This window comes from Aegilops tauschii, chromosome 4, assembly GCF_002575655.3.
Source record: "Aegilops tauschii subsp. strangulata cultivar AL8/78 chromosome 4, Aet v6.0, whole genome shotgun sequence".
Classification (NCBI taxonomy): domain Eukaryota; kingdom Viridiplantae; phylum Streptophyta; class Magnoliopsida; order Poales; family Poaceae; genus Aegilops; species Aegilops tauschii.
The window spans coordinates 19,541,691-19,612,968 of record NC_053038.3 but is presented as its reverse complement, the minus strand read 5'-3'; the positions used below and the strand labels follow the sequence as shown (position 1 = coordinate 19,612,968).

Below are 71,278 nucleotides of genomic sequence, written 5' to 3'. Positions count from 1 at the left end.
AGTCCAGATGGAATCAATCACTTGAAGGCAGCTAGGTGCCTGTTCATGGCCCGTTCCAAGTTGGGACCGACGCCGATGATCCGCCTGTTCATCCAATCAGCGTCTGAATTGAATGGGAGCGGGGCCTCCTCCGTCCTGCCTTCACAGTTAGTTAGTTGATTGGCGTCCAGCGCGGGGTCGTTTTCGCGGCGGCCACGTACGCACGTCGCTGCCGGCGCCGGACAGGCCAGCGCTGCTCGCCGTCCTTGCCACAGATAGGACCTGTTGCATGCCTGTTGTTCGTCACCGGTGGCGGTGGGGCGGAGGCCAGGCGCTGATCCTGTCGGGCGGATCGGTTGGCGGTGGTTGCCCCCGGCCCCGGCTGTTGGCCTGTTGGAACTGCTGTGCCGTGCTGGTGGTACCGCCATGGCCTTCAATTCTCCGTCTACATCTACTAGCTGGTACCCTTTTCGCTTGGTCCGTGGATTGATGTCTACCGATGCAATGGCTCGTACCCCAGTACTCTTCGCGTTCATAGTAGCTCATATCACAGCCTCTCTTCCTAATGTAAAACGGCGTCGTACATGTTTACTGTAGTTTTCGGTGGCGGGGTGGGTTAACGATCTGCCATTTCCAATTGTTCATCTCAACTTTGCTTTCAGATCGCGGGCTACAATTCACCCCCATTTTTTCCCCAACCCCCCCAGTCGCTCCCCAGGCGACTCCGGGGGCGCAACCGCGCCGCCGCCTAGAAGCCCTCCCTCGGGTGCTCACTCTCCGCCGCTGCCGCCGGCATCTGCGCCGCGATGGCGGCGGGCCCCCGCTGCCAAACGGCGCCAGGGGCGGCTCCTTCTCGTGGTGGCGCTGGCGACCGCCGGACTCGGCTGGGGGCGGGGATGGCGGCTGGCCGGCGCGGACATGCCGGGGCGGCGGCCCCGGGGACGCGGAAGCAGGGGAGTGTGGTGGCCGGCGGTTCTCGGCTTGGGGGCTACGGGATGGCCTCGTTTCGGGGGTCCGTGCTCTCCCAGATCCGACCAGGACGACGGCTTCCATGGCGGGCGGGCTGGGGCGTGGCTGCTCCGGCTGGCGTCTGCGGATCCGTGGTGGTGGCGGTGTGCCATGGATCGACGGGGGCGGCGCGGCGGCGTCGCTCGAGGTTTTGGCCCATGGATGGTAGGCGGGTGTTGGCTGGTGGCGGAGCGGCTCCGGAAAGTGGATCCTCAGAGTGGAAGCCGGGGCGGCGGCCCCGGAAAACCGTGCCGCAAGGTGGCGCGGTGGTTCGAGATCTTGGCGGCGTGTGGTTGCTGTCGGCTGATCTGTGGCTCGACGACGGCGACATGCTACTTCCCTCTCCATGGTAATGGCCCAAGGTGACAACTTTGCTCCCCACTTCCCAGTTTGCTATTATGCGGAGACTTAATAAACATGGTCAGGAGAAATTCGTGCGCTGCTGCGGCTGCGGGCAACGATGACGCCTGTGGGCGCCATCTCCTCCCTGGAGGCGTTGTCATGGCCATGTCCATCCCCTGATCAAGCACCGGGGGAAACCCCAGGCTCGGTTCGCCGGCCAGGCAGCAGCGGCGCCATGGCATCGTCCTCTCCTTGGAGATGCTGCGTGGGTGCTTGGGGTGTCTTGCGTAGAGGAGTAGCTGGTGTGGGTTGCCTCGTTTGCCTCGGCGACGCGGCATTAGGCGCCATGTTGTCACGTGTTGGTGTTGGGGAACGTAGTAATTTCAAAAAAATTCCTACGCACACGCAAGATCATGGTGATGCATAGCAACGAGAGGGGAGAGTGTTGTCCACGTACCCTCGTAGACCGACAGCGGAAGCGTTATCACAACGCGATTGATGTAGTCGTACGTCTTCACGATCCGACCGATCAAGTACCGAACGTACGGCACCTCCGAGTTCTACACACGTTCAGCTCGATGACGTCCCTCGAACTCCGATCCAGCCGAGTGTTGAGGGAGAGTTTCGTCAGCACGACGGCGTGGTGACGATGATGATATTCCACCGACGCAGGGCTTCGCCTAAGCTCCGCAACGGTATTATCGGGGTGTAATATGGTGGAGGGGGCACCGCACACGGCTAAGAGATCTCAAGGATCAATTGTTGTGTCTATGGGGTGCCCCCCTGCCCCGTATATAAAGGAGCAAGGGGGAGGCAGCCGGCCAAGCGAGGAGAGGCGCGCCAGGAGGGGGAGTCCTACTCCCACTGGGAGTAGGACTCCTCCTTTCCTTGTTGGAATAGGAGAAGGGAAGGGAGAAGGAGAAAGAAGGAAGGGGGCGCCCCCCCTCCCTAGTCCAATTCGGACCAGACCATGGGGAGGGGTGCGGCCACCTTTTGAGGCCTTTCTCTCCTTTCCCGTATGGCCCATTAAGGCCCAATACGAATTCCCGTAACTCTCCGGTACTCCGAAAAATACCCGAATCACTCGGAACCTTTCCGAAGTCCGAATATAGTCGTCCAATATATCGATCTTTACGTCTCGACCATTTCGAGACTCCTCATCATATCCCCGATCTCATCCGGGACTCCGAACTCCTTCGGTACATCAAAACTCAATAAAACTGTCATCGTAACGTTAAGCGTGCGGACCCTACGGGTTCGAGAACTATGTAGACATGACCGAGACACGTCTCCGGTCAATAACCAATAGCGGGACCTGGATGCCCATATTGGCTCCCACATATTCTACGAAGATCTTTATCGGTCAGACCGCATAACAACATACGTTTGTTCCCTTTGTCACCGGTATGTTACTTGCCCGAGATTTGATCGTCGGTATCTCGATACCTAGTTCAATCTCGTTACCGGCAAGTCTCTTTACTCGTTCTGTAATACATCATCCCGTAACTAACTCATTAGTCACAATGCTTGCAAGGCTTATAGTGATGTGCATTACCGAGTGGGCCCAGAGATACCTCTCCGACAATTGGAGTGACAAATCCTAATCTCGAAATACAACAACCCAACAAGTACCTTTGGAGACACCTGTAGAGCACCTTTATAATCATCCATTTACGTTGTGACGTTTGGTAGCACACAAAGTGTTCCTCCGGTAAACGGGAGTTGCATAATCTCATAGTCATAGGAACATGTATAAGTCATGAAGAAAGCAATAGCAACATACTAAACGATCGGGTGCTAAGCTAACGGAATGGGTCATGTCAATCACGTCATTCTCCTAATGAGGTGATCCCGTTAATCAAATGACAACTCATGTCTATGGCTAGGAAACATAACCATCTTTGATTAACGAGCTAGTCAAGTAGAGGCATACTAGTGACACTCTGTTTGTCTATGTATTCACACATGTATTATGTTTCCGGTTAATACAATTCTAGCATGAATAATAAACATTTATCATGATATAAGGAAATATATAATACTTTATTATTGCCTCTAGGTCATATTTCCTTCAGTCTCCCACTTGCACTAGAGTCAATAATCTAGTTCACATCGCCATGTGATTTAACATCAATAATTCACATCACCGTGTGATTAACACCCATAGTTCACATCTCTATGTGACCAACACTCAAAGGGTTTACTAGAGTCAATAATCTAGTTCACATCGCTATGCGATTAACACCCAAAGAGTACTAAGGTGTGATCATGTTTTGATTGTGAGATAATTTTAGTCAACGGGTCTGCCACATTCAGATCCGTAAGTATTTTGCAAATTTCTATGTCTACAATGCTCTGCACGGCGCTACTCTAGCTAATTGCTTCCACTTTCAATATGTATCGACGTAACCCTTTACGACGAACCTTTTTGTCACTTCCATAATCGAGAAATATATCCTTATTCCATCAAGGATAATTTTGACCGCTGTCCAGTGATCTACTATTGTACTCCCTTGCCAAAATCAGTGTAGGGTATACAATAGATCTGGTACACAGCATGGCATAATTTATAGAACCTATAGGGAGCTTGCATATTTTGTTAGCACTTTTAGGATTGACAAAACCTCCTAGTTGCATCATATACAACTCTTCTTTAATAAATCCATTAAGGAATGCAGTTTTGTTTATCCATTTGCCATATTTCATAAAATGCGGCAATTGCTAATATGATTCGGACAGACTTAAGCATAGATACGAGTGAGAAACTCTCATCGTAGTCAACACTTTGAACTTGTCGAAAAACCTTTTTGCGACAATTCTAGCTTTGTAGATAGTGACACTACTATCAGCGTCCGTCTTCCTCTTGAAGATCCATTTAATCTCAATGGCTCGCCGATCATTGCGCAAGTCAATCAAAGTCCATACTTTGTTCTCATATATGGATCTTATCTCAAATTTCATGGCCTCAAGCCATTTCGCGGAATCTGGGCTCACCATCGCTTCTTCATAGTTCGTAGGTTCGTCATGGTCTAGTAACATAACTTCCAGAACAGGATTACCGTACCACTCTGGTGCGGATCTTACTCTGGTTGACCTACGAGGTTCAGTAATAACTTGATCTGAAGTTCCATGATCATCATCATTAACTTCCTCACTAATTGGTGTAGGAGTCACAGGAACATATTTCTGTGATGAACTACTTTCCAATAAGGGAGCAGGTACAGTTACCTCATCAAGTTCTACTTTCCTCCCACTCACTTCTTTCGAGGGAAACTCCTTCTCTAGAAAGGATCCATACTAAGCAACGAATGTCTTGCCTTCGGATCTGTGATAGAAGGTGTACCCAACTGTCTCCTTTGGGTATCTTATGAAGACACATTTCTCCGATTTGGGTTTGAGCTTATCAGGATGAAAATTTTTCACATAAGCATCGCAACCCCAAACTTTAAGAAACGACAACTTTGGTTTCTTGCCAAACCACAGTTCATAAGGCGTCGTCTCAACGGATTTTGATGGTGCCCTATTTAACGTGAATGTAGTTGTCTCTAATGCATAACCCCAAAATGATAGTGGTAAATTGGTAAGAGACATCATAGATTGCACTATATCCAATAAAGTACGGTTATGACGTTCGGACACACCATTACACTGTGGTGTTCCAGGTGGCGTGAGTAGTGAAACTATTTCACATTGTTTTAACTGAAGGCCAAACTCGTAACTCAAATATTTTACCTCTGCGATCATATCGTAGAAACTTTTATTTTTTTTGTTACGATGATTCTCCACTTCACTCTGAAATTCTTTGAACTTTTCAAATGTTTCAAACTTTGTGTTTCATCAAGTAGATATACCCATATCTGCTCAAATCATCTGTGAAGGTCAGAAAATAATGATACCTGCTACGAGCCTCAATATTCATCGGACCACATACATCTGTATGTATGATTTCCAATAAATCTGTTGCTCTCTCCATAGTTCCGAAGAACGGTGTTTCAGTCATCTTGCCCATGAGGCACGGTTCGCAAGCATCAAGTGATTCCAAAATCCCATCAATATGGAGTTTCTTCATGCGCTTTACACCAATATGACCTAAACGGCAGTACCACAAATAAGTTGCACTATCATTATTAACTTTGCATCTTTTGGCTTCAATATTGTGAATATGTGTATCACTACGATCGAGATCCAACAAACCATTTTTCGTTGGTGTGTATGAGCATAAAGGTTTTATTCATGTAAACAGAACAACAATTGTTCTCTAACTTAAATGAATAACCGTATTGCAATAAACATGATCAAATCATATTCATGCTCAACGCAAACACCAAATAACACTTATTTAGTTTCAACACTAATCCCGAAAGTACAGGGAGTGTGCGATGATGATCATATCAATCTTGGAACTACTTCCAACACACATCGTCACCTCGCCTTTTACTAGTCTCTGTTTATTCTGCAACTCCCGTTTTCGAGTTACTACTCTTTAGCAACTGAACCAGTAACAATTACCGAGGGGTTGCTATAAACACTAGTAAAGTACACATCAATAATCTGTATATCAAATATACCTTTGTTCACTTTTACTAGTCTCTGTTTATTCTGCAACTCCCGTTTCGAGTTACTACTCTTAGCAATTGAACCAGTATCAATTACCGAGGGGTTGCTATAAACACTAGTAAAGTACACATCAATAATCTGTATATCAAATATACCTTTGTTCACTTTGCCATCCTTCTTATCCACCAAATAGTTGGGGTAGTTCCGCTTCCAGTGACCAGTCCCTTTGCAGTAGAAGCACTTAGTCTCAGGCTTAGGACCAGACTTAGGCTTCTTCACTTGAGCAGCAACTTGCTTGCCGTTCTTTTTGAAGTTCCCCTTCTTCCCTTTGCCCTTTTCTTGAAACTAGTGGTCTCGTCAACCATCAACACTTGATGTTTTTCTTGATTTCTACCTTCGTCAATTTCAGCATCACGAAGAGCTCGGGAATTACTTTCATCATCCCTTGCATACCATAGTTCATCACGAAGTTCTACTAACTTGGTGATGGTGACTAGAGAATTCTGTCAATCACTATTTTATCTGGAAGATAAACTCCCACTTGATTCAAGCGATTGTAGTACCCAGACAATCTGAGCACATGCTCACTAGTTGAGCGATTCTCCTCCATCTTTTTGCTATAGAACTTGTTGGAGATTTCATATCTCTCAACTCGGGTATTTGCTTGAAATATTAACTTCAACTCCTGGAACATCTCATATGGTCCATGACGTTCAAAACGTCTTTGAAGTCCCGATTCTAAGCCGTTAAGCATGGTGCACTAAACTATCAAGTAGTCATCATATTGAGCTAGCCAAACGTTCATAACGTCTGCATCTGCTCCTGCAATAGGTCTGTCACCTAGCGGTGCATCAAGGACATAATTTTTCTGTGCAGCAATGAGGATAATCCTCAGATCACGGATCCAATCCGCATCTTTGCTACTAACATCTTTCAACATAATTTTTCTCTAGGAACATATCAAAAATAAACACAGGGAAGCAACAACGCGAGCTATTGATCTACAACATAATTTGCAAAATACTATCAGGACTAAGTTCATGATAAATTTAAGTTCAATTAATCATATTACTTAAGAACTCCCACTTAGATAGACATCCCTCTAATCCTCTAAGTGATCACGTGATCCATATCAACTAAACCATGTCCGATCATCACGTGAGATGGAGTAGTTTCAATGGTGAACATCACTATGTTGATCATATCTACTATATGATTCACGCTCGACCTTTCGGTCTCCGTGTTCCGAGGCCATATCTGTTATATGCTAGGCTCGTCAAGTTTAACCTGAGTATTCCGCGTGTGCAACTGTTTTGCACCCATTGTATTTGAACGTAGAGCCTATCACACCCGATCATCACGTGGTGTCTCAGCACGAAGAACTTTCGCAACGGTGCATACTCAGGGAGAACACTTATACTTTGATAATTTAGTGAAGGATCATCTTATAATGCTACCGTCAAACAAAGCAAGATAAGATGCATAAAGGATTAACATCACATGCAATCAATATAAGTGATATGATATGGCCATCATCATCTTGTGCTTGTGATCTCCATCTCCGAAGCACCGTGCTTGTGATCTCCATCTCCGAAGCACCGTCATGATCACCATCGTCACCGGCGCGACACCTTGATCTCCATCGTAGCATCGTTGTCGTCTCGCCAACTTATTGCTTTTACGACTATCGCTACCGCTTAGTGATAAAGTAAAACTATTACATGGCGATTGCATCTCATACAATAAAGCGACAACCATATGGCTCCTGCCAGTTGCCGATAACTCGGTTACAAAACATGATCATCTCATACAACACATTATATCACATCATGTCTTGACCATATCACATCACAACATGCCCTGCAAAAACAAGTTAGACGTCCTCTACTTTGTTGTTGCATATTTTATGTGGCTGCTACGGGCTTAGCAAGAACCGTTCTTACCTACGCATCAAAACCACAACGATAGTTTGTCAAGTTGGTGCTGTTTTAACCTTCGCAAGGACCGGGCGTAGCCACACTCGGTTCAACTAAACTGAGAGAGACAGACACCCGCCGGTCACCTTTAAGCAACGAGTGCTCGCAACGGTGAAACCAGTCTCGCGTAAGCGTACGCGTAATGTCGGTCCGGGCCGCTTCATCTCACAATACCGCTGAACCAAAGTATGACATGCTGGTGAGCAGTATGACTTATATCGCCCACAACTCACTTGTGTTCTACTCGTGCATAGCATCAACGCATAAACCAGGCTCTGATGCCACTGTTGGGGAACGTAGTAATTTCAAAAAAATTCCTACGCACACGCAAGATCATGGTGATGCATAGCAACGAGAGGGGAGAGTGTTGTCCACGTACCCTCGTAGACCGACAGCGGAAGCGTTATCACAACGCGGTTGATGTAGTCATACGTCTTCACGATCCGACCGATCAAGCACCGAACGTACGGCACCTCCGAGTTCTACACACGTTCAGCTCGATGACGTCCCTCGAACTCCGATCCAGCCGAGTGTTGAGGGAGAGTTTCGTCAGCACGACGGCGTGGTGACGATGATGATGTTCCACCGACGCAGGGCTTCGCCTAATCTCCGCAACGGTATTATCGAGGTGTAATATGGTGGAGGGAGCATCCTCCGTCTTTCCTTGCCTATGCAAAATGAAGGTCTCCTAGTGTTGCTGAACTGGGGCATGCGGTAGTACTGCTCCTCGGAGCGGTAGTACCGCAACCCTTGCGGTAGTACGGCCTCTGGCGCGGTAGTACCGCAAGTGCCCACAGTAGTACCGCACCTTGGGAGCGGTAGTACCGTGGCCTCAGGCCAGGCGCTGCTGCTAGTGCGGTAGTAGGGGCAAATGTAAATTTTTACATCCACGCCCTACGCGGTAGTACCGCGCCATGGGCGCGTTAGTACCGTGCGCTCTGGCCAGGCTCAGCAGCATGAGCGGCAGTAGGGTGATACGTCTCCAACGTATCTATAATTTTTGATTGTTCCATGCTATTATATTATCTGTTTTGGATGTTTAATGGGCTTTATTATGCACTTTTATATTATTTTTGGGACTAACCTACTAACCGGAGGCCCAGTGCAAATTGCTGTTTTTTTGCCTATTTCGGTATTTCGCAGAAAAAAAAATCAAACGGAGTCCAAACGGAATGAAACCTTCGAGAGAGTGATTTTTGGAACAAACGCAATCAAGGGGACTTGGAGTGGACGTCAAGAAAGAAGCGAGGAGGCCATGAGGCAGGGAGGCGCGCCTGCCCCCCTGGGCGTGCCCCCCACCCTCGTGGGCCCCTCGCAGCTCCACCGACCTACTTCTTTCTCCTATATATACTCATAAACCCCGAAAACATCCAGGAGCACCACGAAACCCTATTTCCACCGCCGCAACCTTCTGTACCCGTGAGATCCCATCTTGGGGCCTTTTCCGGCACTCCGCCGGAGGGGGAATCAATCACGGAGGGCTTCTACATCAACACCATAGCCTCTCCGATGATGTGTGAGTAGTTTACCTCTGACCTCCGGGTCCATAGTTATTAGCTAGATGGCTTCTTCTCTCTCTTTGGATCTCAATACAAAGTTCTACTCGGTCTTCTTGGAGATCTATTCGATGTAACTCTTTTTGCGGTGTGTTTGTCGAGATCCGATGAATTGTGGGTTTATGATCAAGATTATCTATGAACAATATTTGAATCTCCTCTGAATTCTTTTATGTATGATTTGTTATCTTTGCAAGTCTCTTCAAATTATCCTACTAGATTGATCTTTCTTGCAATGGGAGAATGTGACGCCCCCGATTTGACCGTAGACTAATCATGCACGCAAATGTGTACGATCAAGATCAGGGACTCACGGGAAGATATCACAACACAACTCTACAACATAAATAAGTCATACAAGCAACATAATACAAGCCAGGGGCCTCAAGGGCTCGAATACAAGTGCTCGATCATAGACGAGTTAGCGGAAGCAACAATATCTGAGTACAGACTTAAGTTAAACAAGTTTGCCTTAAGAAGGCTAGCACAAACTGGGATACAGATCGAACGAGGCGCAGGCCTCCTGCCTGGGATCCTCCTAACTACTCCTGGTCGTCGTCAGCGGGCTGCACGTAGTAGTAGGCACCTCCAGTGCCGTAGGTGTTGTCGTCGACGGTGGCGTCTGGCTCCTGGACTCCAACATCTGGTTGCGACAACCAGGTAGAAAGGAAAGGGGGCAAAGAGGGAGAGAAGCAACCGTGAGTACTCATCCAAAGTACTCGCAAGCAAGGAGCTACACTACATATGCATGGGTATATGTGTAAAGGGGCATATCAGTGGGCTGAACTGCAGAATGCCAGAATAAGAGGGGGATAGCTAATCCTGTCAAAGACTACGCTTCTGGCCATCTCCATCTTGCAGCATGTAGAAGAGAGTAGATTGAAGTCCTCCAAGTAGCATCGCATAGCATAATCCTACCCGGCGATCCCCTCCTCGTCGCCCTGTTAGAGAGCGATCACCGGGTTGTATCTGGCATTTGGAAGGGTGTGTTTTATTAAGTATTCGGTTCTAGTTGTCATAAGGTCAAGGTACAACTCCGGGTCGTCCTTTTACCGAGGGACACGGCTATTCGAATAGATAAACTTCCCTGCAGGGGTGCACCACATAACCCAACACGCTCGATCCCATTTGGCCGGACACACTTTTCTGGGTCATGCCCGGCCTCGTAAGATCAACACGTCGCAGCCCCACCTAGGCTCAACCGAGAGGTCAGCACGCCGGTCTAAATCCTATGCGCGCAGGGGTCTGGGCCCATCGCCCATTGCACACCTGCACGTTGCGAGGGCGGCCGGAAGCAGACCTAGCCTAGTAGGCGTTCCAGTCCAATCCGGCGCGCGCCGCTCCGTCGCTGACGTCAAGAAGAGCTTCGGCTGATACCACGACGTCGAGTGCCCATAACTGTTCCCGCGTAGCTGGTTAGTGCGTATAGACCAAATGGCCAGACTCAGATCAAATACCAAGAACTCGTTAAGCGTGTTATGTTGAAGTAACCGCGGACGCCGTCCAGGGCCAGGCCCACCTCTCGCCTAGGTGGTCTCAACCTGCCCTGTCGCTCCGCCACAAAGATCCACTTGCGGGTACTCCTACGAGCCGACCCGACTTTAGTCACCACAGGTGTCATGTATATAGTATATAAGTATATACCCGTGATCACCTCCCGAAGTGATCACGGCCCAGTAGTATAGCATGGCAGACAGACAAGAGTGTAGGGCCACTGATGGAACACCAGCATCCTATACTAAGCAGTAGGATAGCAGGTAAGGCTAACAACTGTAGCAACAATGACAGGCTATGCATCAGGATAGGATTAACGGAAAGCAGTAACATGCTGCACTACTCTAATGCAAGCAGTATAGAGAAGAATAGGCGATATTTGGTGATCAGGGGGGGCTTGCCTGGTTGCTCTGGCATGAAGGAGGGATCGTCAACACCGTAGTTGAACTGGGGGTCGCCGGCAGTCTCAGGGTCTACCGGAAAGAAGTAACGGAGGGGGAACACAATAAATAACAGAGCAATCAAAGCATCACAAAGCGTAGCATGGCAATACGCGGTGCAAGAGGTGACCTAACGCAGTAGTAGGTGATACCCGCGAAGTGGGGAAACATCCGGGAAAGTATTCCAGGTGTTTTGCGTTTTCGGACAAATGAACCAGAGGGGGAAAGTTGCGTGTTTGCTATGCTAGGGATGTGTGGCAGACGAACGGACTACGTATTTGGATTCGTCTCGTCGTTCTGAGCAACTTTCATGTAGAAAGTATTTTCATCTGAGCTACGGTTTATTTTATATGATTTTCTAAAGTTTTAAATCATTTTAGAATTTATTTAATTAATTTAATTCAACATTATCCAGAACAGTGCACGCTGACGTCATCATGATGTCAGCATGATGTCAACAGTCAACAGAGGTGTTGACTGGTCAAACTGACATGTGGGTCCAGTGGGACCCACCTGTCATTCTCTGTTTAGATTAATTAGGAATTAGTTAAACTAATTACTGTTTAATTTAAACTAACTAGTTAATTAGATTAATTAAACCGGATTAATTAACTTAATTAATTAATAATTAATTTTATTAATTTTATTTATTAATTTTTTTATTCTTTTTTTTATTGACGTTCTGGGGCGTGGGCCCCCCATGTCATTGGCACAGGGGCCATAGCGTGTGCGGGCGCTGGGTGCGGGCGTGGTGCCCGTGCCTGAGGCCGAACGGGGCTGGCCCCGGACGCAGCCCGCGGCGTGGGCACCGGCAGCCAGAACGCCGGCCAGTGGGGGGGCGAGGCCAGGGACGGTGGACGGGGCGAGGTCAGGGACGGTGACGGGGCGGCGGTGCCTGAGCTAGTGGCAGAGGCGGGCGACGGCGAGCGAGCCACGGCAAGCAGTGGCGAGGCGCGGGCGTGGCTGGATGCAAAGGCACGCGGAGGCGGGCATCGTAGGCATGGCGGGGCGCGGTCAAGGCGCGAGGTGCGGGCGGAGGCCGTGGACGTCGCGGCGGAGCGCGAGCGGGCGCGGGGAGGGGACGTGGTGCGCGGGCGGCGTGCGCGTGTGGAACGGCGTGTGCGCGCGTGGGGGACGACGCCGCGGCCGTGAGCGCGTGCGCGAGACAAAAGGAGGAGAGGAGGAGGCTGAGGCTCACAGGGGCCGTAGGGAAAGGGCAATGGAGCGCGGGGAGGAAGCCGGAGACGTCGCGACGCAGGGGAGGACAACGACGAGGTCCGGGTGGGGGTGGCGCTCTAGCGTCGGCGATGTGGTCCAGCGGCGTCAGAGGCGGGGCGGCGTGGTCGAGGCAGCGCTCCGGGCGGCGTGGTCGAGGCAGCGCTCTGGGCGGCGGTGGACGGCGAAGGGCGTCGGGGGCGGAGCGGGGTTCGATCCCCCCCTTCCCGATCCAGATCGGGATCGAGAGGTCGGGGGCAGACGAGGGAGAGTGGGGGGATCGTGGGGGGGTGGTTGAGCTAGGTATACGGGTGAGGGGGTTATGAGTTAGTAGGCAGGGGATGGGCCGGCCTGGGGTTTCTCCACCAATACTATCGATGATTTAATTGTCACAATAAGAACATTTTAGTTTTGAGAATTTGAAAACCTTAATTGATTGACTTGATTTTGAATTTGAAATTTGATTCGGTTTTGAACTAACGTAAGATTTGCAACAGTAATCGAAGTGACGTGGCATCATTAATGTGGGATTACTGTAGCCTAATTATCCGGGTTCAATCTTGCTCACAGAGAAGTGCTTAGCTTTGGGTTCAATCTTGCGTTGCTCGATCCCAGTGACAGAAGGGGAAACGACACGTATTGTATTGTTGCCATCGAGGATAAAAAGATGGGGTTTATATCATATTGCTTGAGTTTATCCCTCTACATCATGTCATCTTGCCTAATGCGTTACTCTGTTCTTATGAACTTAATACTCTAGATGCATGCTGGATAGCGGCCGATGTGTGGAGCAATAGTAGTAGATGCAGAATCATTTCGGTCTACTTGTCGCGGACGTGATGCCTATATACATGATCATGCCTTGATATTCTCATAATTATGCACTTTTCTATCAATTGCTCGACAGTAATTTGTTCACCCACCGTAATACTTATGCTATCTTGAGAGAAACCACTAGTGAAACCTATGGCCCCCGGGTCTATTTTCCATTATATTAATTTCCCGCAACTAGCTATTTCTGTCGCTGTTTATTTTGCATTCTTTACTTTTAACTTATATCATAAAATAACAAAAATATTTATCTTATTATCTCTATCAGATCTCACTTTTGCAAGTGGCCGTGAGGGGATTGGCAACCCCTTTATCGCGTTGGTTGCAAGGTTCTTATTTGTTTGTGTAGGTACGAGGCCACTTGTGTGTGGTCTCCTACTTGATTGATACCTTGGTTCTCAAAAACTGAGGAAATACTTACGCTACTTTGCTGCATCACCCTTTCCTCTTCAAGGGAAAAACCAACGCGGTGCTCAAGAGGTAGCAAGAAGGATTTCAGGCGCCGTTGCCGGGGAGTCTACGCACAAGTCAAGACATACCAAGTACCCATCACAAACTCTTATCCCTCGCATTACATTATTTGCCATTTGCCTCTCGTTTTCTCTCCCCCACTTCACCCTTGCCGTTTTATTCGCCCCTTCTTCGTTCACCTCTTTTTCGCTTGCTTCTTGTGTGCTTGTGTGTTGGATTGCTTGTTTGTCATGATGGCTCAAGATAATACTAAATTGTGTGACTTTTCCAATACCAACAACAATGATTTTCTTAGCACTCCGATTGCTCCTATTACCGATGCTGAATCTTGTGAAATTGATGCTGCCTTGCTGAATCTTGTCATGAAAGATCAATTCTCTGGCCTTCCTAGTGAAGATGCTGCTACACATCTAAACAACTTTGTTGATTTGTGTGATATGCAAAAGAAAAAGGATGTGGATAATGATATTGTTAAATTGAAGCTATTTCCGTTTTCTCTTAGAGATCGTGCTAAAACTTGGTTCTCGTCTTTGCCTAAAAATAGTATTGACTCTTGGAATAAGTGCAAAGATGTTTTTATCTCTAAGTATTTTTCTCCCGCTAAGATCATCTCTCTTAGAAACGATATTATGAATTTTAAGCAACTTGATCATGAACATGTTGCACAAGCTTGGGAGAGAATGAAATTAATGATACGTAATTTCCCTACTCATGGTTTGAATCTATGGATGATTATACAAACTTTTTATGCCGGATTGAATTTTGCTTCTAGAAATCTTTTAGATTCGGCCGCGGGAGGCACTTTTATGGAAATTACTTTAGGAGAAGCTACTAAACTCCTAGATAATATCATGGTTAATTATTCTCAATGGCACACCGAAAGATCTACTAGTAAAAAGGTTCATGCGATAGAAGAGATTAATGTTTTGAGTGGAAAGATGGATGAACTCATGAAATTGTTTGCTAATAAGAGTGTTTCTTCTGATCCTAATGATATGCCTTTGTCTACTTTGATTGAGAATAATAATGAATCTATGGATGTGAGTTTTGTTGGTAGGAACAATTTTGGTAACAACGCGTATAGAGGAAACTTTAATCCTAGGCCGTTCCCTAGTAATTCCTCTAATAATTATGGTAATTCCTACAACAACTCTTATGGAAATTTTAATAAGTTGCCCTCTGATTTTGAGACTAGTGTTAAAGAATTTATGATTTCGCAAAAGAATTTCAATGCTTTGCTTGAAGAAAAATTGCCTAAGATTGATGAGTTGGCTAGTAACGTGGATAGAATTTCCCTTGACGTTGATTCTTTGAAACTTAGATTTATTCCACCAAAGCATGATATCAATGAGTCTCTCAAAGCCATGATAATTTCCATTGATGAGTGCAAAGAAAGAACCGCTACGATGCGTGCTAAAAAGGATTGCTTTGTGAAAGCGTGTTCTTCTAATTTTCATGATAATGAGGATGAAGATCTAAAAGTGATTGATGTGTCTCCTATTAAATCTTTGTTTTGCAATATGAATCTTGATAATGATGGGACTGGAGATGAGTCAACTTTAGTTAAAAGGCGTCCCAATGATTCGGAGTTTTTAGATCTTGATGCAAAAATTAGTAAAAGTGGGATTGAAGAGGTCAAAACTTTACATAGCAATGAACCCACTATTTTGAATTTCAAGGAATTTAATTATGATAATTGTCCTTTAATAGATTATATTTCCTTGTTGCAATCCGTGCTAAATTCTCCTCATGCTTATAGTCAAAATAAAGCTTTTACTAACATATCGTTGATACTTTAATGCAATCTTATGAAGAAAACTTGAATTGGAAGTCTCTATCCCTAGAAAGCTTTATGATGAGTGGGAACCTACTATTAAAATTAAAATTAAATATCATGAATGCTATGCTTTGTGTGATTTGGGTGCTAGTGTTTCCACGATTCCGAAAACTTTGAGTGATGTGTTAGGTTTCCTTGAATTTGATGATTGTTCTTTAAACTTGCACCTTGCGGATTCCACCATTAAGAAACCTATGGGAATCATCAATGGTGTTCTTATTGTTGCAAATAGGAATTATGTGCCCGTAGATTTCATTGTTCTTGATATAGATTGGAAAGGGCAGATGGGCGTATATGTCAAACGCCTGAGGAGAATCATGCAGAAGTCCAAGAGTTTTATCAAGCCTTATATACCACTCAGGGTTTCCGGCCGATGGATGATCTCCTCAACTACGTTCCTCCCAGGGTGACTGAACAAATGAATGATCGGCTGTATATGCCTTATACAGCCGAGGAAGTCAGGACGGTGCTTTTTCAGATGGCTCCGTCAAAAGCACCGGGGGTGGATGGTTTCACGGCGGGGTTTTTCAGAGACATTGGGCTATGCTGAAAGATGATATAGTTCCGGCCGTTTTGGATTTTTTGAATGGGGGTGTTCTACCCGAGGGGATGAATGACACGTCTATCACCTTGATACCAAAGGTACGACACCCACATCGAATTGCTCAGTATCATCCCATATCCTCATGTTCTGTGTTGTACAAGATTGCCTCAAAATGCATTACCAATAGAATGAGGGTTTTTATGGGTGAGATCATAAGTGAAGAACAAAGCGCGTTTGTCCCTGGGCGCCTGATAACAGACAATGTGCTCATTGCGTATGAAAGTGTCCATGCAATGAAACGAAGGAAGAAAGGGAAGAACATTGTTTGTGCAGTGAAACTTGACATGATGAAAGCATATGACCGAGTAGAATGGCATTATCTGGAGGCTATCATGTTGCGATTGGGTTTCAGCTCACAATTTGTCAGACTGATCATGAAGTGTGTCACGTCTGTTAGATTTACTGTTCGTGTGAACGGGGAGTTGCTACCATATTTTACACCCTCGAGAGGTTTTCGTCAAGGGGACCCCGTTTCACCGTATTTGTTCCTCCTGTGTGCAGAAGGTTTCACTTCTTTGTTGAACTTTTATGGAGGGGTCAATATCGACAGAGGTATTCGAGTTAGCTATCAATCGCCTTGGGTAAACCACCTACTCTTTGCGGATGATAGTCTCATTTTTATGAATGCAAAGGCAGCTAGTGCACTCAGGTTGAATGAGGTGCTACAAATCTGTGGTGACTGCTCCGGTCGGTGTGTTAATAGGGACAAGAGCTCGGTCTATTTCAGTCCTAACACGACCGAACCAGTGCGCCAGATGCTGAAGGCAGTCCTGAACATCTCGGTTGAAGCATTCAATGAACAATATCTGGGACTCCCAACTGCCGTTGGCCGCATCACTAGTGGCACATTCGAATATCTCAGAGAAAGGATTAGAAGCAAACTACAAGGAGGAACGGAATGCCTCATTTCATGTGCTGGTAGAGAGGTCAGGTTGAAGGCCGTGGCCCAAGCAATACCAACACACTCCATGAGTTGCTTCAAACTCACTAAGAAGGCCTGCAAAGGCCTTTCTTCAGTAATGGCTAGATACTGGTGGAGTAGCTCAATCGATCACAGATCGCTTCACTGAATTGATCAGCCTTCACTTGCTGAACCCAAGGTTGCTGGAGGGATGGGCTTTCGTAATCTGAAACTGTTCAACATAGCGCTGCTCGGAAAACATGGATGGAATCTGATTACGAACCCGGACTCTCTCTATGCTCGCGTTCTTAAGGGAAAGTATTTCCGGCAAAGTGAATTCATGGCAACGACTTTCCCAAAGTGCGCCTCGGCCACATGTCGAGCAATATGTGCGGGAAAACAAGCATTGGGAGCCGGCCTAGTAAAGCAAATTGGAGATGGCACCTCGGTGTCCATTTGGAATGATAGTTGGGTTCCGGGCCTAATCTCCTTGCGGCCAACTACTCACGTCGGCAACATTAACATTACTGGTGTGTTTGAGTTGATTGACGGAGACCGAGGTTTATGGAAGGTTGATATGGTGAGGCACCATTTCATCGCCCCCGAAGCTGATGCTATTCTCAATATCCCGTTGAGGGCTGTAGGAGGAGATGATTCTTGGGCATGGACTACAGAAAAGTCGGGCAACTACACTGTGAAATCAGCGTACCGTTCTCTCATGACCTGGAACGAGCATTCCGCTCTAAGGGAAGGGATGGTCACGGAATCTTCAGAGAAGCAAAAACAGTTATGGACAAGACTTTGGAAGCTAAAAGTTGTGCCAAAGGTGAGAGTGTTTTTGTGGCAAGTGCTAAGGGGAATTCTTCCTACTGAGTGCACCTTGAAACATCGACACATTGCTGATTTGGCACGGTGCAAAGTCTTCCTTGATGCAGACGAGGACATGTATCATGCATTGATTAAATGCACTCATGCAAGCTCTTTTGGAAGGAGGCGCAGGAAATTTTATCTGTCAAGCTTCCAGAGCTCCATACAGAAACTTGGTCGAGGGATATTTTGTGTGACCCTAGGTTTGACGAAGTGGATCAAGCAAAAGTTATCACTGTCATGTGGGCGATTTGGACGTCCAGGAATAACATCACACATGATAAGGCAAGCTTGGATCCTGTTTACTCTATGAAGATGACAAGAGAGGCCTTGTCGCTGCTAGAACTACCCCAACAACATGCAAGGATCTTACCGGGCCATGGTTGGAGACCACCTGAGGACGATTGTATAAAGATCAATATTGATGCTGAGATTTCCATGGAGGCAAGAATGTGCGGACTAGGAGGTGTCGCCAGATCTTCTAATACTTTCTTGAGTGCTTGGTGTAAACCTGTCCAGGGCACTACGGATCCACTTGTTGCGGAGGCTCTTGCTCTCCGCGAGGGTGTGGTTTTTGCTCAGCTACGTGGCTTTGTGCGGGTGGAGATGGAGACCGACAGCTTGGAGGTCGTCGATCTTTGGAACTCGCGCTGTTCTTCGCGCTTGCTGATAGCGCCTGTGCTACTTGATATTGAGGGTTTAGCTGCTTCTTTTTCCTTTTTTACTATTTGTCATGTAAAGAGACATGCCAATATCCCCGCCCACCTGTGTGCAAAACTTGCTTGCATGTCGGAGGTGACGGAGTGTTGGATGAATAATCCTCCGGGCTTACTGATCACCAGTCTCATGGCTGACAGTGCCGGAGCACTTTCTTTTGAATAAAGCCCTCATTTACCCCGCAAAAAAAAACAACAGGTCCGGCTACCTCCTGACATGAAGTGATGAAGAGGAGAGGAAGTTGGTACCTGTGGTCACCATGATGTTGTTAGCATCCCTCCGTTCCTAAATATAAGCCTTTTTAGAAATTTCAATGCGGACTATATACGAAGCAAAATGAGTGAATCTACACTATAAAATATGTCTACATACACACGTATGTAACCCGTATCGAAATCTCTAATAAGTCTTATATTTAGAAAGAGAGGAAGTACAAGAGAAAAGTGCATGTCACAGTCATCGACTTGCCACACAATGTAAGGTTTTGAATGGTAAGGGTTGCCACGTCGGCTTGACAACTTAAAAAAAGTGATCGGTCCAATGTTATTTTAGATTGACTTACGTGTGTTGAATAAAGATGGGGCTTATAGGGAATTAACAAGACTTGTGTTGATAGCGGCCGTGGTCGACGGTGTGGCAGGAGAGCGACAGAGGGAGAGATGGAAGGAAGGGAGAGGCACGAAAGAACCGTTGGCTCACCTTGAGCATGCCAGGGCTGCCTAGGCTGGCGTAGGAGTTTGGAAGCGAATGCATGGGAGGCAGAGGCGACTGCTGGAGCGGGGCATCGCGGTGAGGGCGACTCCGAGACAAGATGCTTCAAACGGACGAAATGGAGACCGTTAGTAGAGTATGTCCAAGCTTTAGGAGGAGGTCATCGTCAAAGGGGCTCGCTATGGCCGGAGATCGAGCGGTAGTGGTCACCGGAGGGGAGGAAGAAGGTGAGGGCACCTAGGTTTGATCCCTTCCTTTGGGAGGCTCTAAACTTCATTGTGGAGCTACCAGGCATGGTCTTCGGGCTCAACGAGGTCGTTGGCCGCATGAGCGGCGATGGTGTTGTCAGGGACGTGCTCTAGGCGCCACCCGTGCACTCACTGCACAAGATGGGAGAGAGAAACTCTGGGTTAGATAGAGGGAATCAAGAGGTGATTCTGGAGTGGAAGGGGTATTTCTCAGGCCATGATAGATGCCCCCATGTGTACATTGACATAGCACTTGGCCGTGGGATGTTGAAAAACTCGATGCTTGTTTAGTCAACTGGATGTTGAGGCAATTTATAATATCCGATATGCACTAGAAGGTAAGAAGGTTTCTAGGCCTTACAAATGGCATGTCAGGTATGCGCATGTCAGAAGTATGGTTAGGATGCCTTACGGTCTACTCTTCGTCAATTTAATTCAGGGCTAGAGCTTTTGGTTTGGCTCTCTGGACTTCACAGCTCATGCGACAGGGCATATTGCCTCTATCAGTACTTTTTCTTTTTGGTTTATTTCTCTATTCTTAGTTTTAACATTAGCTTGCTTGTCTTGTTTGGTCCCGCTAGCTAGGTAATATTACCTTTGCCATGTAGGTTGATTTCATGTAGTTTCATTTAGTGAACTTACAGTTTACAATCCCTAAAATCAACGATGTAAGTTTAAAATTGCAGTCGCCTATTTACCCGGTCTAGTCGACATTTTGATACTTCACCAAACTTATATCAATGTCCTCTGCCTTCCCATGGCACATCTCGATCACCCCTCATCCATGTTTTTCTTGCATGTAACACGCCATTCACGACCCGAGTGTCCCATCTTAGCGTAGTTGAAGCAATATTTGGTCTCATTTCCCCTATCAACATGAATGAAGGAGAGACATAGTTACTGTATTGCTTGCCATCACCTTCAATTTGACCTCTTGCACAGTTGTTGCTACTTCTTCCTCCAAAGTAGCAAGAACATGTTGGTGGGGCATAGTAGCAAACCAACCCCGAAACTCAGGGCCGGGCCCTGAAGGAACCGTACCCCCCCCCCCCCCCACACACACACGTTCTCAATCTTTTTTTTCACACTGGATATGCATCCAACAAAATAAAAGATGGAGAATAGCATAATGATCTAGATCACCCCCCCACAAAAGACCATGTCTCAGTAACATACTCTATCACACCCCTGTTTCAGATCACCAACACCCTCATTGGTTTCAGCATCACAATTCACTTCTCACGCTTACAATTTCAATAAGGTTTCCCACGATTTAGCTTAACTTGTGATGACCTCGACAGTTGCAATAATGGTAAGTGATAAAGAATTCAACAACCATGACGCCATTGATTAGTTAGCAGTACTCTATGTCCATCTCTCGGAACTTGTCTTATCCAATGACTCTATCGGTTCTTGCTTGACAAAGTTCTCAAGTGCTTTTTTTCTCCAAAATCAACAATGCCCTCCCTCACCAGCTTAAGTAATTATTGACACCCTCCAACTTGATATCATTGGGCATCAACTGTATTACCTATACGGGCTTGATACAAAGGGATGACTTCATTGGTTGAAGATGGTGCATCACCCGAATTTGCAGCGGAGAAGTTAAACCATTTTTTCTAGAACTTGTTGAATCATCAACCCTCCCCCAATCGTTTAGTATACCAGTAATGCACTTCTCAAGCAAGAGAACAAGCAAATCTGCTCCCTACTACGCTCAACAACATTTGTTTCCTTCCAATGGAAACAATGAGCCGGGCCGGGATACCTTTGCCTATGCATATTCTCCAGTAGCAACACTCACGAACGGACTCTGCTTGTTGTTGGAACAACGAGTTGTCTTCCTCTTCACCGACCGACGTGGACACCTTTCCTCCACCTACACACACGAGCAACAAATCAACTCTTCCCTTCTCGCACACAAGAAGCGGACCCCCCTCGCTTCTTCTCTGGAAGCCACAAACAACCACACCCCACGTCCCAACGACACATGTTGCCGTGCTCGCCGTCTCCTCACCCCATCCGCAACACATCACGACAAACATCTCCAACTAGGCCTGCCACCCCCTTCTTTCTTGTCCTCCACCGCACTCTCGCCTCCAGACACGAGCGCCTGCCAACCCACATCGGTTAACCGCCGATGACATCCAGAGCCCTACACCGCCTTAGATGATTATTTTTTTTTGGGAAAGAAACAACAAAAAGAGAAGAAAAACTCAAAAAGAGAGGAATCTGATGGATTTCTAGGAAACATGGACGAGGAACCGAAAAGCAACCAGAAAGAAGGGAAAGCAGGGTCTAATAGATGATGGCATAATTAGCAACAACAATGGTGAGCTGTGGCGTGCGCCGCTCTGGTTTTTGATAACCATGCCGCGGGCCACCACCCCTCATAACCCCCCCGGGCCCCGCGTCCAGTGCCTGTCCACGGCCCGCACGACTCCACTTCCCCCGATCCCCCATAGCATACCGAATACCGTACGCCCTGCCCCCCGACTCCGCCCCCGCCGTCGCCGCGCCGTTCCCCCCCAAAACCCAAAAATATCCCGCCGAATTCCACCGCCAGCGCCCACCACTTTCCCCTCCCCTCCCCCCCTCTCCCCGCGCCGCGCCGCCGGAGCCGATGGATCCGCAGGCGGCGGAGGGGCAGGACGCGGCGGCGGTGCTGGGCGCGGACCCGGCGCCGCTGACGGCGCTGCTGGGGGACCTGGCGTCGCCGGCCAACGAGGCGCGGTCGCGGGCGGAGCGGACGTTCCACGCGCTGCGGGCGTCCCACCCGGACCCGCTCGCGCTGCGCCTGGCCCACCTGCTGCTCTCCCCGACGCACCCCGCGGCGCCCATGGCCGCCGTGCTCCTCCGCCGCCTCATCTCCCCGGGCTCCCAGGCCTTCGTCTACCCGGCGCTCGCCCCGGCCACGCAGTCCTCGCTCCGCGCGCTGCTCCTCTCCGCGGCCTCGTCGCCCGGCCTCTCCAGGTCCATCTCGAAGAAGCTCTCCGACGCCGTCGCCGAGCTCGCCACCTACCTGCTGCCCTCCGGCTCCTGGCCCGATCTCCTTACCTTCCTCTACAAATCCGTCGCCTCCGCCTCCTCGCCCCCCGCGCTGCAGGAGTCGGCGCTCAACACCCTCGCCAGGCTCGCCTCCCACCTCGCCGCCGGCTTCCCCGACCTCCACGCGCTCCTCCTCGCCGCGCTCTCGCACCCCTCCTCCACCGACGTCCGCGTCGCCGGCCTCAACGCCGCCATCAGCGTCATCCAGTCCCTCCCCTCCGCCGCCGACCGCGACCGGTTCCAGGACCTCCTCCCCGCCATGATGCGCGCCCTGGCCGAGTCGCTCAACTGCGGCAACGAGGGCTCCGCGCAGGAGGCGCTTGAGATGATGATTGAGCTCGCTGGCCTGGAACCACGCTTCCTCCGCCGCCAGCTGCCCGACGTCGTCGCCTCCATGCTGCAGATTGCTGAGGCCCCTGGATTGGAGGATGGCACACGCCATCTTGCTGTCGAGTTCGTTGTTACCCTTGCCGAGGCGAGGGAGCGTGCGCCTGGGATGATGAGGAGGCTGCCCCGGTACGTTGGCAGGCTCTTTGCGGTGGTCATGACCATGCTGCTTGATGTCCAGGATGAGCCGGCATGGTACGCCGCAGTGTCTGAGGAGGAGGACGCTGGGGAAACCGGAAGCTTTGTTTTTGCACAGGAGTGTCTTGACCGGCTTGCAATTGCTGTCGGTGGCAACACCATCTTGCCCGTGGCTGCTGAGTTGCTCCCATCGTATATCGGTGCTGAAGAGTGGAAGAGACGGCATGCGGCACTCATGACGATATCACAGATTGCAGAAGGCTGTGCTAAGGTGATGACTAAGAATCTTGATCAGGTAGTTGGGATGGTGCTCAATTCTTTCAATGATCCCCACCCTCGGGTGAGGTGGGCAGCAATCAACGCAGTAGGGCAGCTTTCGACGGACTTGGGGCCTGAGTTGCAGAACAAGTTGCACCATGTTGTACTCCCTGCGTTGGCTTCAGCCATGGATGATTCCGAGAACCCACGCGTACAGGCAAGTGATTGCTCACCATTTGCATTCTAAGTCATCTGCATCATTGCCCTTTCAATATTCTTTCTTCTATCCTAATTTCTTAAAGCAGTGTTTATCATCATATCATGTAACCCACATGCTTGCTATATTACCATACAATTCATTTAAATGATAGATATTGTCCCCCTAGTGTGTGGTATTCCAAGTCTACTACTAGGGCACTGTTGGCAGTTATGTAACCAGTCATGTTTTGCTGATGCACACCTGATGTTTTGTGGTGTCTGACTTTGGATATGCTGATGTGCATTAGTGCACAGGTTGGGTATCGTCATCATAGTATTTGTATTGAAGATTTTATCATAACTTTTTACTAGTTTGTTGTGTTACACTTTGGAGTATTAGGCCTACTTTGGACAGCACATGTGTTTTAGGTCAAAACATAAAGTGGACTCTTAGCCTGTCTATGAAGCCAAGAGTTGGTATTTGCTAGGGCATTGTTCAAATTATTTGTAGGGTATTGCAGTTTATTCCCAAGATTTTTCTACATACTGGTTGATGGATGTTTGCACTTGTCATGCCTTTGGAGGCAATTCAGACTGGCTGAGTTTATCCGTATCACATGATGCGTTCTTAATTCCTGAGACGTTGGCTTGTATTTTGATTCCTTGCTGCTGCTTATAGAAGACATGAATTATGTAGATAATCTTTCAGTTAAAAATTGTTCTGCACCAAAATGATGATGACCTAGGAGTGGTTGCAGGTCGTAATGTTTTAGTTCTGTTTAGTACATCAACTCTTTTAAAAGTAAACCCAAATGAAATTCAAGAGCAGGGATCTCCAAACCGCCATATGCGTAATATCTCCTACAGAGATGAATTTGGAAGTGGACACCAGAGAGATTCAACATTCAAAACATTTTGCTTGGAGAACTTTGGTTAAATAAAACTGTTTGGCACAAAATAGATCTAGGATAGTGCCAGATCCCTGTACACCATAGATAGACTGCCTGCAGAACATCCAAGGGTGCTACTTGTACCAATCTTGGAAGGTTGGTGTCTGGATTGTTTGTTTGTTGGTCTTAGGTGTTTACGTTTCTGCAAGATATGCTTCAAGGGGTATATGAACATCTTCCAATAATCCAATGTACCCTGTTTACGCTGGAGTTGATGCTAGTTCAATGACCATACACGTGTACAAGCTATTCAAGACATTGGCATGACAGCATCTGATTGCATCTCACAGAAAAGCTTATACTGTTTATTTTTGTTAGTGTTTGCAACTTGTGCTTTCTTGGATGTGTACTTGAGTGATTGACTTGTCATGCGTGTTTCCTCCATCAAGTGATCAACAAGGCATGTTCTAACCTTTGTTTTGCATTTTATATTCCCGATGAGTTCAGGCACATGCAGCTTCTGCAATTCTGAACTTCAGCGAAAATTGCAGACCCGAAATTTTAACTCCATACTTGGACGTGATAGTCGGCAAACTTCTCCTGTTGCTTCAGGTAAATCTTGCTTCCAACCTTAAACTTCTAGAGGCTACGGTATATACATGAGCATATTTGATACATATTTGGAAATTTGTTTGTTTTGCTTATAGTCTGGAAGCCAAATGGTGCAAGAAGGTGCTTTGACCGCTTTAGCGTCAGCTGCAGATTCTTCGCAGGTACAACAGAAAATACCGTTGAAGGTTTTCTGGTCAATACTATTGCTAATTCATGCCAAACATATTGAATCAGGAACACTTCCAAAAGTATTATGATGCAGTCATGCCATATCTCAAGGCTATACTCATGAATGCAACTGATAAATCAAGCAGAATGTTGCGTGCCAAATCCATGGAATGCATAAGTTTAGTTGGTATGGCTGTTGGGAAACAGAAATTTAGGGATGACGCTAAGCAGGTAATGATATTTTTGTTGCTCTGGTTCATATATATTTCATGCTGTAAAACTTTCCATGTCAAGTATCAGGTTAGATTGTAGATATGTTATCTGCAACTTATTCTGCAAAATTCAATATTCATTGGTTGGTCCTTTGAGCATGAATGCATTTTGCTTAGGTTATGGAAGTTTTGATGTCACTGCAAGGATCTCACATGGAGGCTGATGACCCAATAACGAGTTACATGCTGCAAGTACGTCGGAAATCAGAATACGATTGGCAGTTATACGATCACTTGTGTGTTCACCTTGACTTAATCTAATTGTGATAACTAAAACTTATGCTTATTCTAAATGCATTTGTAGGCATGGGCAAGACTTTGTAAGTGCCTTGGTCAGGAGTTCCTCCCGTACATGAGTGTTGTTATGCCCCCTCTACTTCAGTCTGCTCAGCTTAAACCAGATGTGAGCATCACTTCTGCAGGCGAGGATGGTGAATCTGATGATGATGGGTATGTTTTAGGACTCCCCTCCATGTTTACATTGACATTTTGTCATATCTTGTTTTCTTATAGGGGGTGTAGGTGGGCGGAGCAGTTTGGTTCTTTTTGCTGTGCAACATGACCTTTTCAAAGTATTTAGGGACACATTTTGGTCTGATCCTCTTATATAGGTAATGTGCTGAAGTGTTAGGTTCCTAGGGTCGTCCTTATGTGGCTGCCAACACGCTAATGAGTGGAGGCATTGCCACTGTCACCCGGCAACAGTGGTGGTGGTTGAGAGCATTAGTGTTTTGTGGGTGAGGACGGGGAAGGCGCCACTGGTGGGCAGTGGAGAGGAAGGGACGGGATGGTTGCTTCAGCCATTCAGGTTGCTTGATGCCTTTGCTTTTCTCCCTAGGAGGAAGGGGGTGCTCTACATGAGGTCCAGGTTCCGATTGATCTAGGTTTGATCAGATCATGGCTGCAGTCACCCTTGTTTTATATGGGTCTGCCGAGTACACTGGTACCACAATTTTAGTGTTGGTTCAGTGGGCCAACGGCCTGAACCACCCCCATCTCTATTTACCTGTATTGAATTTTCATCCGCTGGTCACGGTCACATGATAAAAATGGTGAATCTGGCCATGCAGGCATGTTTTCAGTAGTTCCTGCATGATTTGGCATTATGATGTTGGTGATACTTTGGCTTGTTTTTTTGAATTTATGTGTTAGTCCATACAGGACGAACTAAGAATTAACTTGTATTCTATTTAGCTCAACCCACCTTTCATTGTAGCAGTGCCGAGACTATTAACAGAGAGGTTTGTGCTTACCACCTATATAGGCTAAAAGTTCCTTACGGCCTGTACTAAATAAATGCAGTGTTGAGACTATTACCCTGGGAGATAAGAGGATTGGCATCAGGACCAGTCTTCTGGAGGAGAAAGCAACAGCATGTAGTATGCTGTGTTGCTATGCTGATGAGCTCAAGGAAGGTTTTTTTCCATGGATTGATCAGGTCATGTTATCATTTTTTCTTCTTTCAAAATTCATCCTTCCTGTTTGTCCCACTTTCTTGTTGTGTGTGCGCACAAGGAATTGCAACTGAATCTGGATTTGTACAGGTTGCAACTACTCTGGTACCTCTCCTCAAATTCTATTTTCATGACGAAGTTAGGAAGGCAGCTGTTTCAGGTTAGGGATCTTCAATTTTGTTATATTTCTTTCTTGTATTTTACATGTTCTCAAGTTGTATGCATAATGCAATCTTCCCAGCGATGCCTGAGCTTCTACGTTCAGCAAAGTTGGCAGTAGAAAAAGGCCAAGCTCAAGGCCGGGATAATTCTTATCTTAAGCAACTATCTGATTACATAGTTCCAGCTCTTGTAGAGGCTATGCATAAAGTAAGTGCAGCTTCTAAGATGTTTCTTCATTCCACTTAGTGCTCATTCAGTTAGTTATTATTCTTTGGTCTAAGCCTGTTACTGTAACTCTGTAGGAACCTGAGACACAAATTTGTGCAAGCATACTGGAGTCATTGAACGAGTCAATTCAGGTACTGCATATTTGTGGCATTACACTGAAAAAGTTATGTTCTCTTCAGAAGCCTCAGTATTTTGACTTTGTGCACAGCTATCTCCTTATTTTGTCATAACTTTACTAGACTCGTTGGTCTTACTATGCTAAAGTATATGCGGGACTAGTGTTCTACCGTGTGGACCTCAATGGATCAGCATTGGTTTAAACTGTGATGTATTGGGTGGTGTAAGGTGTGTGGTTAGTATTTCCACCTGGGTTTGGGTGATTTTTAAGAGTCACCTACTCTGTAGTCTGTGCTGTATAATTTTGGCTATAAAATTAACAGGATTATGTCCCTAGTGCTGTGTTGATTAGCTCTTCTGCCTAAATATTTAGTGAAAATACTCTCTACCATTCAACTTATCCTACCTATCAATAAAGTGTGACAGTCTTCATCTGCTAGTACATGTCATCAACTCACAATCATCTGTGCCTTTTCAGTTGTGTGCTTATTCCTGCACTTGGTTTGGTGTAGATCATTGATAGATAGTAATAATCTGTTTCTTAAGATAAGGTGTGACAGTCTTCATCTGCTAGTACATGTCATCAACTCACAATCATCTGTGCCTTTTCAGTTGTGTGCTTATTCCTGCACTTGGTTTGGTGTAGATCATTGATAGATAGTAATAATCTGTTTCTTAATATAAAAAGTAGTAATAATCTGTAATTCATCACCTTCGTTCAGATGTCAGGAACACTTCTCGATGAAGGCCAGGTTAGATATATAGTGGAGGGAATCAAAGAAGTAATAACAGCAAGCTCTAATAGGAGGACAGAACGAACAGAGAGGGCGAACGCTGAAGATTTTGATTCAGAAGAAGACGAGCTACTGAGGGAAGAAAATGAACAGGAGGATGAAATCTTTGATCAAGTAAGCTTACGAAGTGCTAGACTGCAACTTTTGGACGAAGCAGCATACCAGTACTTATATTTTTGATACATGTGGTAATATAGACAAGTGGCCAGTATGTGTACTAAAATCGACTTAGATACCTAATTAATTACCTTATTCATGTAATTAAGCAATAAAAGTTGCTTGCATGATTGTTTTGTACTTTTCGCTAATGTAAACAGCGGCTAGTGCTAATGCTAATTGCTAAGCTCCATTACCAGTAATTTAGACAAGCTTACCATTTGTGATTTTGCAGGTTGGCGATTGTTTGGGCACTCTGGTCAAAACTTTTAAGACTTACTTCCTTCCATTCTTTGATGAACTCTCTGTCTACTTGACACCTATGTTGGTACGTGAAACGATTAACCATGAGATCTTGAAGCTATGTTTCACTAACCTATTCCCTTTTTTCTTTGATGAACTCTGTCTATTTGACACCTATGCTGGTAGTACAATGATTAACCATTGGTTGTGGGGGCTATATTTTATTAGCCTATAAGAGTAGCTCTGAAAACTGATCTTTACACAACAAATTATTCTTTAACTTTGCTGATGCCAAATCTTAAATCATGCTTCGTTACCCCTTTGGTCATTTTCAGATAGTATGTTCATAGAACGAACTGCTTGCGTAGTTGAATGTTTCTCATTTGCAATCCTTTCTTTAGATGTTTCCGAAAGGAAGCTTCGATGTGAATGTATATATGTTCTGTTTTTTTGGTGATCTGATGATCCGTGATAACCGCTAAACATCTCATTGCAAACATTATACTCTCCTAACACAATGCATTATTTAGATGGACCTCATAAGTTTATCATGTTTGATTTGATCAATTATTAGGGCAAGGACAAGACATCAGAAGAAAGAAGAGTCACCATTTGCATTTTTGATGATGTTGCAGAACACTGTCGAGAAGCAGCAGTTAGGTAACAGCTTTATGATCCTCCTACTCTTTTGTCCTAGATATTGTTCGTAAAACCTTTTCTCATGAAGCAAAGTTTTTTTGTTATCTGGTTCTCACTTCTCAGGTATTATGACACATATCTTCCTTCTCTGTTAGAAGCCTGCGCAAGTGAAAACCCAGACGTTAGACAGGTCTGAATCTTTCTTCAGTTACAAGGTTTAATGTGTGATCATATTGCATATTTTCTCAAGAAGTTTTCTTTAGAAGCCCATGGGTTCATTTTTAACCTGTTGTTTGCAGGCTGCAGTTTATGGTATTGGCATCTGTGCTGAGTTTGGTGGTTCTTCATTTAGGCCTCATACTGGGGGTATGTGTTTTACTCATTATGAATCAGGCTATTTCATTGTTGCAGTTGTTGTTGACGTTGATATCTTTTTTATGCAGAGGCACTGTCCAGATTATACAATGTAATCAAACATCCTAATGCATTGGATTTGGATAATGCGATGGCATATGACAATTCTGTTTCCGCTCTTGGAAAGATATGTCAATTTCATCGTGATAGCATTGATGCATCTCAGGTATCTTGTGAGCCATATGCCTTTGTATCCTTACTCTTATATTGCACACAACCTGGCATGCATGCTTGGAATGTGTGGTGATTAAATGTAGAAGTATTTACTTTAAACTCCTGCATTTGTGTCCTTGAGAATCCAGAAAGGGCTTGGGAATGGGTATTCATGTTTGACATCAATTCGATAATAAACGTTGTCAAGGTACAACATCATTTTCCTTAAGATAAAAAATAGCTGTATTTGTTACTCAAAGCAGATAACATCACCTCAAGGCTCAGAGGGTTTACTGTGTGCAAACATTTAGCCGAAACCTTCAAGTTATGTGTGAACATTAATTTGTTTTAACTAACAATACATGTCTAATTGTACGATGAAATTAGACTATGCAATCATACCTAATATTGAACTTGTACTCCTTTCGGCCTTACAGTATTCAACCAGTTAATGTACACCAGTATTCAACCAGTTTTCCAGGCAGGTTATACATGGATATTTTCCCTTTTTCTTTGAATTAGTGTGAGAATTCGTAATTCTCAATAGTGAACACATTGCCTACGACACCACTATTTCTGTTGTAAGCTAAAGATCTACTTTGTTGTAATATGCTGCCACTGAAGGGGATTTGAACTAAGATATGCTACCTGTGTCTCAAAATATAGGACTTTTTTGACACTATCACAATGTCAAAAAAGTCTTATATTTTGAGACAGAGGGAGTACATCTGAACCCAACAGGCCAACAATACTAAGATGTCATTATGTAGTTTAAAAAGGAAGAAAGGAAGATAGTAGTTCTTTCATCAATTGCTCATTGGATCTTTAGGAATTCAATGACACTTCACTATGTCCTCTTGCCCCAAGTATCAAATGATGGTATATTACCTGTCAAATGATGAGTACTTTTGAGACAGAGGGGGTACCTTTTTTACTAAATCAATTCCTTAACCAGTGCTTCTGACATGCAACACCTTTTTTTATTTTAACAGGTCATTCCTGCTTGGTTAAGTTGTTTGCCATTGAAAAATGACCTAGTTGAGGCCAAGATTGTCCATGAACAGATGTGTGCAATGCTTGAGAAGTAAGCAATAGCCAAAAAATATTTCCACTGGGATTTTACAGTTTTGCCAAGTCATGATGTGGAATAGAAATGCCAACCTCCATTTAGTTAGTAGCATGATTATGTTTCTCTCTTGCTAACTTTGTTGGCACGACTAACAGGTCCGACAGTGAGCTTTTGGGCCATAATAATCAACATCTTCCAAAGATCGTATCTACTTTTGCAGAGGTATTAATTTTTGTTTATATTATTTCTTGATTCTCAATGTAACTTTTCCATTTTGTTTGATTTGCTGGTAAAGATGTTACTACCTGCATTTTTGGAGCCATAAAGGATTTCTTCTATATTTGTATACTATGCATCTTATGTCTTGAGTTCTGAAAATTGATTTGAAATCAGCACTTTGAAACTGCATATCCGTGTTAATCCTAATAGGCATATAAATACACCTCAAGAGTATCGACAAATGTGGTACCAACTAGTGTGTCTGGTTAACCCTGTCAACCTCTAGGCTGAACCCTGAAACTGGGAGTACCTACTGTGGTACATTGACAATTTTTGGTCACGATGCTGTCATCAGTAGTATGTTCTTTTGCAACCATTTGTTACTCTGTCTCAACTGCCTGATCATCAGTTACCCTACATGCAATTAGCTTTTCTTTTTTGTTATCTTATTTTAGAATCACCGGTCCTTCTATAGTAGCACTAAATTATTCTTCATTGCTCGAGACTAATTTGTGTTTGTCTGTCTAGTCTACAATTGATGCAGTCAATTTGACAGAAACATTGCATTTTGAAATGTACTTTCAATATAATGTGAGCTCTATCTATAATACAATCACAGGGCTATATGGCTCACAATATCTTCAGAACGTTCAACACTATCTGTTTAACACCATATATATTTTTGCTGAGTGCAGATCTTGTGTGCCGGCAAGGATCTGGCAACAGAACAAACTGCTAGCAAGATAGTTAATCTGCTAAGGCAGCTCCAAACCACTCTGCCTCCTTCAGTACTTGCCTCGACATGGTCTACTCTTCAGCCACAGCAACAGCTCGCGTTACAATCTGTATTGACATCATAGCTAACCAGAATGACCTCAGTCGTGTTACATATGGAATTCAAAGCTTACCTTTTTTTCCTTTCTTCTTGTGTTCCATTCGCACATTTTTTGTGCTTGGGTTGCTGGGGTTTGTGCAGCATACAAATGCCCTGGGCTTTTGTACCAAGGGCAAGGTTTGCATCAGGTGTGTATATTTTATTGTGGAGTGATGTGTGCGAGGCTGGGATGTCTCCACATCGCCGTGGCAAGGTTGTAAAGTGACATATTTGGCTAGTGATGTTAGTTGGGTCGAATGAGTTGTAAATTAACAGCAATTTTGATCGTTGATGGTTGATGTCGTATTCATTCTGTCAACATTTGTTCCATCTTGTTCGAGGGTTGTCCATTCTGGATGTTACCAGAGTGTTGAAGTGATTTCATGTCGTTTAATTTCTTAACTGAAACAGATGAAACTAGGTCAAGACGTACTTAAAACTGCTTTGTACTCCCTCCATTCCTAAATATAAGCTGTTTTGGTAGTTCAAATTATAAACTACCAAAATGTCTTATATTTAGAAACGGAGGGAGTAGCTCTCGTTTCGAAACTATAGGATTGCATATATTGTAGGAATATTAAATGTATAGAAGATCTGTGTGGACTGAAGAATATCTATCATTGTCTGTGTTAAAGTTGTGTGTCTCATCTTACTAAATTTAACACTGCCAGTGTATGTTCTGTGACTACATGGATTTTTATTATTATTTCAGATTTAGATGTATACTTAATACTCCTCCTGATATAAGACGTTTTACATCCAATATGTGAGCATATTGGATGTAATAACGTCTTATATTATGGGACGGAGAGAGTATATAATTAAGTGTCTTGGTATGATATGGACTCATGTGCAGAATAATCCAGGGCTAAAACGTGTTTGGTTCTGTTTGTAGAATCTGAAACATAAATTACCATACTATATTGTCAAGTATAGACCATAGATTGCAGAGTAGGGCATTTTGGAGACCGAGCTCCATGGAGGCCTTTATTTTGAAAAGTTCAAAATTCAAAATTTCAGTTTCAAGAAAATCTGAAAAAGGAATAGACCATAAATTTCAGTTTCTCCATAAGACCTATTGCGTAAGCCAAAAGGAAGAGGAAGGAGTGCACAAGAACGGTAAGAATGGGAGCCATGAGGAAAGGATTCATGCCGAATATTTGCACCCCAACACTAGAGGTGCAAACAAACAAGGAGGACCTTCCTCTATATTCCCATTCCTATTGCTCTCGAGCTCTCTCTTTTGTTTTCTTCCCGGCTTACTCTTAGTGCTTACAAATCTAGTAACACAAAACTCTTGAAGAACAAGCTTGAAACTGGATAAAGTGTTTCATTTTTTAGGTATAAATAATGGGTGGTGCACCATATGCAGAACCTTTGAGGAGTAAGCAATGAAGACAACCAGTGCATTGGGGCACCATTATATAGCCAACAGGCCTGCCATTCAATGATAATGGGGACATGTAATCACCTGCACTGTCCTATTGTCCTCTACTCTTAATTAAGGGCATGTGGCTAAAGATCCCTTTTGCTTAGCTTTATTACCCATATCCAAAACTAGTACATAATATAAGTATCAGCCTTTTTTAGAACAATATATGTATCAGCATGAGCATTTATACTGTAAAAATATGTACCAATAATAATATATGAGCTGAAAATAATATGAAATTGAAAAATTAAATCCTATAAGTGAACTTGGAAAAATTTCAAAACAATGGGCAAAGTACCACCGTGGTGACAATTAATTGGAACACAAGGTATTTCGGACATAAGACGCGTCTTACAGATGACAATATATGATTAAACCATGATTAGAGAGGTCCCATATCAGCAAAACCAAAATTTCTATAGAACTTTTTATCAACATATTTTTTGTATAGTCCTATTGTTCTGGAAGTAATTTTGTATCTAAATTTTGAAGGTTGTACACAACTATGTACATGGAAGGAAATACATATAGAAAAACATATATCGTAGGAAACCACCAGCCACACCCCCTATGAGAAGAATACATGAAGGTATAATGATTACATATTCAATTTAAACTCACTATACACATCAGTTCAACATGGATCACCTAGCAATACTGTGATCAACGTATTTTTAGAACTAGGTTCAAACACGAATGAAGAACAAGACCCCAGAGAGTGTATGGTACTTCTCCCATGCCGAAGTACTTCGTAATTCAACCTTGTAGCTCGGCCACCATTCCTACAAGGATTAAATCACCCATGTTGAGATGCAAAAAAACAACATGTTCATGATTGGGGAAATAAGCCTTATCCCGCACGTGTATACATAAAACAACACCATTTTATGATCAAGTGTACAGATTCCATTGGAGATACCATTTTTGAGGTCACAGATATATCTTATTGCAGCCAAGGTTGTTTCTTGATAGCCTGTGTATCTATCCATTAGTTTGATATCCTATGTGTGATGTCTTTCAGAATCGATGATAATGCACATATTATTACATGTTTTGTGTGCCAATTACCATCTTTCTCTCTGAATTCTGCTCGTAATCTCAGCTACAGTGGTCAGCAGTGGTGTGTCATGATGTGGTTTAGTCTCCAACACAAGTTCAACATAAAGAACCATTCTATGGGTTAAAGTTGTGTGTATCATCTTGTTAAGTCTGAAAATGTGCTTGTTTGTGTTCTACGAAGTCCCTTTTTCAGATAATAGATATGTATAGTCCATAATACCTGATAAGTAAATTAGATGTCTTGACATGATAAGGACTCATGTGCAGAATAATGTGGAGCTAAACATGTGTGTCATTATGGAGTAAGGGATGTTAAAGAAACGAACAAACACAAAAATAACAATCCAACTTTGTAGGGTGAATGAACTTGAATTAAATCATATTATACTATGAATCATGTTTCATGTCGTGCGAGCCAAAAGGAACAGGAAAGGGCACCAAAAAATAGGCATGGGAGGCTTAGGAAAACTCAACCAAAGCCTCTTCGGGTGTTACATGAGGAACTGAGAGGTGAGAGATTAAGCCTTCCTGTTCTTAGGCCTCTTTTCTTCCTCTTCCTGTTATGCATATGTATGTTTTATTTCCCCCTAAAGCGATTTAGCAAACAAAAAGGAAGAGGAAGGAGCGCCTAAGAACGATAGGAATGAGAGGCATCGGGAAATACCAAACTGAATCGTCACCTCTGGACAAGAGGTGAAGAACCAGCTAGGCTTTCCTCTATGTTCTCATTCCGATTGCTCTTACACCCTCTCTTTCTTCCTCTTCCTAGTTCACTTTTGAGATACCACATCAAATATGTGCACACACACATATTTGGTTTCTAAGCTAAAGCAACCAAGCAATCCTAGAAAGGAAGAGGAAGGAGTGCTTGAGAACAATAGGAATGGGAGGCATTGGAAAACACCAAAGCAAGTCCCACCTCCAACACAAGAGGTGAAAGAAAAGCAAGTTAGGTTTTCCTCCATGTTCCCACTCCCACTGCTCTTATGCCCTCTTTTCTTCCACTTCCCGGCTGGCCTTCAAGTCTCAAGTTATCTAAATATGTTGACGCATGTCTATTGTTTCTCCATCGAATCTATTGTATAATCAAAAAGGAGAGGAAGGAGTGTGCAAGAATGATAGGAATGGGGGTTATCAGGAAAAGATCCATGCCAAATATTTGCACCTTCAACACTAGAGGTGCAAACAAACAAGCAAGGTTTTCCCTCATGTTCCCACTCCGAGTGCTCTCAAGCTCTCTCTTTCTTCCTCTGCACTGCTTTCTCACGGTGCCTACATAACTAGCGAAACAAATGCTCTCAAATAACAAGCCTGAATTGTTGTACAAAGTGTTTCAGCTTTGAGGTATAAATAACGGGCAATGCACCATATGGTGAACCTTACGAGAATAAGTAATGAAGGCACCCAACGCATGGGACACCATTTGTGACGCCCGGATAGTTAAGCTACAGTGAACCTCCGCTAATGATGCCACGTCACCTCGGATTACTGTTGATAAACTCGCGTCAGTTTGAAACCCAGTTCAAATTTTAAAAATCAAGCAAACAATAAAAGTTTTCAAATTTTAAAACTAAAATGTTCGGAGTGAACCAAATATTGCATAGATAATTATGATGGAGAAACCATACCTTTATAAAATATTTAAATACTATAAGATGAATAAAACAGTAGCGAAAACTATTATTTAAATACTTTTAAATATTAAATAATTACGAAACTATTTTAGCTTGGGTAGCAAGTTAATGTGGCAGTGGCATATTTGGTAACATCAAATTAGGTGCCATTTTGGTATTTTGCTAAAACAAAAAATAAAAGGAAACTAAAAGAAAACATAAAGTAAAAATAAATAAAAGGAAAAGGATAAAATGAAAATAAAAGGAATAAAAAGCCCCCCCGACCCAACGGGGCCACGGCCCAGCCAGGTCGGCCCACCTAATTGGCCTACTTAGGCCTCCCCACCACGAAACCCTAGCCCACACCCCACTACCCTCGATCCCCCCTCTCTCTCTCGCTCGGTTCCTCTCCCCCGATCTGGATCGGGGGGCGCACGCTGCTCGCCCCCGACGCCGCCCAGTTCTGCCCCGCCGTCGCCGGCGCCCGCCTCCTCAACCCTCCTCCCCGTCGGACCGCCCCGAGCCCGGAGCTGCTCCCGACCCCATCGCCTCGACGCACGTCGCCGTCCTCGACGCCCCTCACCAAAGCACCACCACCGTCGCCCTGCTGCCTCGCCGTCGCGTCCCCGACCTCCTCCCCATGCCCCGCTGCCCTTGACCCCACGGCCCCGCGGTGAGGCCTTCCCCCCGACCTCTCCTCCTCCTCGCACGTCACGGCACCGTCCGCGCCCAGCCGCGGCCCCGCACAGCAGTCGCCGCGCGTCCACCACGCGCCCGGCCGCGCCTTCCCTCCCCGCTCCCTGCTGCTACGCTGCGTCTGCAACCGCCGGTAGCTGGTCCCGACCGCGCCCGCCTATGGCTGCCGCCACTCTGCCTGCGCCTGCCACCGCCCTCGCCGCTCCGCGTTGCGCGCCGCAGCCACCGCCCATGACCACGCCCGCCTCCTTTGCTGCTCTGGCCCCGTCGCGTCTGCGTCGCTATGGCCCCGCCCCTGCCGGTGTCGCGCGCTGCCGACCGTTTCGGCCGGACCCCAGGTCCGAGCCCCTACCCCTCCCTTGCGTGCGTTGTTGCGGCGGGAGGTGGCCAGATGGGTCACTGACCACCAGGCCCCACGCCCCTGTTAGAAAACAAAAAGAAAAAAGGAAAAAATATATATGATTAATTAATTAATTAAAAAATTAATTAACTTAGTTAACTCTGTATAGTTAACTATTTAAATCTAATTAACTTGCTAATTAAAGTGTTAGCTGTTAATTAGTGAGCAACCTATGACACACAGGACCCCCTCATTAGTTTGACTGGTCAACGGTCAAAGTTGACCGCTGATGTCATGATGACGTAATAAATGTTTTTGAATTAAATCAACTGTTAATTCTAGAAAATGGTTTAAAACTTTGAAAATTAATATAAAATAATCAGTAGCTCACATGGAAAAACTTTGTACATGAAAGTTGCTGAGAACGACGAGACGAATCCGGATACGCAGCCCGTTCGGCCGCCACACACCCCAAGCATAGCAAACACGCAACTTTCCCCCTCCGGTTCATCTGTCCGAAAACGCGAAACACCGGGGATACTTTCCCGGATGTTTCCCCCCTTCGCCGGTATCACCTCTTACCGCGTTAGGGCACACCTAACACCGCTGTTTGCTTCGTCATGCATCGTTATGCATCTGTTTGCATTGTATTCATTGTTTCTTCCCCCTCTTCTCTCCGGTAGACTACGAGACCGACGCCGCTGCTGGTGCCCTGACCGACTACGCTGTTGACGACCCCTCCTTCTTGCCAGAGCAACCAGGCAAGCCCCCCCTTGATCACCAGATATCGCCTATTCTTCTCTATACTGCTTGCATTAGAGTAGTGTAGCATGTTACTGCTTTCCGTTAATCCTATTCTGCTGCATAGCCTGTCTTTGCCACTACTGTTGTTACCTTTACCTGCAATCCTACATGCTTAGTATAGGATGCTAGTATTCCATCGGTGGCCCTACATTCTTGTCCGTCTGCTGTGCTATACTATCGGGCCGTGATCACTCGGGAGGTGATCACGGGTATAAACTATATACTTTATACATGATACATGTGGTGACTAAAGTCGGGTCGGCTCGTGGAGCACCCGCGAGTGATTCACGGATTGGGGGCTGAAAGGACCTTTGTCCCGACGGCCCTCTGGATGGATCTTTGTGGCGGAGCGACAGCGCAGGTTGAGACCGCCTAGGTGAGAGGTGGGCCTGGCCCTGGTCGGTGTCCGCGGTTACATCAATTAACACGCTTAACAAGATCTTGGTATTTGATCTGAGTCTGGCCATTTGGTCTATACGCACTAACCAACTACGTGGGAAAGATATGGGTACTCGACGTCGTGGTATCACCCGAAGCCTTCGTGACATCAGCGACTGAGCGGCAAGCGCCGGATTGGTCCACGTAACGCAACTTCCTTTGAAATGGAGGTTGCTAGGTCTGCTTCCGGCCGCCCTCGCAATGTGCAGGTGTGCAATGGGTGATGGGCCCAGACCCCTGCGCCATAGGATTTAGACCGGCGTGCTGACCTCTCTGTTGTGCCTAGGTGGGGCTGCGACGTGTTGATCTTCCGCGGCCGGGCATGACCCAGAGAAGTGTGTCCGGCCAAATGGGATCGAGCATGTTGGGTTATGTGGCGCACCCCTGCAGGGAAGTTTATCTATTCGAATAGCCGTGTCCCTCGGTAAAAGGACGACCCGGAGTTGTACCTTGACCTTGACAACTAGAACTGGATACTTAATAAAACACACCCTTCCAAGTGCCAGATATAACCCGGTGATCGCTCTCTAACAGGGCGACGAGGAGGGGATCGCCGGGTAGGATTATGCTATGCGATGATACTTGGTGAACTTACCATCTACTCTCTCCTACATGCTGCAAGATGGAGGCTGTCAGAAGCGTAGTCTTCGACAGGACTAGCTACCCCCTCTTATTCTGGCATTCTGCAGTTCAGTCCACCGATATTGCCTCTTTACACATATACCCATGCATATGTAGTGTAGATCCTTGCTTGCGAGTACTTTGGATGAGTACTCACGGTTGCTTTTCTCCCTCTTTTCCCCCTTTCCATTCTACCTGGTTGTCGCAACCAGATGCTGGAGCCCAGGAGCCAGACGCCACCGTCGACGATGACTCCTACTACACCGGAGGTGCCTACTACTACGTTCACGCCGCTGACGACGACCAGGAGTAGTTTAGGAGGATCCCAGGCAAGAGCCCTGCGCCTCTTTCGATCTGTATCCCTGTTTGTGCTAGCCATCTTATGGCATTGTTTACTTATGTCTGTACTCAGATATTGTTGCTTCCGCTGACTCATCTATGATCGAGCACTTGTATTCGAGTCCTCGAGGCCCCTGGCTTGTATTATGATGCTTGTATGACTTATTTTATTTTAGAGTTGTGTTGTGGTATCTTCTCGTGAGTCCCTGATCTTGATCGTACACGTTTGCGTGGATGATTAGTGTACAATTGAATCGGGAGCGTCACAAGTTGGTATCAGAGCCGACTGCCTGTAGGAATCCCCCTTCCACACTCCTTGGCCGAAGTCGAGTCTAGACGTTACAAAACTTTAACTAACATGGCTGTGTGCCTTACGGGCCACGTCGCCATTTGGGTGGTATTAGGATCTTTTATTCCTCGTCTATACTCTGGGATTCTAATCTCTCTTCTATTCGGGTTAAATGATTTTCTAAAATCTAACTTTAGGTTCTCGAAAACACTATCTCCCGGAGAGCCCCTTCAGTCCAGATGATCGCCGGCTCCACCAGAAGATTTTGAAGTTACTCTCTGATACTCTTTTGAGACTTTGTGCCCGTTGCTTTTGCAATTCCCTACCACCGAAATATCCCTAGGGATAAATACATACACTTGCCGTTCTTACTTTTATTTCCCAGTTGATCTTGTTATTACAAGATACCTTGAAATCCTTTCTATTGATCCGAGAATATTTTGTGCCTACTGCCTTGCAGTTCCTTGCCACCTGAATACCCCTACGGATAATTTCTCGCCCTTATCGAGTATCCGTTCATCCCCAGTTGTTCATGTGTTTCACAATGGTCTTCGAAATACTATTCGATCCTCCAAAAATCCTTAGTAGCTTATTGCTCTGCAATACTTGTCTGCTTGCATTATGGATGCTTTCCATATATCTGGCAATATTCGTTAGTATCCTTAGGCACCGTCATTTTGATCCTATTGATTCAACATGAGTGCGAATGCACGCAATCATCAGTTGATCCTTTTAAATTATCTTTTCGGCTCAGACGTCATTTTAAACATGAGCTTGTTCTCGACCAATCAGATTGCCATCGATTGAACCCCTAAGTCTATTCAACTTATCCATCCTTGATCAGAGCATTTGCTCCCGATCCCTTGATTTGAAAATCATAATTCCTTTGCTATTTAAACGTTGAATTATTCAGATGTTCTATAAACTAATGCATTTGCATTCTTTCTTCCTCTGATTGGGTATCGATACTCACATCAGCTCCATTGTGGATCGCCATATCCACTGTTGGATTATTATCCGACAATGTCCTTCATAATTAATCACCTTGTGAGTTCTTTCTCCGATACATAATGCCTTTGGTAAATTGTGTCCTCCCCTTTTGTCAACCATGCTCTGCTTTCGAGCTGGTGATATTTACTCTTGAAGCTTGTGATATATGTTCCTAAGAAGCCCCGATGGGTTGAACCAATGCCTTCCCTAATCTGTGCAAACCCGAAAGATTTCACGGGTCATACTTATCTGGTATTGCACCAGGTAAAACTTTCAACAACTAATGCCATTTCGAAAAGAAACGAGAAGTGAATGGAAGGTTATACATTGAAGAAGTGGGAGTCGACCTTGAACTTTGCGTTCATGCCCATGGACACGATGCAGATCTTATCATGGAAGCTTCTCGCAAAATAGATACCCCCTTGTTATAAGTTCTTGTATCTGCGGTTTGATCATTTACAAATGTGGTTCTGACCATATTGTTCCCCTTTGATTCAATTTCTCAGACAAGTTAAAACCACCTGTCCTCTACAGATCAATGCACCCGTCCAACCTCTATCATGATCTACCTTCGAGTATTACCCCGTGGTATCTCGATAATATCACAGAACCATATTACTTCTTATGAGTTCTTCTTCAAGTATTATTTCTCACCGATTCCAATTTCCCCTGGGTTCTGAGTTGTTAGACACTCAAGGACACCGATAAGTGAATCAATTCCGTACTCCGATCCAATAACTCTAAGTAATCTTCGTTGCTTATGAGCTTATTAATCCTTCAAGTCATTCATAGCCTGATCGGCCATATCATTATCGTGCAACTTTTAACTGTGCTACCTGGTCCTTCTTCTCGAAGCACAATTTTCGACGATGAGCTAAGCTTACGTCAACTTTCCTCGTCATATCATTTCTCCTTGAACAACAAACTTGATTTCGAGTTTGTGTTGTACCCTTGGTTCCAATAACCTTTCGTTTCACCATTCCTTTGACTTGATGTCATCGCCGATCGATTACATCTTGATATCTGTCGACTACTGTGTCGTGATCATCATCAGCATTCTGAGCTCTTCCAGGATATCAATTGAATTTATGTTGAGAAAGACCATCCTTGCCCTCGATGATTAGTGATTATCATCGACCACTCTACTGCCTTCCCTCCAACACAAACTTGTTCGTGTTCTGTGTTATACCTTGAGTTCCTTGCTATCCAGCATTTGTTCTTCTTTACCTTGGAGCATTACCATCTCTTATGTCATCAATGTTGTGAGAATTTCACCACCTCTTAAGAAATTCTTGTTGCAGCGATGCTTCTCGCCATCACCATTCTTTTCTGGCCCCTGTGTTGAGTGAACTCTGTTGTGAGAATTTAATATCGCTAGCAACCCTATTGTTTCGAAGTGAATGGTTGATAGTTTCGTTATTGAATCACCATTCTAACATTGATCATGCTACCTAAGACCATATTTCGGGTGCACCTTTCAACCAATGTTTAAATTGTGTATGTTTCCCTCGAGCATACATCATTGTGTCATTTGATCTGAAAAATGTGATCTCCTTGTTCACATGATTGTGGAAATCCATCTTTCTGGAAATCTTGATGGATTGTCGCTGGGTCCATCAGCTACCTCCTCGTCCTCTCCTTGGATTAATGATGAACTCTTGTTTCGGAACTCGCTTCCATAGTTCATTTCCTGAAAAACTTACAATGTCATCTCGTCAATTGTGTTGCACCTTTTCTTCTCAGGCATCCCGAGTCTGAGGTATCCTGACACCAATCAGATCTGAATCTCGGTCAGATATGATGGTTGGAACATTTTTCCAAGAGTTATAGCATTGGTCTATATAAGACCCGGTAAGGTGATGCCATGCCTAGCACACCTGGGCGGAGGACCTATTGTTATAGTATCCCTTTTAGCAAGCTTAGCGATTCTTCCATGAGGAAATTGTAAAACTTATTCTATAAGTTGTCCCTAATAAGTCCTTTGTGTATCCAGAGTCTGACCTTTGATTGAAGACCATGTCAATGCTATCTCGAAGCATGTCGGTGGTACTCTGATCTTCAATAAGAACAGTTGAAACAATGCTAAATTCTCATTATCAATTATCCAACCACCGTTGCATGGATAATGTCATGAAATTTCTCTTCCCTCACCTAAAGGGGTTTTCTACTTTGTATCCTATCGTGCTTGTCATTGGGAAGGATATACCCCTGAAATATGTGTTTAAATACATTTTCCTTTCCATTGTTTTGTTTGACCTTTCAGTAATCTGACTTAACTGAGCAGTGACATTTCCTTGGTCAGGTAATCACCTTGTTGCACCACTCTGTCAGTAAGATCCTGTTACTATTGTTGATGACATTACGGTAGCCACCGATGGACGAGAACTTTGCCTATTGGTCCGCCTCGTTCAACGAGCAGGAAAATGGTTCTCTTCGTCCCTCGCCCTTGGTACCGAAGTTGTTGCTGACATAACTGACAGGCTACCCTCTGACATGCCTTGCTATCATGACCGTGCAAGATGTCACCGCTCCTCCTACTTCTAATCCACATGGTGGGCCCATAACTCACAATTCCATAGGATCGAAACCTGACTCTCTTGTACACCCTGTTGTCAAAGTTAGTCCTCGCGCTTGACTTCATATGTAATTCACGGGCCACCTGCCTAGTGATCTATTCTGGTATCAGGCGCAATGCTTATTCCCATTGCTCTAAACCCCCTTCACACTTTGTTTCAGACAACAAACGATTGCGTATGCGCTTGAAACTTCCATTTTGCACCTCCTTACTCTGCTCTCGATAATTTGTTAAGTATCAATTCGAGAGTTACTTTCCGCCACCTTTCCTGATGGTATATACCAGATAAGCAACATTGTAGCGGTACGTTCTTCCGAAGTTACCCCTTGACCTTCGTACGTACGATGGAGTTCCCAAAGAAAGGATGCCGACTTCGTCACGATGACCTGAAGGAGAGAAATGAAGACATCAACGTAATGGATCAACCTCTTCGAGAAGAGCAACCAAGACCGAGAAGATCCGTTAGATTTCTCGTAACCACACCTTTCCCCCTTACTCCCGCTCCTAAATCTCGGGATGAGATTTCTTATAGTGGAGGAGAATTGTGACGCCCGGATAGTTAAGCTACAATGAACCTCCGCTAATGATGCCACGTCACTGTTGGGGAACGTAGCAGAAATTCAAAATTTTCTACGCATCACCAAGATCAATCTATGGAGTTTACTAGCAACGAGAGGGAAGGAGTGCATCTACATACCCTTGTAGATCGCGAGCGGAAGCGTTCAAGAGAACGGGGTTGATGGAGTCGTACTCGTCGTGATCCAAATCACCGATGATCCTAGCGCCGAACGGACGGCACTTCCGCGTTCAACACACGTACGGAGCGGGGACGTCTCCTCCTTCTTGATCCAGCAAGGGGGGAGGAGAGGTTGATGGAGATCCAGCAGCACGACGGCGTGGTGGTGGAAGTAGCGGGATCCCGGCATGGCTTCGCCAAGCGCAAGCGGGGAGGAAGAGGTGTCACGGGAGGGAGAGGGAGGCGCCAGGGCTTGGGTATTGCTGCCCTCCCTTCCCCCCACTATATATAGGGCCAAGGGAGAGGGGGGGCGCAGCCTTGGCCCTTCCTCCAAGGAAGGGTGCGGCCAGGGAGGAGTCCTTCCCCCCCAAGGCACCTCGGAGGTGCCTTCCCCCTTTAGGACTCTCCTTTTATCTTATCTCTTGGCGCATGGGCCTCTTGGGGCTGGTTCCCTTGGCCCATATAGGCCAAGGCGCACCCCCTACAGCCCATGTGGCCCCCCGGGGCTGGTGGACCCCCTTGGTGGACCCCCGGACCCCTTTCGGCACTCCCGGTACAATACCGATAAAGTGCGAAACTTTTCCGGCGACCAAAATAAGACTTCCCATATATAAATCTTTACCTCCGGACCATTCCGGAACTCCTCGTGACGTCCGGGATCTCATCCGGGACTCCGAACAACTTTCGGGTTACCGCATACTAATATCTCTATAACCCTAGCATCACCGAACCTTAAGTGTGTAGACCCTACGGGTTCGGGAGACAGGCAGACATGACCGAGACGACTCTCCGGTCAATAACCAACAGCGGGATCTGGATACCCATGTTGGCTCCCACATGCTCCTCGATGATATCATCGGATGAACCACGATGTCGAGGATTCAATCAATCTCGTATACAATTCCCTTTGTCTATCGATATGTTACTTGCCCGAGATTCGATCGTCGGTATCCCTATACCTTGTTCAATCTCGTTACCGGCAAGTCTCTTTACTCGTTCCGTAACTCACATCATCCTGTGATCAACTCCTTGGTCACATTGTGCACATTATGATGATGTAATACCGAGTGGGCCCAGGGATACCTCTCCGTTTACACGGAGTGACAAATCCCAGTCTCGATTCGTGCCAACCCAACAGACACTTTCGGAGATACCTGTAGTGCACCTTTATAGCCACCTAGTTACGTTGTGACGTTTGGTACACCCAAAGCATTCCTACGGTATCCGGGAGTTGCACAATCTCATGGTCTAAGGAACTGATACTTGACATTAGAAAAGCTCTGAGCAAACGAACTACACGATCTTGTGCTAGGCTTAGGATTGGGTCTCGTCCATCACATCATTCTCCTAATGATGTGATCCCGTTATCAAAGACATCCAATGTCCATGGTCAGGAAACCGTAACCATCTATTGATCAACGAGCTAGTCAACTAGAGGCTTACTAGGGACATGGTGTTGTCTATGTATCCACACATGTATCTGAGTTTCCTATCAATACAATTTTCTAGCATGGATAATAAACGATTATCATGAACAAGGAAATATAATAATAACCAATTTATTATTGCCTCTAGGGCATATTTCCAACAGTCACCTCGGATTACTGTTGATAAACTCGCGTCAGTTCGAAACCCAGTTCAAATTTTAAAAATCAAGCAAACAATAAAAGTTTTCAAATTTTAAAACTAAAATGTTCGGAGTGAACCAAATATTGCATAGGTAATTATGATGGAGAAACCATACCTTTATAAAATATTTATAAATACTATAAGATGAATAAAACAGTAGCGAAAACTATTATTTAAATACTTTTAAATATTAAATAATTACGAAACTATTTTAGCTTGGGTAGCAAGTTAATGTGGCAGTGGCATATTTGGTAACATCAAATTAGGTGCCATTTTGGTATTTTGCTAAAACAAAAAATAAAAGGAAACTAAAAGAAAACATAAAGTAAAAATAAATAAAAGGAAAAGGATAAAACGAAAAGAAAAGGAATAAAAAGCCCCCCGACCCAACTAGGCCACGGCCCAGCCAGGTCGGCCCACCTAATTGGCCTACTTAGGCCTCCCCACCACGAAACCCTAGCCCACACCCCACTACCCTCGATCCCCCCTCTCTCTCTCGCTCAGTTCGTCTCCCCGATCTGGATCGGGGGGCGCACGCTGCTCGCCCCCGACGCCGCCCAGTTCTGCCCCGCCGCCGCCGCCGCCCGCCTCCTCAACCCTCCTCCCCGCCGGACCGCCCCGAGCCCGGAGCTGCTCCTGATCACATCGCCTCGACACACGTCGCCGTCCTCGACGCCCCTCACCGGAGCACCACCACCGTCGCCCTGCTGCCTCGCCGTCGCGTCCCCGACCTCCTCCCCATGCCCCGCTGCCCTTGACCCCACGGCCCCGCGGTGAGGCCTTCCCCCCGACCTCTCCTCCTCCTCGCACGTCACGGTACCGTCCGCGCCCAGCCGCGGCCCCGCACAGCGGTCGCCGCGCGCCCCTCGCGCGTCCACCACGCGCCCGGCCGCGCCTTCCCTCCGCGCTCCCTGCTGCTACGCTGCGTCTGCAACCGCCGGTAGCTGGTCCCGACCGCGCCCGCCTATGGCCGCCGCCACTCTGCCCGCGCCTGCCACCGCCCTCGCCGCTCCGCGTTGCGCGCCGCAGCCACCGCCCATGACCACGCCCGCCTCCCTTGCTGCTCTGGCCCCGTCGCGTCTGCGTCGCTATGGCCCCGCTCCTGCCAGTGTCGCGCGCTGCCGACCGTTTCGGCCGGACCCCAGGTCACTGCCGTCGAGCCCCCTACCCCTCCCTTGCGTGCGTTGTTGCGCAGGCGGGAGGTGGCCAGATGGGTCACTGACCACCAGGCCCCACGCCCCTGTTAGAAAACAAAAAGAAAAAAGGAAAAATATTTATGATTAATTAATTAATTAAAAAATTAATTAACTTAGTTAACTATGTATAGTTAACTATTTAAATCTAATTAACTTGCTAATTAAAGTGTTAGCTGTTAATTAGTGAGCAACCTATGACACACGGGACCCCTCATTAGTTTGACTGGTCAACGGTCAAAGTTGATCGCTGATGTCATGATGACGTAATAAATGTTTTTGAATTAAATCAATCTGTTAATTCTAGAAAATGATTTAAAACTTTGAAAATTAATATAAAATAATCAGTAGCTTAGATGGAAAAACTTTGTACATGAAAGTTGCTCAGAACGACGAGACGAATTCAGATACGCAGCCCGTTCGCCCGCCACACACCCCTAGCATAGCAAACACGCAACTTTCCCCCTCCGGTTCATCTGTCCGAAAACGCGAAACATCGGGGATACTTTCCCGGATGTTTTCCCCCTTCGCCGGTATCACCTCTTACCGCGTTAGGGCACACCTAACAACGTTGTTTGCTTCGTCATGCATCGTTATGCTTCTGTTTGCATTGTATTCATTGTTTCTTCCCCCTCTTCTCTCCGGTAGACTACGAGACCGACGCCGCTGCTGGTGCCCTGACCGACTACGCTGTTGACGACCCCTCCTTCTTGCCAGAGCAACCAGGCAAGCCCCCCCCCCTTGATCACCAGATATCGCCTATTCTTCTCTATACTGCTTGCATTAGAGTAGTGTAGCATGTTACTGCTTTCCGTTAATCCTATTCTGCCGCATAGCCTGTCTTTGCCACTACTATTGTTACCTTTACCTGCAATCCTACATGCTTAGTATAGGATGCTAGTATTCCATCGGTGGCCCTACATTCTTGTTCGTCTGCTGTGCTATACTATCGGGCCGTGATCACTCGGGAGGTGATCACGGGTATAAACTATATACTTTATACATGGTAGATGTGGTGACTAAAGTCGGGTCGGCTCGTGGAGCACCCGCGAGTGATTCACGGATTGGGGGCTGAAAGGACCTTTGTCCCGACGGCCCTCTGGGTGGATCTTTGTGGCGGAGCGACATGGCAGGTTAAGACCGCCTAGGTGAGAGGTGGTCCTGGCCCTGGTCGGTGTCCGTGGTTACATCAATTAACACTCTTAAGGAGATCTTGATATTTGATCTGAGTCTGGCCATTTGGTCTATACGCACTAACCAACTACGTGGGAAAGATATGGGCACTCGACGTCGTGGTATCAGCCGAAGCCTTCGTGACGTCAGCGACTGAGCGGCGCGCGCTGGATTGGTCCGCGTAACGCAACTTCCTTTGAAATGGAGGTTGCTAGGTCTGCTTCCGGCCGCCCTCGCAACGTGCAGGTGTGCAATGGGCGATGGGCCCAGACCCCTGCGCCATAGGATTTAGACCGACGTGCTGACCTCTCTGTTGTGCCTAGGTGGGGCTGCGAGGTATTGATCTTCCGCGGCCGAGCGTGTTGGGTTATGTGGTGCACCCCTGCAGGAAAGTTTATCTATTCGAATAGCCGTGTCCCTCGGTAAAAGGACGACCCGGAGTTGTACCTTGACCTTATGACAACTAGAACTGGATACTTAATAAAACACACCCTTCCAAGTGCCAGATATAACCCGGTGATCGCTCTCTTACAGGGCGACGAGGAGGGGATCGCCGGGTAGGATTATGCTATGCGATGATACCTGGTGAACTTACCATCTACTCTCTCCTACATGCTGCAAGATGGAGGCTGCCAGAAGCGTAGTCTTCGACAGGACTAGCTATCCCGCTCTTATTCTGGCATTCTGCAGTTCAGTCCACCGATATTACCTCTTTACACATATACCCATGCATATGTAGTGTAGATCCTTGCTTGCGAGTACTTTGGATGAGTACTCACGGTTGCTTTTCTCCCTCTTTCCCCCCTTTCCATTCTACCTGGTTGTCGCAACCAGATGCTGGAGCCCAGGAGCCAGACGCCACCATCGACGACGACTCCTACTACACCGGAGGTGCCTACTACTACGTTCAGGCCGCTGACGACGACCAGGAGTAGTTTAGGAGGATCCCAGGCAGGAGCCCTGCGCCTCTCTCGATCTGTATCCCAGTTTGTGCTAGCCATCTTATGGCATTGTTTACTTATGTCTGTACTCAGATATGATTGCTTCCGCTGACTCATCTATGATCGAGCACTTGTATTCGAGCCCTCGAGGCCCCTGGCTTGTATTATGATGCTTGTATGACTTATTTTATTTTTAGAGTTGTGTTGTGATATCTTCCCGTGAGTCCCTGATCTTGATCGTACACGTTTGCGTGTATGATTAGTGTACGATTGAATTGGGGGCGGCACACCATTGTACAATCAATGATAGTGGGGTCTCATGATGGAGCCATGTCCTATTTTTCTCTACTCATAAATTAGAGCAAGTGAATGAAGATCTCTTCTGCTTATCTGTTACCCATATCTGAAACAGGTATATTATATTTGTATTAGCCTGTGTGTTTATAGAGTAAAAATGTGTAGCAATAGGAAATCATGAGATAAAAACAGTATGAACTTGGAAAAATTAAACTCTCTAAGTAAACTTTGATAGATTGCGGAACAATAGGGAAATAACACTAAAGTGACAACAAATTGGGGAAATAACACTAAAGTGACAGCAAATTGGTACACAAGGTACTTACGAGACGAGCTGCACTATTAGCTGACAAAATATGATTAGCCCTTGATTATGGAGAACTCATATCAGCAAAATCCAATGTACATATGCCATTTTCTCAAGATAAAATGTGTATAGGGCTAGGGTTATGTTCTGTAAGTAGTTTCATACCAAATTCCGAAGACTGCTCACAACTATGTACATAGAAGGAGATAAAAACATATCGCCAAGGAAATCATTAGCCACAACCCCTGTGAGGAAAATACATGGATGTATAATGATCATATATTTTGTTTGAACTCACTGTATAAATCGGTTCGGCATGCATCGCCTAAACACCACGATGAACAACCTAATATTTTTGGGACAAAGTTCAGACACAAAGATTGAGATCGTGAAGAGATTTGAGTACTTCTTCCACCCGTCATAATCTTAGAAATCACAACCTTGTAGCTCGGCCGCCATCACTAGAAGGATCAAATCACCTAGCTTGCAATGCAAATACCCACCAAGATTCAAGAGTGGAGGAAATAAGTCTTATCTCGCACGTCTTAACAATCTATAATAAAACACCTTTTTACGATCATGTACAAATCCCATTGGAGTTAAGAGTTTTCGAAGTAGTTGTCTCTTGCTAGCATGCTTTTATATATGTTAGTTTGCTATGTGATGTGTGAAGTCTTTAGGATACTAAAGACTTCCTGCAATCTAAGTAGTATGTGCACACATATTTATGGGTTATACATTAATCTTTTGCTCAAGCAAAAGAGGAGAGGAAGGAGTGCTCAAGAACCATACAAATGGAAGGCATCAGGAAAGCACAAAACTAAATATTTGCACCTCCAAAATGAGAAGTGGAAACAAAAAACTTAAGCTTTCCTCCATGTTTCCATTCCTAGTGCTCTTGTGCTCTTTCTTCCCCTTCCCTACTTACTCTCGGAGCCTACAAAATCTGAAGAAAAAAAGTATGAGACAACAAGCTTGAATTGCTGGACGAAGTGTTACAACTTTGATGTATAAATAGACGTGTTGTGCACTATGTCGAGAACCACATGGGAATCAAGTAATGAAGACACCCAACGCATCTAGTATCACTATAGAGTTAATGATAATGGGGCCCTTTGTCATGTACTGTACAAAGCATGTGCATGGAGATCTCTCTCTTGCATGTTACTTTCTTCACAGTTAATATCTCTCTTGCAAAGATGATTGCGTCGGGAAACATCAGGAGATGTCACCCTCCAGTCAGTAATTTCTTACACGAGACCTCCATAACGAATGTTGTTTATCAAATTCGCAAAAACATCAATGGCATAGCTCACAATTGTGCTCATCAGGATCTCAATTCAAGAATAGAACTTGTCTTCACCCATTCTTCTCAAGGCAATTCTTCATGCCCTTCTATGTTTTCTCCTCATAACTTTGAGGTGGAGGGATTTGTAATACACATTGTACTTTGCTTTTGAGATGAATGAAAATTTGACGCTCAATGGTACCTTCCTTGTGTTAAAAAAAAGACGCTGATAACGCCCACACGTGTGGTTGAAGCAATACCCGTCCACACGTCCTACAACATACAGATTGCGCCACGTCACCGTATGCATGCATGTGAGAATCTTTTTGAATTTTCAGTTTTTAAAATGTTTTATCTCTTAAATGAAAAATCTGATTGAAGATCCGTTTTCACCATTAAATCCATTGCGACGAGATCTTCGTAACTCGATCCCATATCAATATGTTTCGATGACATTTTTTTGGGGTTAAAAGTTACCATGTCTATTGCACATGAATTGTCATGGTGTTTACACTGAAGTTGCCATGATATGTTTCAGCTATTTTTTCTTCTACCTTTAAAAGCAAATTTTAACATATTATAAAACGGGAATTAAGAAACCAGACTTGCCATGAACCATAAATTAAAATTGCCATGATACATGCACTTAAAATTGCAATGGTTCATATAAAAAATAATTTTCATGGTCAAAGTACTGAAATTGCCATGGTCAAAATACTAAAATTGTCATGATCTATAAAGTAAAATTGCCGCATGGCAACTTTAGTGTAAACACAATGGTAACTACAGTGTAAACATCATGACAACTTTTGACCAAATTTCTTTTTCGTCAAAACATATCAACATGGGATTTAGTTTTGAGGATCTCGTCAAGACGGACGGATTTAATGGTGAAAATGAATTTTTAATTGAATTTTTTAATTAAAAGATAAAACATTTTTAAGCCGAAAACCAAAAAGATTTCCGCTAATATCATCTTTTTTGACGTGGCAAAATGAATGATAATAGAGGCATTTGGACCATGTTGTTTCGTACCACACGTGTGGGTGTTATTATTTGGGTAAATAAAAGGTGGAAGCTTCGAAGCGTTTGTTAAGATAGTGACCCAAAGCTGATCCTTCATGTACGCATTTTCCTCATGTTTTTCAAAAACAGCTCACCGAGATGCTGAAATTCAAGTGTGAGCCCCCTATGAATCGTAATTCAGAAAAAAAAGGAAGCAAAAAAAAACTTTTTTTTTACAATTAGCTCATTTTTAAGAAAAAATAGCAAAGAAAAGATGTGTGATTGTATGGACAAAAAAGAAAAAAAATGGTGCTAAAAAACCTTTTAAGAGCACTCTTTTTTGCCTTTCTTTGCAAAGATTGCCACATGACTATTCTCGACGAAAATTTACATGCAGTTAGAACTTGGTCAAATTTATTCAATTTCACATCTTAAAATGAATTTTCGGACGAACTTAAAACGAATTTGCAGTTTCACAGTACCTGTGATTTTGTTTCTTTGAGGGACAGTCCAGTCCATGTGGTTTTCAGAACAAGGAACAGAGTGCTGCTACGTTCAGCACACTAGTAATCATCATCACACTCCCAACATTTTTATCACGTCTAGAACAAAATAATGAACATACATACGGTCATCAGGATGGCTTTAGGCCTTGATCATCACAGCCAGATCTTTATCAGCCAACAAGAAAGCAAGAGAACAATTTTCGTCAAATGGCAGTAAAGTTTTGAGCTTCTAAAATGCAGAGGTTGGCGATGGTGATTCGTCGTCAGGAGGCAGCCACCAGCCGGAGCGTCTCCTCCGGGTGCTTCTCGGCGCCCTTCTCGGCGAGGAGGAGGAGGGAGTGCAGGTCGCTGCCGTTGGCGAGGCTGTTGAACTCGACCGACCTGGACGGGTCCGTGGGGTACCTCCGCTGGCAGAAGGTCATGAGCCGCTTCACCGACTGCAGGTACTTCCTCGTCGTCTCGTCGTTCATCACGTGGGCGACGCCGTTGGCGTGGATCTTCTCCCGGGCCGACCGCTCGTGGATGCCCACCATGGTCACCCCGATCGGCCACGGCGAGTTGCCGATCGCCAGCTTGATGTAGCTGTCCGTGGCCGCCAGGTAGTCCCGCCGCGCGCAGCACCGCACCACGTCCAGCAGCGCGCGCCGGACGTCGCCGGGGAGGGCCTTCTTCCTGCACAGCCTGAAGAGCGGCTCCAGGTAGCGCGCGCACTGCTTGCACGTGGCCACCGCGGCCTTGCCCCTGGCCGTGCGCCGCTCCGCCTCGGGCGTCTCGTCCAGCTCCTGGTTCCATTCGCTCAGCAGCCGCTTGAAGAAGGCCACGATCTTGTCCTCGTCGCAGAGCTCGTCGAACGGCGCCTCCTCCTCGCTCTCGCCGTGGCTGCTCTCGGCAACGCCGGGCTTGGGCTTGGACGCCACAGCCAAGGCCTTGGCGCGCGGGGCCTGGATGTCGCGGAGGAAGTCGTTGGTCTGCCCCTCCCCGATCTCGGCGGCGTCGACGCCCGCGACCGCGGCGGGGTCCTCGAGCGCGTCGTGGAGGCGGCGGAGGCGCGCGGCGTCGTCCTCGCCGAAGAGCGTGGCCGGCTGGCGCAGCAGGCGCAGGCGCCGGATCACCTCCTCCCTCGGGAGCGACGACGACTCCCTCGAACCGTCCACTCGGTCGCTGGACGCCTTCGCCGCGTCGGCGACGGCGGCTGGGGGCAACGTGGGCATCGAGGAGGAGGAAGACGAGGCGGCGGCGGGGTGGGACCGGAGCTGCTCCCCCTTCCTCTTCTTCTCGAGGAGGCGCTCCTGCTCGGCGACGCGGAGGCGCTGGACCTCGCGCGCCTCGATCTCGGCGCGGCGGAGCACCTTGCGGCCGCCGAAGTCGGCGTCCAGCTGCTGGCGCTTGCGCTGCAGCTCGCGCTTCAGGACGTCCATGGCAATGGCTCGATCGATCTGGATGGCTCTCGCGGAGGCTGCGGCTGCGGTGAATCGGAGCGCGGCGCGGTCGGCTTTTGAGATTTCCGGGAGCGGGGTCTGGAAGGTTCGTGATAGAGCTCGCGTTCTGGATCGGTGGTGGTGGTGCCGGAGAAGGAATCGGAGGAGCGAACGAGCCCGCGCGAACCTTCTCGAGCCTCTTTGAACCTACGACGCGGAAGGCCGACGTAACTCTCGGCCCGCTACAACAGACCCAGAAAGCACAAGGCGCGAGGCCCAGCGAGCAGCAGCCCGGCGAGGTGACGCGAGGCCCAGGGGGGCTAGCGACAGAAGTGCTATAGCGAAAATACATAACATGGTTGAAAAAGTTCCATTGGCGCCAATGTGAATGAATAGCAAAAAAAAAAAAAAAACTTAAATTTGGGGTATCAAATCTGGCCGATCATTCTACTCACATGTGAAGTTTCGCGAAAGAATGATACACACGGTATTACTTCCTCCGTTCCTAAATGTAAGTCTTTTTAGAGACTTCAATATAGACTACATACGGAGCAAAATGAGTGAATCTACACTTAGAATGTGTCTATATACATCCGTATGTAATCCGTAGTGGAATCTCTAAAAAGACTTATATTTAGGAACGGAGGGAGTATTTAGGCCGATCTTAATTGTTAAATAAATAAATTGCATTAGATCGAAAAAATTGAACCATATAAACGTATAAAACAAGATATCTAATACAAAAGGAATTGCATAAAATCTCTTTGAACTCGTTGACACTAGCTGCATATTTTACATTTTTACTTTTCCTCATCCAAAGAAAATGTCGCAACGAACTAGGCCTGTACAAACTTAACTAACCTCACGCCATATGAGACGCCCACGCCAATAGACGAGAAAGTAAGATCGTTGAACGCAATGTACTACGGACACGCAAGACCGGCGCCTAGTACCGGTTTACAAAAAATGTAAAGCGATACGTAAGGCAGCTTTGCCCCAAGACCTGTGAACCAACATGTGGTTGGATGGTTAGGTGAACGATGGTATTCCCAACTCATCAGGGTTCAAGTAGCGGTGCTCGCATTTATTCCGATGATGCGTGTTCAGGGGGAGGAGACGTTCCCGTCGTTTCCGTCAATCTTAAAATGACACGCCGGCTTAATCCCTCGACGGTGCTCACAGATACATCGTGTGCGTGTGTGTTCGTAAAAATGAGTGTATACGTGTATATATGAGCAGAAGAAAGCTCTGCGCCAAGAGCGACCGACCGCCGTCCCCAGCCCATCCCGGGCACGGAGACGCGTGGGAGCTCCGCGACGCGTCCACCTAAAAGATAGAAGCCCGCCGCGCGGACGCGAGGAACACGAGCCGCCTCACGGAACCGAACGGAGTCGGTCGGAAGGCCGCCACCTCACGCACATGTATGCGTGTGTACGCACCCAAATTCCCTGTCATCCACTCCCTCCTTTTTCTTCTTCTTCTTCTTCTTCTTCTTCTTGTCCCCGCCTGCTCGCTCTGTGCTATTTAAATGCCCCGACTCCCCCCTCTTCCTTCGCTTGCTCCTCTCTGCCTCTGCAAATCAATCACCCCGACTCGGAAGAGACTCTGCTCCCCTGCTCCTCGCGGCTAGCTCTCCGGCCATGGCCTTCCAGTCCCCCGTCAGCTCCCCCTTCGACTGCCTCCTCATAGGTACGTAAACCAAACCAATCGATCAAGCCGACCACATGTTCCTTTCTTTTCTTCTTGGCTGTACTACATGTGTAATCCGTTCGAGCCGACGATCAAAGCATCATCATCATCTGACGAATTCCTCTGCCCCGTGCGTGGACTGAGCAGACCTCGACGACACGCTGTACCCGGGCAACACCGGCATTGGGCCCGCCCTGAGGCGCAACATCGACGAGTTCCTCGTCGCCAGGTTCGGCCTCGCCGCCGACAAGGCCGCCGCGCTCCGCGCCGACCTCTTCCGCTCCCACGGCAGCACCCTGGCCGGCCTCATCGTACGTTTTGTTTCTTCAAACTCAAACTCACACGCGCACTCCAACTTCGCCTTTTCTTTCTCTTTTCTGGTTTTCTTATTACGTGTTTGTCAACTTGCGCAGGCGCTCGGCCACGACGTGCACCCGGACGAGTACCACAGGTCGGTCACCACGCCGCACGCCACGCCCACCTTCTCTAACTTGTCAAGCTAATCTTTGTTCCCACGATTATTAGCTGCTCATCTAGTAGAGTCTAAAGTCTAAACACATCGAGGTTAATTGCTTTGCAGCTACGTGCACGGGAGGCTGCCCTACGACGTGATCGCCGCCGACCCGCAGCTCGCCGCCGCGCTCCAGAGCATGCCCCAGCGCAAGATCGTAAGCACATTACTATCTCTCCCACGCATCATCAATCACCTGTAGCCAGCGGATGATCCTCTGACCGAACGAGTGCCACGTATTTGCAGCTGTTCACCAACTCGGACCGCGCGCACATGAAGCGGGCGCTGGAGCGGCTGGGCGTGGACGAGGCCTGCTTCGACGGCGTCGTGTGCTTCGAGACCATGAACCCGCACCTCTTCGGGGAGGAGGCGGAGGAGGACGAGGGCGAGGCCGCCGACGACGTCGACCGCCCCGCCGTCGTCCTGAAGCCGTCCGTCCACGCCTTCGTCACCGCCCTGCGCGTCGCCGGCACAAACCCACGTCGAACGGTAACTATCTGCTGTTTTCTTTTAAGATATATTTGCAGTAGAAATCGACGTGCATAGCATCTACTTATGCTTATAATACTGTAATGAACTGAGCCCGATGGACGGAAAGTGACACCGGGGGCAACACAAGCCACCAGCTTAAAAAAACCATTAGCAGCTAATCCAACCCTCATCAGCACTTGCTTTCGATGAAAGCAAACCTTATTATTATGTTAGTATACGTTGGTTGTCATCTTCGCGTGCGTGCTTGGTTTGTGCTCTTGCCTGATGATAAAACTAATACGTGGATCTCTGTCAGCTCTTCCTCGACGACAGCGAGAGGAACATCGCCGCGGGGAAAGCACTCGGCCTCCGCACAGCCCTGGTAAACTGTTCATCCAACTGAACTCATCTGCATATTTTGTATCATCTTCCCTCACCAGTTTGTTAGACCTGCGTGTGAACGGCCCGCGCTCGATAATTCACAAGTCACAGTATAATAACCTAGTAGAAGAGAGGAAACGTGACGCAAGTTGCAGCTAACTGACGCTGAAAGCTTGGTGGCGCCGGGTCAGTTCTCAGTGTCGTCGCTGTCCTTCGTTGTTGGACGGGTAATTTAATTAGGTCGACCGATCAGTGAGTCAGTCGATCAGGTGGCCGGTGCGCGCTGATTAGATTAGACAGATGGAGACGCCATTATTTCATGTATGTATGAGCTTGCTTTCCAATTAGGCCATATGGGTTCACATCATTGGGTGGCATTATGAGGAGCGATTGGCCTGATCTCGCACATGCGATGTTTGTTTTTGTGGCTGGCATTGCCAACACCAATGTGGTGGAGGAAACGGCGGGCAGAAGAAGAAAAGATCTCCCAACCGAATGTACTTACCATCTTCTATTCCGCCAGCGGTCGCTGGCCCGTCGCGTCAATCAGATGGTGTTCCCATTGTCGCCGATCGATAACGTGTCGGTCCAGCATCAAAGGAGCATCGTCTAATCCAGTCCAGTTAAAGACATGTGAAATGACCTACAGTTCTTGTTCGCATTGATGAAATTCGGTGAATCAACGCGCGTGCAGGTTGGCAAGAGGGCGAGGAGCAAGGAGGCGGACTACGCGCTGGAGACCGTCGGCGGCCTCCGGCGAGCCATCCCGGAGATCTGGGGCGGCGCGGCGGCCGACGGCGAGCTGCAGCCCGACCACAACGTGGAGAAGAACAAGAGCATGAGGGCCGAGCTGGACGCCGTCATCCAGCCCACCCCCATCCAGGCTTGATCGATCGATCGCGTCCAGATGATCTCCAATCCAGACGCTGCTTGTCCATACTGCGTCACTAATAAGGCTTCCCTCCTGTATGTATGCGGTCATTCTGATTGATTCTTGGTGCTTAATTATGCGTGTGTACAGTTCATATGCATGTACAGTAAGTACCTACCTACTACTAGCTGACAGATGGACAGGCAGGCAGATAACAATCATGTATGATTCTGATGAGCACCGTGTTCTAAAGTAAAGCAAAGCAAATCAGTTTAATTGCAGGACGTGTCATGTGTCACATGTGCTACGTGCGCTATTATGTTACTATCTGTTTGATGTTGTTTGTCGCTTTCGATCAAAGTATTTAATCCCTTCCAATCCTCTCTTTTGATCCATACCAAACCGAACAAGGCCTAACGAACAGAATACCTCAAGTATAAGAAAATAGGTATTCGCATAACAGAAGCAACCATACATAGTGGGAATACCTAAAGCATAAGAACAAATGAAGTGGATAGCATTTACAAGCACTCACATAGTGGGAATTTTCCATGTCATTGTTTAGAGCCAAAATTTGATCGATAACACCCACGACGAAGAAACGAAGGGGATTCTTTTTCTCATCTCATATGTAATTGTCGTTCTCTCGGACGTACCATCGCGTGCTGCCCTACTAGCCATAGCGGCTTGATTTTACAACGGGGGTGATGTGGACAGATTCGTATGATTCTTGCTGAATTGTGCCCTCCGCCTCGTTTTTTACATTGTTGTTCCGAATGACGTCTTTTGTCTATTCCTTCGCCGGAGTCATCATCGTCGCGGTCCCCTCAGGCCATCTCTTGGTTGCCGCAGCTGCTTGCATCAATGTTCCGGAGCTTCAACTAAGCCACCCAGCAGCCAATTGCTACATGTTTATCTTCTATTTTTTGAAATTCTAAATAAATGTAAAAAACATTTCAACAAGAAAAAAAAGGATGTAGTATAAAACACTTCATACATCAAGAAAAATAAAAAAGAACAATTTTGTGAGACATTTTGGCGATGAGTGCATTTTGGTTTGTAAAATGAAAAATAAATAGCAGGCGCAAAATTCCACGGAGAAAAAAACATACATTTTGGTTTGTGAACACAACAACAATTAGTGCTCTAAAAAGGCTTATAATTGATCACCTGATTTTATTTTGTTGTCTAGATCACCACACACCCTTATAATTCATGAAAAATTACAAGCAGTTAGAGCACACAAACATGTTCGTTGTAAAAAATGTTTTATTTCCTTACTTTTAATTTTACAGTTCATGAGGGAGCACATGAGCCGAAAGTCAAATTTGAACTGCCTCTTAGATTTTTTTTTCTTAAAAAATGCATCTATGTTGATGCCGGATTGTTTGACACTTTGATATGACCTATAGGGCTGGAAGGACAAGTTCTAAAGAAAAGGAAAAAATGTGACTTAGTTTCAAACCTATAGAGTGAAATGTGGTGAGTTTTTTTCAAGCGGAGCTAATATTTCCACAATGTCAAAACAAACGAGTAGCAAAAAACGGAAATAAACTCGAATCGTAGAGCCGAAAGATGCAAGGTTCTGTCATTTTCGCTCCTTCGTCCAACCTTATATACTTTCCCGGACGAAGACAGATCAACCAGCTTTCCTTTTCCTACAGTTATGCTGATTTTCTTTTGTTAGAAGATACTCTCTTCGTCCCATAATATAATAGCGTTTTTCTACGCTAGTGCAGTGTCAAAAAATGCTCCTATATATTATAAGACACATGGAGTAGAAGATACTCGCCGGTAGTACTATCTATACCGAGTGAGTTAGTAATTGGACGGTGGATTGGATCATTGGATTGGTGCCGCCGATGCGTGGGCGATGACGCGGATGGATTGGTACTCTACGTTTCCAGAAGAAGTTGTCGCGCGTGTCTTGTGTTTTCTCCGGCCCGTCGCGCGTGGGAGACGTGGCGGCCGGACGGAGCGCTCTTACCGCAAGCTGATAGACTGTCGGGGAATTTTGTCGGGCGAGAGATATCGATCCTCTCGTCTCGTGGCATCCATGCAGCAGCATGTGATGCGTCCACTGGTCCCGAGGCCTGAATCGAACTCTGGTCCGCGAGGCGGCGATGGTTGCCGCGTCCGGATGGATAGAGTTTCGACTGCGCATCCGGATAAGCGGTCTGGTGTTGTAGATCACTACTCCCTCGTCCCCAAGTGGGGATGGGCGCTGACTGGACAGCTGATCACTACGGCGTCCAGCAACGTGCGTGCATGCATGCATTCTCATTACTCCTACTGGTACTACTTGCCAGAGATGCAGATCGATGCATGAGTTGTATAACTAACTGGTGGGCCATCGTGAGAGAGGATAGACAATCCTCAGTGAGTGAGGAGGAGCGCTGGTCGAGACCCGCTCCGCCCCGCTCCTAGGGTTCCCCCTGCTCCGCCGCCGCCGCCGGCCCCCTCACCTCCCGCGCCTCCCTCCTCCCTTCCAGCCCGCCCCCCGCGTCGCCTCCCCGAGCGAGGCGACCGGGGGCACATCTCCCCGCCCCCAGCGCCTCCCCTTCCCGTTCCCCTCCTCCCGCCGCCGCCGGCCTGCGCCACCGGGCCCTGCCCGCGTGGTGTTGGCGGCGGCGGCGGCCGTCCCTTCCCCGCGCGCGGTGCCACGGCTCGGGTGGTGGCGTCCCGCGGCGGTGCTCCTCGGTCTTCGGTGATTCCAGCAGTGGCAGCTGCTCCTGGCGGCGCAGCTCCGGGTGGGTGGCCTAGAGGCGGCGGCGCAGCCACTTGGCGGCGCGCTGGCGCGGTGGATGGTGGCGGCGCTCTCCCGGTCCAGATCTGGGCCTTTTGGGGCCCCATCTGGGTCTGGGCGGGCCTGACTCGGTCTCGCCTGCGGCGGCTCCGGCGGGGACGGTGGTGGCGCGGCTCGTGCGGGGGGTGGTGGAGACGGCGACACGTCTACTGCAGCTCCGCGACGGGTGCTTCACAAGCCCCGTTTGGGCTCGGCCGGGCCTCGAGGGCCTGGTACGCTCCCCTTGTCGCGTCCGGCGTGGCTGCTCTCGCTGCCGTTCCTCGTTCCCGGCTGCTCCCTCTCGTCCTCGTCGGTTTCGTTTCGATGACCACGGTGAGGCGGCGGTGATGATGACAAGACCGTGGTAGCGCATGCTCGTGGGTGGCTTGTCTGGTGGAGCGCGTCGGACCGTTCGGGGTCGTGGGTGTTTGGCGGATGGGAGAAATCCGGACCGGCTTGCCGGCACCGACGCAGTGACGCCCGTGGGCGCCATCGTTCCTTCTTGAAGGGCGTCGGATCTTCCCCTTCCCCACGCCCCTCCGCGTACCGGGGGAAACCTTAGGACCTGTCCGGGCAGCAGCGTCGTCGTCGTCGTGTTCCTTCCTGAAGGTGCTGCTTGGTATGCGGAGGTTCGAGGTGCCTGGAGCGAGGTGGTACATCTCCGGTGGGCGCAATGGTTTTGGATTATCTTCGTTTTCGTCGATCCGACGCTGTTGACTTTATTTTCTCGCTTCTTTCTTTTTTGTTTTTTGCATGCTTGTGCTGTTTGCTTCAGCATTAGACTCTTTGTTGTATCGGACGGTTGCTATATATCAATATAACGGGGGGAAAGCCTTTTTCTCCGGATAGACAATCCTCAATCCAGCATGCATGAGTTCCAATCATTCATCGTGTTGATGTGGTGCTCCATTGGTATTACTACACTCCATTACCGAGCTGGATTAGGGATCGAGGATCCTGCTGTGGGACACGGAGATATTTTATTGTCGGCTCGGTCCGATCCTATCTAGCTACACACAGTTGCACCATCTATCACAAACAATCATCGTTTGGGTGGAATTGTAATAGATTTTTTTTCCAACAGTGTAAATAATTTCCTCATCAACTTGTATTGATTCGGGCATTTTTTTTAAACGAGGCAAAGGACTAGTCATTTTCATCGATTAAGAAGAAGAGAACTGCCCGGTTAATTGACGAAAAACCGGGCTAAAACGGACACAAACCAACCCACATAACATGGGTACCACCGGCCAACCTGGCCACCAACATGGGATCACAGAGCAACAAGCAGCTGCACAAAAACCATGACGGCACATGCCAACAGAAGGCCACACGCGCGAATAACCGACAGCTCCGACTCTGACGATGATCATCACAAAGGAAATATGCAGGAATTGCGCCGACCGTGCCCTCCGTAGCCGACCACCGAGCGCCTGTCATCGTCACCACATGGACACACTCCACTGCAGCTCCGACTTCAAAGCAACCAACCAAGCAACCAACAGAAGAGCACCTCGGACACGCCGCAAAGATCCGACTACCGAAGCCCGAGCCTCGACCAAAGCTCCTCTCGACGCCATCATCGTTGGCAGATAGAAATCAGCGCCCCCGAAATGGCCGCCTCAGCAAACTACGTGGCGAAGATGCCGCAAACCACGCGGCGAAGATGCCGCCATCCACTGGTCCCCAGGTTGTGGCCGGCTCGGAGACGATGCCCCAAGGAGGAAGAAGACGTGAAGGTGCCTTCATCGCCCGATCCAGAAGATCTGAGGTTTTCCTTCGGAGCCAATGCCGCGGAGAGGGGGGGAGGAGCACCACACAATAGAAACGCTTTCAAGAAAGAGCACGACGCCCACGGGCGTCACTGTCGCCGGATCCGGCAAAGGCTGGACATAGGATTTTCTCCCGGAGATGCTCAACCACCACCTGCTCGCACCTGCACAACCAACAAAACCCATCCTGCCGAAGCCGACCCTGCACTAGCCGTGGGATTCCCCGACACACCACGCCCAGGCACGCGCACCACCCCCTAGCCGAAGCCGCTTCCGCCAAATCCGGGGTCGCCGCCCCGGCAGCCTCCACCATGCCGCCAGCCACGCCGGGCTAGCAAGCCGACCAGCTCCATAGCACCAAGCCGGGATGGGGGGCCGCCACCCCGCCCCAACCCGCCGAGCAGGGCTGCCGGGCCGAAGCCCGAGTAACCCACTACAGCCGCAGCACCACCGGGAGGGGCCTCGTCGAGCAGCCAGGATCCACGCGCCAGGAGCCTCCGAAGCACCGCCACCCGCCATGCCAGATCCCGTGGGTCCAGATCGAGCCCACGCACCCCCAGCCGCCACCGTACGGGCACCACCGCGTGACCACCCAGGCGAGCCCGGCAGCGCCGAGGACCTCCCTTGCCGCCGCAACGAAGGACCCCGCCCCGGATCTGGGCGCGGCCCGCACCACCAGGTGGCCGCAGACATTGCATTGCACGCCACCAAACGGGATGCCCCGCCGCCACCTTCCCTGAGCCTTTCCCAGGATTCTCTTGCAGGCCCTCCGACGCCAGCGACGCAGAGAAGAGGGGGGGGGGGGGAGGGGCTAGAGGCGTCGGTGAGCTGGGCTTCCCCCGTGTCGCATTTTTCTTTGTAGATAAAAGCGGGTCGAAAGCCTTTTTTTGCTAGCGCAAACACACACCCACACATTACTCACACCAACTCCTGTTTGACGGATTTGCATAGACGCGCGAGGAGCGCTCTGGGTGGGTAGGCCGGGGGAGACTTGTATAGAATCTGATCTTTAGGTGAGATCGTAGGATCAACACCAAAATTTCATATTTAGACAATTCAAAAAATTCTGAATTTTTTTTGACAACTCTAAAAAAAATCAGCTTCAAACTTGGTCTACCCTGAGAGATCCAAAAAAGACAAACTTGACTACGAATAGTGTCATCTTGGGGTGAATAGTATTTGGCACTATTCACATCTGATTTTGTCCCTTTTGGTTCTCTAAGTGTACTTAGAATTAGGAGCTGAAACTTGTTGAGGTTGTACATCAAACACGGATGTGGGTCTATAAATATTTTCAGAATTTTTTAACATGTTTCGAGTCTTCAAATAGATAAATCTCATTGATCTCAACTAAAGCTAAATCTCATACAAGTCTCCCCCTGGGTAGGCCCATTTAGCTAGCGTAGTGTAAGGATTTTGGTTATTGCTGTACGGTTTTCTACGGGTTTCGGGAACCTTCTAGAAGGTTCTCAAACCGATTTTTTGTTTTCCTTTCGGGTTTTCATTTTTAAAAAAATTCAGAATTTTTAATTCAAAAATGTTCGCCTATTTCCTAAAATGCTTGAAAATTTCAAAATTTGACCACACTTTTCCAAAAAACAACTTGTAATTTCAAAAATTGACTGTTTTTAAAAAAAAACTGAATTTCAGAAATTGTGTACAACTGCAAAAACCATTCAAAAGTATTCATAATTTCGAAAGGTAATGATTTTTTAAAAATGTTTGGAAGAATTAAAAAAATGTTTGAGTTTTCATTGTGTGTTTGAAATTTCAAAAAATGTCCGCATTCACAAAAATTATTCTCGGACTATTTTTAAAGCTTCTCTACATTGCGCTGAGTTGCTACATGAAAACCACGTCGCTACAATGTTCCGAGTCGCCACAAAAAACCAAGTCGATACATGAAAACCGCGTCGCAAGACTCACAACGGTGTTTTGAGCCACTATTGTGTGCTCGTGGCAATGGTCGCCAATGAGGCGACCCAGTTGGGCTCCTGTGTGTGCGTCACGAGCTCTATTTTACGGAAAACGGGTTAAATAAGAGCTCCCCAACCCGCCCTACATTGAATTTATTTCATCTCCATTCCTCTTCGGTCACATATTTGATAGTTGGGGTTAGGGATTTGGACAAGAGCGGCGATCCTAGCTTTGACGCAAGGGAAGAGAGACTTCCTTAGTGGAAGAAGCAAATCTGAAACCATGGGACCGAATACGACACAATGTAACAACTACAAGGTAAAATCAGAAATTTTCAAATGAGGTTCTAGGGCAAAAACAAAGAAAAATCAGGATCCTCTGTACTTTCTAAGAGGTTCTAGGGCCAGACCGGGCTTGAAATGGGGTGTACTAACGGCAAGAGGACTTATCAGTTTCTCTGCAGCAGGCTAACAACTTCTATGGGCCAAAAATGCTGAAGTTTCGGCGGGCCAGGCCGTGTTTCTACAAACAAGGACTTGTAAGTTTTGATCTGCGAAGGGCCCATCGGAAAACAAATTTTTTTTATCGCGAAGGAAGCAAGACACTGAGCCGAGCCGATAGCCGGAGAAGCAGGACGCAGGCGCACCGTACGTGAGCGGAAGCCAAGAAATGGGCGCGCTTTGGCTGCTCCCGTCCACGCCGCCGTCCTGCTCGGGCCGCGGCCTGGCCTGCTCGCCGCGCCCGCCCAGACCCGCGGGCGCGTTTCCCCTGCCCCCCTCCGCTTCTCCCTGGCCGCGGCCCCAGCTCGCCGCGGGCGGGGGTCGGCGGCGGCTCGCCGGCGTGGCGCGTGGCAGCGGGGAGAAGGGGGGCAAGAACGGCGGGGCGGAGTTCTTCCGGGAGGACGGCGTGGTGGACGACATGGACGGGTACCTCAACTACCTGTCCCTCGAGTATGACTCCGTCTGGGACACCAAGCCTGCTTGGTATGCCTTCCTGTCCCCTTCCCCCTTTCTTTCCGTTCAGAAACTGAAATTTACGAAGGCTGTGGCGCAAAAGTTCGATTTGTTGCTACCTGTATTTATTCAGGCGAATACCTCTAGTTTCTTGTTAGTATTGTTACTGTGTATTATGACCAGATCAGAGTACGGCACTACTGTTGCAAAGCTTAAATGGCCACAAGAATCTGGAACGAACTACGCTCTAACCTTTAATGATCTGATGACTACTGTCAAGATTGTATTTGCCTGTTCGCTGTAAACAAGTTATGGCTTCTCTTGAGTGATGTGTGCCGATTTAATTTAGGCTGAGTTTGCGGTGTCTGAACTGTATTAAACCTGACTGCACTGAACTTATTCAGTAAGATGATGTGCAGAAGTAGTGCAAAAATAGGAGTCATGCTTGTCAAATCAAATTAGAATCTAACTAACTCCTACAATACCTTTCAAAAAAGAAAAGAAAAACTAACTCCTACAATACCAAATGAAAAACACCACTTACCACAAGAGTCGATAGATCTCTTTTGTATTTTTTTACTAGCCAAGCACAATTCTAAACTCATTATAAACCATCTAAATGCGGTTTAACCAAACGGGGTTTTCACGGTTCACCACAATGCCTAACATAGCCTTAAAATATCTATGCTTGATGCTACCGATTCAGCCTCACTTCTCTTACTACCTGGTAAACAAGTAACTCGTTTTCAAGTTTCAGCATATAAAAGTTGTAACATGTAGTGCTTGATTTTTACTTCATTTTTCCGACCTGTAACATTTTTTTTTTTTGCAATAAATAAGGCTGCGTGCATCACCCGATGCAGAGGCCCGGGACTATCCCTCCTTTCCGATTTCTTTTTTTTCTTTCTAAAAGTTAATGCTATGTGGCAATGGAGCTAGGCGATATATACTATAATTTATTTTGGAGGAATTATATAAGATAGTTAAAAGGCAGATATTATATTTCAACCAGTTCTTGTTTTGTCGTCCTTATTGAACATTTATGGTCTCAACCTCTGTGACTAGTGACTACAACCATATATTTTTTACTGGTTTTGTATGCTTCAGTCTTCTTATTTTGACCAATATTGACCTCTGAATTTTGTCTGTTGTAGGTGTCAGCCTTGGACAATATTACTAACAGGAACCGTTGCAGTTGCGTGTAGTTGGGTGCTCATCCACTCTGCTGTGATTACCGGAGGAGTTTCTTTTGTAATATGTGCATGGTGGTACATATTTCTTTACTCCTATCCTAAGGTTTCTGCACCACCCTTTCTTTATGTTATTTCTTTTTATTGAAATTATTGCTCAGAGGTTTGGTTTTTCTAAAAGGTCTAGTGTGTTGCGCTCTTAAATTTACTTTGTTTCACAATTATGAAAATTTTCCAGACTGCTAATTCTGGAAGATGGTAATATCCTATTATTCGACATTAACATGATTCTTACATATAAACTAATGTTGTTATGAGTTATAAGTTATAACTGATAATCTGCTAGATAGTCCTGTCTGTTTTGACGCATAAACTATGTTATTACTATTAAACAACACAAAAAGAAAGAGATTTACAAATAACCACACAAAAGAAAACTTACAAACTACAATATACCAGCAAACTGATTGTGGTAAGTGCTAACATCAGACAGTTTCTTCTTTCAAGTAGAATTCTTTGATCGGAAGGTATTCTGAACATCAGTCCACAGTATTATTATTTTTTACTATGCAATTACAAATTTCATTCGCAGAACTAAGTTAGAACTGACCCTATGGCTTTGTCAGGCATACACCGATATGATATCTGAGAGGAGGAAAAAGGTGGCCAGCGGTGCTGAAGATACCTACGGGATGGAGAAAATGTAGCCTTGTTTGTAGTATTATTTCCGGGGATAGATAGAAAATGGTTCTGCAGGTTGCACTACTGATATGTAGAATTTATTCCTCACAAAACCGCTACATCGAAGTACGGAATCATGCTTCTCGGCTGCTTCCTCATTTTCCCCTTCTTCATTGGAGTGTGCCTCACTGCCTTGGAAAATGATCAGCATTGTGCATGTGCTCACTTCTTTTTGATATATAGGTGAATGTGTGAGAGTGGATTTCCTGCTCCCAAATGCGATTTCGCTCATTAGTTTATAATATGTATTTTTTTTTAAAAATATTTTAAATTTCACAAGTCTAGTTACCGTCTTCGATGTGCAAACTTGGTTGAAGATGCCACTCATATCTTCCTCCACTGCCCAACTCACATTCTCGGTTCACACTTCTCGGTTGGGTCTCTATGGCCCTTTACAAGGTTTTTGTTTTCGAGACGAAAAGGGTTCCCCGCTTTGTATTCCAAAGCAACCAACATCGTACACATAGTTTTGCTGGGGCGAGCAGCACATCAAGCCCAAAAGAAAAAGGAGAAACAAATGCCAACAACGGCAGCTCGACAAAGCGCGGATGACCCGCCATCGTTGCGCCCTCCGGAAACAAACCATCGCAGCCCGAGGCTCCGATCCGCCGCGTACCAAGCAGCACCTCGAAAAAGGGATGTGACGCCGACGACGTTGCTGCCCAGACGTGTCCTAGGGTTTCCCCCGGCACGCGAAGGGAAGTGGGGGATGGCTACCACCGACACCCTCTAGGAAGGAATGGTGGCACCCGCCTGTGTCATCGCATCGGAGCCGGGCGAACCGGCAAGGATTTCTCCCTTACTACAAACCCCACCGCCCAACCGGAGCCGACCAGCCAAAGCACCGCCCAACACCATGTGCCATCGCGGTTGCGCCGCCACCCACGCTGTCACACTGCGAACACCAACACGGGGCCAAGAAGACCGGAGAGAAGTGCCAAGCGACGGAAGCAGCAGTACTGAAGCTGAGCGGGAGGGAACCGCCCAACCGGACAGTCGCCGTCGAGGAGCACCCAGCACCCTGAAAGATCGATATAGTTGACTAGAGGGGGGGGGGTTGAATAGGCAACTAACAATTTTTAGCCTTTTCTATATCAATTTAAACTTTGCATCAAAGTAGGTTGTCTAGATATGCAACTAGGTGAGCAACCTATATGATGCAACAACAACAAGCACATAAGCAAGCAAGGGATATAACACAAGTAAGCTTGCACAAGTAAAGGGACGAGATAACCAAGAGTGGAGCCGGTGAAGACGAGGATGTGTTACCGAAGTTCCTTCCTTTTGAGGGGAAGTACGTCTCCGTTGGAGCGGTGTGGAGGCACAATGCTCCCCAAGAAGCCACTAGGGCCACCGTGTTCTCCTCACGCCCTCACACAATGCGAGATGCCGTGATTCCACTATTGGTTCCCTTGAAGGCGGCGACCGGACCTTTACAAACAAGGTTGGGGCAATCTCCACAACTTAATTGGAGGCTCCCAACGACACCACGAAGGTTCACCACAAAGGACTATGGCTCCGCGGTGACCTCAACCGTCTAGGGTGCTCAAACACCCAAGAGTAACAAGATCCACTAGGGATTAGTGGGGGGAATCAAATTTCTCTTGGTGGAAGTGTAGATCGGGGCCTTCTCAACCAATCCCGAGCAAATCAACAAGTTTGATTGGCCAGGGAGAGAGATAGGGCGAAAATGGAGCTTGGAGCAACAATGGAGCTTTTGGGGGAAGAGGTGAGTCAACTTTGGAGAAGAAGACCCCTTTTATAGAGGGGGGAACAATCCAACCGTTACCCCCCAAACAACCCTGCAGAGGGCGGTACTACCGCAGGTGTGGGCGGTACTACCGCTGCGGACAGCGGTTCAACTGCTCCCCCTCGCGGTACTGTCGTTCAGTCTGGGAGGGCTGGCGAGAGAGCAGGAGTTGGACCCAGTGCGGTACTGCCGCGGTGGTAGGGCGGTACTACCGCTCATGAGCGGCACTACCGCTCTACTACCGCTGATTAGTGCCGCACAATCCGACACGAGAAGCGACCCCCTCGAGTCGACGCGGTAGGAGCACGGTACCGCAGCGGTACTACGGCTGAGGACCCACCGACGGTACTACCGCTGCCGAGCGGTACTGCCGCCTGTGACTCCTAAGCGGTACTACCGCGTTGGGCACCCGCGGTACTACCGCCGGGACCAGAACGAACTCAAGAGGAATGGGAATGGAACCTCCATCGAAGCGGGAAGGCTCAGAGGGTGTGAAAAGGATGTGTACGTGTTGATTCCACCCCAGCCTTACCAAAGCGGACCCCCTCTTGATAGTACGGTGACTCCTACAGAACTAGTTCACCAAAATAGAAACGAAAGAGCTACACCGTCTTGAATAACACTCCGAGGGGAAAGAAATCGTCTCGTGCCAAAGGATGAATCTCTGAAAAGCTCAAAGCACACGATTTGTCCGCAAACATGTTGTCATCAATCAGCAAAACCACATCTAGAGAGATATGCCTTAACAATCTCCCCCTTTTGGTGGATTGATGACAACCAGGGATTTGCACAAGGATACGACATGTAAGTAAAGATACTTAGAACTACAAAATATAGACAGGCTCCCCCTGAATGTGTGCACCTAGTTAGTAGTGCATTTGGAATGCAAGACACACACATTAGGATCAACACTCCCCCTATATTTTATAGTCCAACAACCTAAGCATATGATACATGAGAACAGGGTATATAACAGGATAAGCATGCAACTCATAAGATACCAAAGTCTAGATAGACATAGATAAAGATAAGATAAAGATAAGGTAGCATATGTCTCACACCATATGTCTGGAACTTAGGTCTCACTAGCACAAAACCAAACAAAGCAAATGGCGAGAAAACACAACGACACCACAAAGCACAAATCCCTAAACTCTCTCCCCCTTTGGCATCGAGACACCAAAAGGGCAAAGAGCGTTGCTACGGCTCCAGGTGATAGCAAACTGAGGAGCTCTCTCATCACATCCTGGCGGGGTCATCCGCACTGCCATCCTCAGTCGAAAACTGCTCGGTGTCTGAATCGGTCCACGGACAGTGCTGCTGAATCCAGATTCCCTATACGAGGGAAGAGAGTCTCACGGAAGACGCGATGGAGGATATCCAGAAAGGCAGACAGCTCATAGGTTTACTTCTTAGTCACAGGGTGAACCTTCATAGTACAGTAGGGCCAGAGGGCTTGCTTGTGAGTGGAGTTTGCATTGCGGTGAGGGCGGAAGCCGACAGGAGTCTCAAGCCCGTGATCTTCCACCTCAAGTAACTCCATGAAGGCCTTCCACTTGACAGAAAGCAACTTGCCATTTGTCATCCAAGTCAGAGTCCTTTCTTCATCAGTCCCAAGATGGACAGTAGCATAGAATTGAGCCACCAAATCTGCATCAAAGTCCTTGTTGAATTGCATGATTCTGAGAATGTTCAGCTGAGAACACATCTGAAGGGCTTCGCCAAAGTACTCAGGGTCCTTTTCCATGGCATCCGTGTCGATGGAGTGTACATCAACATAGAGATTCTTCTTGGCCTTGATCACATCAAAGTAGATGGCAAACTGAAAGCGGTTCCAGAACGAGCGGTTGATCAAATTGGGTTCTTGGTCTTCCGCATAGGGGTTGCGTCGACGCCTTTCCCAGAACTCCTTGGCAGTCAACTCAGTCACAGTCTTGCCCCTTGGCTTCGGCCTGTTGGCAGGTTTCTTCTGGAGTTGAGGCGGAGGTGGCGCACTTGAGGAAGCACCCACTGATTCAGAGGTGCGGTAGCGCTTTGACGTTGCACGTCCGGGGTTGACACAACGGACTTGCTGCTCAGGATGTTCATCACCTGGAGCCAAACACACGAGCTGAAGAAAAAACACGAAAGAAAGAGCATAAGACACCAAACAGAACAACATGGATCAAAAAGTGGTAGGAAAAAGATGGAATTGGGCATGCAGCGGTAGTACCGCGACCTAACCGCGGCAGTACCGCGCGAGCGGTAGTACCGCGCGAGGTGAGCGGTAGTACCGCTCGAGACGAGGAACGGCGGTTCCCTACTGCCGTGA

At 46.9% G+C, this 71,278-nt stretch overlaps 4 protein-coding genes across 4 annotated transcripts; 3 read left to right on the top strand and 1 right to left on the bottom strand.

Annotated features, from left to right (window-relative positions):
- Nucleotides 1-22,186: 22,186 nt before the first annotated feature.
- LOC109764544 (uncharacterized) lies at nucleotides 22,187-32,566 on the top strand. The gene is made up of 19 exons (XM_020323344.4): nucleotides 22,187-23,802; nucleotides 25,181-25,285; nucleotides 25,381-25,446; nucleotides 25,520-25,684; nucleotides 25,843-25,917; nucleotides 26,030-26,175; nucleotides 27,028-27,163; nucleotides 27,270-27,339; nucleotides 27,421-27,548; nucleotides 27,644-27,700; nucleotides 28,409-28,594; nucleotides 28,872-28,964; nucleotides 29,454-29,539; nucleotides 29,642-29,708; nucleotides 29,818-29,884; nucleotides 29,962-30,098; nucleotides 31,078-31,169; nucleotides 31,310-31,376; nucleotides 32,069-32,566. The coding sequence occupies exons 1-19, from the start codon at nucleotides 22,378-22,380 to the stop codon at nucleotides 32,231-32,233; spliced, it is 3,333 nt and encodes a 1,110-aa protein (XP_020178933.1). The 5' UTR covers nucleotides 22,187-22,377; the 3' UTR covers nucleotides 32,234-32,566.
- A 19,873-nt stretch (nucleotides 32,567-52,439) lies between these two features.
- On the bottom strand, nucleotides 52,440-54,078 carry LOC109764545 (uncharacterized). The gene has a single exon (XM_020323345.4). The coding sequence runs from the start codon at nucleotides 53,934-53,936 to the stop codon at nucleotides 52,782-52,784; it is 1,155 nt and encodes a 384-aa protein (XP_020178934.1). The 5' UTR covers nucleotides 53,937-54,078; the 3' UTR covers nucleotides 52,440-52,781.
- A 1,238-nt stretch (nucleotides 54,079-55,316) lies between these two features.
- On the top strand, nucleotides 55,317-58,143 carry LOC109764543 (suppressor of disruption of TFIIS). The gene is made up of 7 exons (XM_020323343.2): nucleotides 55,317-55,625; nucleotides 55,773-55,936; nucleotides 56,039-56,076; nucleotides 56,206-56,293; nucleotides 56,383-56,625; nucleotides 56,924-56,989; nucleotides 57,683-58,143. The coding sequence occupies exons 1-7, from the start codon at nucleotides 55,577-55,579 to the stop codon at nucleotides 57,875-57,877; spliced, it is 843 nt and encodes a 280-aa protein (XP_020178932.1). The 5' UTR covers nucleotides 55,317-55,576; the 3' UTR covers nucleotides 57,878-58,143.
- A 6,801-nt stretch (nucleotides 58,144-64,944) lies between these two features.
- On the top strand, nucleotides 64,945-67,501 carry LOC109764542 (uncharacterized). Its single transcript, XM_020323342.4, has 3 exons — nucleotides 64,945-65,316; nucleotides 66,441-66,582; nucleotides 67,103-67,501. Exons 1-3 carry the CDS (start codon nucleotides 65,003-65,005, stop codon nucleotides 67,181-67,183), a joined length of 537 nt encoding a protein of 178 aa, XP_020178931.1. The 5' UTR covers nucleotides 64,945-65,002; the 3' UTR covers nucleotides 67,184-67,501.
- The last annotated feature ends 3,777 nt before the right edge of the window (nucleotides 67,502-71,278 follow it).

Bases quoted from the DNA above. Each gene is read 5' to 3' on its own strand.
- LOC109764544 (XM_020323344.4), top strand. From the start codon at position 22,378: ATGGATCCGCAGGCGGCGGAGGGGCAGGACGCGGCGGCGGTGCTGGGC. The intron at 29,709-29,817 runs GTCTGAATCTTT...TGTTGTTTGCAG, and splicing joins AAAACCCAGACGTTAGACAG to GCTGCAGTTTATGGTATTGG. The intron at 31,170-31,309 runs GTAAGCAATAGC...CACGACTAACAG, and splicing joins ATGTGTGCAATGCTTGAGAA to GTCCGACAGTGAGCTTTTGG.
- LOC109764542 (XM_020323342.4), top strand. From the start codon at position 65,003: ATGGGCGCGCTTTGGCTGCTCCCGTCCACGCCGCCGTCCTGCTCGGGC. The intron at 65,317-66,440 runs GTATGCCTTCCT...TGTCTGTTGTAG, and splicing joins TGGGACACCAAGCCTGCTTG to GTGTCAGCCTTGGACAATAT. The intron at 66,583-67,102 runs GTTTCTGCACCA...TGGCTTTGTCAG, and splicing joins TTCTTTACTCCTATCCTAAG to GCATACACCGATATGATATC.
- LOC109764545 (XM_020323345.4), bottom strand. From the start codon at position 53,936: ATGGACGTCCTGAAGCGCGAGCTGCAGCGCAAGCGCCAGCAGCTGGAC.
- LOC109764543 (XM_020323343.2), top strand. From the start codon at position 55,577: ATGGCCTTCCAGTCCCCCGTCAGCTCCCCCTTCGACTGCCTCCTCATA. The intron at 55,937-56,038 runs GTACGTTTTGTT...CAACTTGCGCAG, and splicing joins GCACCCTGGCCGGCCTCATC to GCGCTCGGCCACGACGTGCA. The intron at 56,077-56,205 runs GTCGGTCACCAC...ATTGCTTTGCAG, and splicing joins CACCCGGACGAGTACCACAG to CTACGTGCACGGGAGGCTGC.